At 32.8% G+C, this 63077-nt stretch overlaps 5 protein-coding genes across 17 annotated transcripts; 1 reads left to right on the forward strand and 4 right to left on the reverse strand.

Annotated features, from left to right (window-relative positions):
* Positions 1-365: 365 nt before the first annotated feature.
* On the forward strand, positions 366-7737 carry LOC146933112 (cyclin-dependent kinase G-2-like). 13 transcript variants are annotated; one of them, XR_015007341.1, is made up of 12 exons: positions 366-2464; positions 2932-3067; positions 3211-3299; positions 3488-3599; positions 3680-3786; positions 3952-4122; positions 4286-4365; positions 4511-4590; positions 5467-5549; positions 5959-6065; positions 6564-6712; positions 7050-7737. XR_015007341.1 is itself a non-coding variant. In XM_085704849.1 (6 exons), exons 1-6 carry the CDS (start codon positions 813-815, stop codon positions 4049-4051), a joined length of 2196 nt encoding a protein of 731 aa, XP_085560975.1. In that variant the 5' UTR covers positions 366-812; the 3' UTR covers positions 4052-4466. The 13 variants fall into 13 exon arrangements, 1 of the variants encoding a protein (XP_085560975.1); XR_015007345.1 differs by having other exon boundaries at positions 6659-6712; positions 7050-7234; XR_015007344.1 differs by lacking the exon at positions 5959-6065.
* A 1701-nt stretch (positions 7738-9438) lies between these two features.
* LOC146933113 (zinc finger CONSTANS-like protein (DUF3537)) lies at positions 9439-13865 on the reverse strand. Its single transcript, XM_085704851.1, has 4 exons — positions 13072-13865; positions 11720-12151; positions 11201-11507; positions 9439-10220 (listed from the first exon to the last, which is right to left on the reverse strand). The coding sequence occupies exons 1-4, from the start codon at positions 13540-13542 to the stop codon at positions 10087-10089; spliced, it is 1344 nt and encodes a 447-aa protein (XP_085560977.1). The 5' UTR covers positions 13543-13865; the 3' UTR covers positions 9439-10086.
* A 10527-nt stretch (positions 13866-24392) lies between these two features.
* Positions 24393-31797, reverse strand: LOX6 (PLAT/LH2 domain-containing lipoxygenase family protein). The gene is made up of 9 exons (XM_085704852.1): positions 31389-31797; positions 28165-28442; positions 27712-27955; positions 27262-27594; positions 26745-26830; positions 26559-26666; positions 26158-26459; positions 25760-26026; positions 24393-25318 (listed from the first exon to the last, which is right to left on the reverse strand). Exons 1-9 carry the CDS (start codon positions 31759-31761, stop codon positions 24559-24561), a joined length of 2751 nt encoding a protein of 916 aa, XP_085560978.1. The 5' UTR covers positions 31762-31797; the 3' UTR covers positions 24393-24558.
* Positions 31798-35164: 3367 nt separating this feature from the next.
* Positions 35165-37463, reverse strand: LOC146933115 (uncharacterized). The gene is made up of 4 exons (XM_085707811.1): positions 37458-37463; positions 36544-37344; positions 36365-36454; positions 35165-36091 (listed from the first exon to the last, which is right to left on the reverse strand). Exons 1-4 carry the CDS (start codon positions 37461-37463, stop codon positions 35165-35167), a joined length of 1824 nt encoding a protein of 607 aa, XP_085563937.1.
* Positions 37464-41422: 3959 nt separating this feature from the next.
* On the reverse strand, positions 41423-52003 carry LOC146933116 (RNA helicase family protein). Its single transcript, XM_085704853.1, has 16 exons — positions 51729-52003; positions 51556-51648; positions 51361-51465; positions 50929-51146; positions 50321-50373; positions 50085-50201; positions 48989-49080; positions 48155-48241; positions 47634-47848; positions 47281-47373; positions 46432-46555; positions 45843-45987; positions 43995-44064; positions 42895-43055; positions 42419-42594; positions 41423-42228 (listed from the first exon to the last, which is right to left on the reverse strand). Exons 1-16 carry the CDS (start codon positions 51917-51919, stop codon positions 42078-42080), a joined length of 2091 nt encoding a protein of 696 aa, XP_085560979.1. The 5' UTR covers positions 51920-52003; the 3' UTR covers positions 41423-42077.
* Between the last annotated feature and the right edge of the window lie 11074 nt (positions 52004-63077).

Here is a 63077-nt window from a genome sequence, read left to right on the forward strand (position 1 = left end):
TTCCAAAACTAGTACGTAGACCGGTGTAATACACATTGCACAATTAATTTTATGCCCTAATTATGTATAGATATTTTAAATAAAAATAAATTACTTAAGAGAATTCAAGTGAAGTTTAATTTCATTGTAAATTTTTTCACACAAGAAATTTTCACCCATAGTGTACTATTGTGCTCATAATTTAACAATCATTGTTTTTCTATTTTTGACAAAAATCTATCAATCATGGTTGATTTGTCCTATAGATATTTTTTTGAAACAATAGTATATGTTTTTTTTTTTTTTTACTTCGCGTTGCTATTTTATTTTTGAAGGGAAACCTTAAAATCTTCCAATATATATTTTTCGTGGAGCGGAATTATCGTAATTCGGAGCAGTCGATATTTTTCGTTCCTTCCTTTTCGTTATTCTCTTCTCTTTCTCCTCGAAGGTTCGATTTCTCTTTCTCTCTTAATCGCTTTTGCATCGCATAGCTTATTCAAATCGCGCTTTTTCTTTCTCTCAATTTCCCTTTCATTATCCAATTTCACCATCGGTAATCCTTTTCAATCCCCTCTCCTTTTCTCAATTTTTAGGGTTTCGATTCAAATCCAATCATTACCTTCCTACTTTAGCACCGCGTCAATTTGTCTTTTTTTTTAGGGTTTTGAATCTTACTTTTGTTCTTCAATTTTGAAATTTGGATCATTCTTTGTGTTTTGGGTTTAGGGTTCTGGTAATCAAATACAAACAAAAAAAAGCAAAAAAAAGTTTGTTGCGATTGAGGGATTAGGGTTTTCAATTATAATTTATCAATTTAGATAGATAGATTTATGGCTGCTGGCAGACATGGCAGTTACCACGAAAACGAGTTTAAGGATCACGAGTCCAATTTGGAAGTTTCAAGGCGGGGTTTTTCAAATTCGAAAGAGTATGATCCGGTTAGGAATGGGGGGAGTGGGGGCAGAGATTCCAGAGATAGGATTAGGGTGAGGCAGAAGGATGTTAGGGAGAAAGAAGTTGCTGTTATTAATGGTAATTATCGGTCATCTTCCAGCCGGAGTGATTCCGGTAGCAGTGGCAGCCTTGGTCCTCGCCGGTGTGGTTTTTCTGCGAAGTCAACCGATAGAGAGCCAGGTGAGCTTTCCAGTGAGAGTGGGTCTGATGGTGCTATTGAATCTGAATCTGGGGTGAACAGGTCTCGGTCTCCTCCTCCGCAGGAGAGGAAAAGAAAATTTTCGCCCATTGTGTGGGATCAGGATGACAAGGAAGTGAAGGGGTCATCGAAGGTTAGGGTCTCCACAACACCAGTGGCTGCTCTTCCTCCTCTGCCTCAGCTGCCAAAATCGTCTGTTCTGTCGCTAAATGCTTCTTATGATGAAGTTCAAGTGCGTTCTGTCAGGAACAGGGAAACTAGGGATGTTGAGTTGCCCACAGCATCTAAGGTTACTGTTCCTTCTCCTTCCGGATCTCAGTCCTTGTCACCGAAACAGACATGGGGTAATGATCAGGAAGCTGAGCAGCCAGAAGGTGAGGATTATGTTCCAACTCGAAATATATCTTCTTCAAGATGGGCAGCTGGAGATAACTCTCCTGTTGATGAGGGTGAGATTCTCAATGATGAGGAAATGCCTAAAAGGAAGAGGAGACTAACTCCTGAGGTTTTGGAGACTAGAGTGAGGAACAAGTTATTGAGCCCCAATGATTCTAAAATAGGTGGTTTTGAAGGTGCTCGAGCCAGATCATCTGATTCGGAAGAAAGAAGTGTTAACCATGGGAGAACGTCTAGTGGCGATGGACATCCTGGTATTGAATCAGAAAAGGATGACTATATGGACATTGATGTTCGAGGTACAAAAAGTGACACCAGTAGTCACTCAGATACAGAATCTGAAGATGACATTGATAGGCAAGAGACTCCTGAACCTCCAGCTCAACCTCAAAGAACGGTCAACATGCTTCAGGGTTGTAGAAGTGTTGATGAGTTTGAGAGACTTAACAAGATAGATGAAGGAACATACGGTGTTGTATATAGGGCCAAAGATAAGAAGACCGGGGAAGTTGTAGCATTAAAGAAGGTCAAAATGGAGAAGGAAAAAGAAGGCTTCCCGCTGACTTCTCTTAGGGAAATAAACATTCTTCTCTCCTTTCACCACCCATACATAGTTGATGTCAAGGAAGTAGTGGTTGGAAGTAGCCTTGACAGTATTTTCATGGTTATGGAATACATGGAACATGATCTTAAAGGATTAATGGAGTCAATGAAGCAACCATTTAGCCAAAGTGAAGTGAAATGCTTAATGATCCAGCTTTTAGAAGGTGTGAAGTATCTTCATGACAACTGGGTGCTTCATAGGGATTTAAAGACTTCAAACCTGCTTTTAAATAACAGGGGTGAGCTAAAAATTTGTGATTTTGGTTTGGCTCGTCAATATGGGAGTCCTTTGAAACCATATACTCACCTGGTGGTTACTCTTTGGTACAGGTGAGCTTTATTTAATTATTGCAATCTGTGTCTGTATATCTATGTATATATCTATTACATATATTGGACTAATTGATATTGCATTTGCATCATTCAGAGTGTAGTTTGATTGTTTACGTGTGAATTTGATAATTGCAGCCATGCCTGTTGCATTGAATAAAACTTAATTTTCATTTGTAATTATTCTGTAATAATAATAATTAGTAACCAAATATTAATCTTGCAAACTGGCTCCTACTAGTTACCCTTTCCTTTAGGTCAATGTTTACATACTTATCCTTCCTTTGAATGTGCAGCAATGTTTTCAACGAGCATACTTATCTGCTTCTCTTTAGTTTTTCATTGCCCTGTGTTGCTAATTTAATTAATTTTACTTGCCTTCACGTATGTGTTTAACACATTTTTTTCTGCATTCTGTTGCAGAAATAAGAGATCATTTACCTGATGGTTGTCTATATGTTTATCAGGGCACCTGAACTTCTTCTGGGGGCAAAACAGTACTCAACAGCTATTGATATGTGGTCTCTTGGTTGTATAATGGCTGAGCTATTGTCTAAGGAACCGTTGTTCAATGGAAAAACGGAATTCGATCAACTTGACAAGGTATATACCAACTGTGTTTGTCAATTATTTGGTAGAACATATGCTCTCATTTTCTCTTTCTTTTAAGTTTTGTCGTCTTGTGTCTAATCACTTCTCTATTACAGTTATTGCTGCTACATTGACGTCTGTTATTTTGTTTGCAGATTTTCAGGATACTTGGCACTCCAAATGAAACAATATGGCCAGGCTTCTCAAAATTACCTGGAGTCAAGGTCAATTTTGTCAAGCACCAGTAAGTACTCATGATTTCCTTTATTGAAGACATTGACTGTTTAATTACACTGTTCTTATTTTTCTGCCACTGTTTTCCCAGGCTTCCAACTTTGGGTGGTTTTGGTCTGACTAGCTGGCCTCCCTTGGTGACTTGTACTGTTACACAACTCTTGTAATTTCTATTAACGACCGAAATGTTCCTTTCAGGTATAATCTTCTGCGTAAAAAGTTTCCTGCCACATCATTCACTGGATCTCCAGTTCTTTCTGATTCTGGATTTGATTTGTTGAACAAGCTCCTAACTTATGACCCTGAAAAGGTAAAGTTCGCTTGTTCTTCAAGAATTAATTTGCCACAATTCACTCTAGTATTAAGAATAACACCTACTATTGTATGCAGCGGATCACGGCTGAAGCCGCTCTGAATCATGAATGGTTCCGTGAAGTTCCTCTTCCCAAGAGCAAAGAATTCATGCCTACATTTCCTGCTCAACATGCTCAGGACAGGTATTTGATCTACTGGAAAACTATTGGAGTTATTTGTTTATGAAATTTTTTAAGTAGCTTGTCCCTAGGGGGATAGAAAAGCACAGCTGTGGCAGCCGCTGTAAATTTCTGTAAGTGTTTATAGCCTTGCTCAACATTGTTTAACAAGATTCATGATGTTAACAGGCGGATGCGGAGAGTGTACAAGAGTCCAGACCCTTTAGAGGAGCAGCGACGGAAGGAGTTGCAGCAGGGTGAATTGGGGACTGGTGGAATTTTTGGTTAAGATTGGAGTTATTTAAACCTATGTCTCAATGAACATTCTAACATGCCACACAGAATGTTTGCATTGATGAGGTGAGGATATGTACTGAACGGAAGTTGCAAGCTTTGTTTGTTAGACGATCACTCCTGCTATTTTTTTAGCAGGAGCTTGTTGGTTTGAGCAGAGATGTTTTCTTTTACGTTCTGGAACCAGATTTTTTCAGGTTAACATTCTTCGTGCTTGGTCATCTTATAGAAATACATCCGCGACACTTTGCTGCTCAAGGTGTGGCATAACCTTCTGAAATTAGGAAGTCAGTGTCTGTTGAATCTCGTGTATGTAACATATTTTCATTTTAATTTTAATTTTATTGGCATATTGTAAACAAATTTTATCTGGATTTGAGTATTAAAGCAATATGGATTTTCTAGTATCAGTTATTTCTCTCCTTTTTTTTAATATTCATATTGTGTATGCAAGAGACGGTTGGTGTGAAGTGGAAGAGGGCCTTCTGTGCATTTCGTTGGAGAAAATGACATGGAAATTATTATGCATGAAAGGTAATGCATTCCTATGATATCTTGGATATTAAGGAATGAAGGTATCAAATATGTTTCTGTGTGATAGAAGGGATATAATGCCCAAAATCTAAAGTTACCCTGCTAGAAGAGAGACATTTGATATATATTGACTGGTCTTTTTTTTTTTGGAGGGGGGGGTTAAAATCCTGTGCATTTCTTCATCATAACTGCTACTCGCACAAGTTATTGATCTATTTGGAGGTCAACAATTACATTAAGTATTACGTGAACCTAGTTTTGTAGGTTATTGTTGAAGGTTCTTATGTACAAGTGAATTACCTAGAAGAATTTCAATGATTTTATTGTATAAAATTATGCACATGCTAAAAGATTTTCCCTGTAGTGTTTCTTCAAGGGTGTCAGTAATCAATGATTGTGTGAAAGGAGTCTCTTCTGTACTTGCAAGTTTGAAATTTCTCCCCAAATAATTTGTAATGTTTGCGACAATGGTGTCCGAAAACATTTGTGTGCTCTTGCGAGAGTTGTAAGGTGCTGTCTGTATTGAACTACCAATTTTTTCTTAATGCTGATCATGTTGAGGCCAAGTGGTGAATGAACAATTTTTTCTGACTATTTTCTTGGTTCTTAGTTAATCTATTTTTTTTCTCTTCATCTTTCCACTATGTTTCACTAGCATTCCTCTTCCTGTGAGAAAAAAATGTACCACTAATTTTCAGCTTGTTATCCCCATCTAGTGTGTTGTAGAACCCAAGAGTAATAACAAATTATTTATTGCCTAGTTAAAAGGAAGCAAAGAAGTTCTCTTATTATCATGTGTATTCACCGTCTGAAGATTGACGTTTGGGAACAAGGATAAGAATTCTTTTATGACTTTGTCTGCAAATGTCACTGCAGTATCAAAGCAAGCAGGTTGAGGAGGATACCAGAATATCCTAAAGTATAGGAGTTCAATTAGTTGTCCTTCAGACTCTCTAGAGGTACAATGCAAATCTTGGTTTGTCACATTGTGTTTTCATATTACTTGCATATCCATGGAATATTTGACCAGAATTGTTTGCTTTTCTATTTTGTTATTCATGCTGTATAAATTCATATGTGGTAATTCTTCATGAATGGGATATGTGGTGGTTTATTACATTTATAGCAATTCTTTAATGATATATCTTCCAGAGCAAGGCTGCAACATTGTTGTTGGGAAATGTTAGTAATTAGTTGCTAGATTAGTTTTTTCTCCTTTGTACGGGTTTGAACCCAGGACCTCCAACTCCTTACCCCTTAACTCAAATCAGTTGTGCTACCCAACCCTCCAAATCAATTGATTAGGATTTTTGTATTGTATAATTGTTATTCCTTCCTGATCTTACTCTGACCCGTTTTTTATATTAGGTCCGGTAATATATAGCTTTGCTGTGCTAAATCCATGTTCACTGTGAACAATTTCTAAATGCTACAAATGTTACATGGATTCCTGACTTGTGCACGCTTGCTACAAGGTACCAAAATTGAGTAATTTACAAGACACCAAAATTCCCGGTTCTTATGTTCTGACTTTCGATGGGAAACTAAATGTCTCCACCTTCCAGTTGTGTCTAATACTTTACCATTATGGAGATTGTTAAATGTCTGATGTTATAATATGCTGTCAAGTCTGGTCGTAAAGTAGGTCTTATTGTGTCCACAATGGTGAAAGGTGAGTATTTTTCTGTAATGAAAACTTGCTCTTATCAGAATTAAATATATATATATATATATATATATATATATATATATATATATTTTATCTATGGTCAACCCACCCATGTTTTTTTCCTTGAGGCTTCAATTATCTGTTACTCCCAATGATGGGAATTTTATATTCAACTACTGGCACATCAGTCTTTTTCTTGTTCTGCAGTTTAGTATTGAGGTGGGGGATTTCTCCCTTTTTCACACATAATTTGGCTTTAGACATACAACCCAAAAGTAAATTGTTTGGTGTTTTTCTGCTGTAGAATGTTTCTCAGCCTAGTTGTCGCAAGTTCGGAATAGTTGGGTCGGGTGCATCTTTATGATTCTCACACAATTGAGATTCTATTAATTCACACAGCTGCGAGATGGGATTGCTAAGAGATGTAAAGCATCCACACTGATGGACTATACAGTAAGCATATCCTGGGTTTTTTTAACCTTTCACGCGGTAGCATTAGGCAGGTTGTGAACATGAAATTTTGCAGTTTGGGGTAAGGTTTTTGTATTTGACATGTTCCCATTTATGCTCAATTGGTGGATGTGATGTGCAATCAATTTTACTTGCTACAATAGCAATGGGTTGCATGCGATCACGTCAAAGGCTATTTGAAAACGATTTAAATGGAATTTGGCTATTATCTAGGAACTTCTAAGAGATATTTCAAATCTTTGTGATGCTGAGAAAAATGTTGTTTAAGTTTGCTTGATCTTGTCTTAAGGTGTTTCTCATGGTTGATTTTAATCATTAGGGTGGAATGTGTGGGTATCACCTACACAATCGGAGGCACTCCTTAACCCAAATGTTGGTTCACCATCTCTTTGCCATTTAAATGAGTGGTAGTGTTGCGTAGGGTAAAACCTTATAGGTGTATTTTGCTAATTAACAATCTAAGTTGGGGTTAGAAGACCATAATAAAATTGATAATTGTTGCAAGTCTGCATCTCAAATGCGATTGGATATTGAAGCTTATGTGAGGCACATTGGTGTTTTAGTATATTGGTTATTAATTTTTTTTTTTTTTTTTGTATTTTAGAAAGAAAAAAAAAGGTTAACGGCTTATGTTATGTTTTGTTCAAGCCCCATCACTTCTTCCGTTGCTAAAGGCAATGCAACCTACAATTGAACATGGACTGAAGAAGTGATGGGGATTGAATTCTTCCGTTGCTAAAGGCAATGCAACCTACAATTGAACATGAACTGAAGAAGTGATGGGGATTGAACTGTAAATGGTAGCCACACTAGCGCTGTTTTAGGTCTGATTAGGCTGGTAGTTGGTTGAGTTGTACGGTTTACTTGGCCATTTTGGCGGGTTTGGTGTGATTGAGTTCATAATACACATCGCCATTTTTGTTAGGTCCTGCAATGTCATCTATACAGCGTTCAATCTATTATTGACGTTGAATATACGACATTTATAAAAAGTGGTTAGTTCGCAATGCTGCTACAATAAATTTCATATATTTGTAACAATCGTGAAAATAACTCTTGATGTTGCAACATTACGGTGCAAATACTATTTAAGAACATGACCAGTTTTACAATATGACATGTTACTCTGCTGTCTCAAAATAATAGTCGTTTAAAGTTACACACGATTTTTCTTGTCTAAGGTTTGTGCACCATTTTTAAGTAAATGATTAATTGTGTTAATTTCAATGATAAAATTAGTATCATTTACTAAAATACTTTTATTAATTGTAGTTAATGGAGTAATTAATTTGGATGAAGTTCAATAAATTAAAGTATAGTAGTGGAAAAATAACAAATGATATTGGTATTTTAAAGTGACAATTATTTTGAGACAAAAAAAGTTCAAAAGGATGATTATTTTGAGACGAATGGAGTAGTTATATAAGAAAAAGTAAAAACAAGAGAAAAAAGATTAATTTTTTTCCGAATCAATTGTACAAGCATATGTAGTTTTTTCTTTAATATGTAACAATTGAGATTATGAGCTATTTCGACGAAGTGGAGTTACGAAAATAGCAAGAAAGACGTGGAAAGTAGTCTCGGTGATGTTTAAAAAGGGATTCACAGAGGAGTGTTCCTTAAACGATCAGTAGTAGCAGGGGATTAATTTTTTTCCGAATCAATTGTACAAGCATATGTAGTTTTTTCTTTAATATGTAACAATTGAGATTATGAGCTATTTCGACGAAGTGGAGTTACGAAAATAGCAAGAAAGACGTGGAAAGTAGTCTCGGTGATGTTTAAAAAGGGATTCACAGAGGAGTGTTCCTTAAACGATCAGTAGTAGCAGGGGATTTAAAAAGAACTAGAGAAGCATTTGTTTTAACTTAAAAAAATAATTGTCCTTGAAAAAAAAATCCAGAGATGTTTTTAAAATACTAAAGTAAATTTCCAGCTAAATATTGTCACAAAAATCTTTTCGTTTTTTTCAAAATATATCCAACTCCGGCTAAATATTCTTTTTTTTTTTTTGTTTGGAATAGCTTTTCTAAAAAATATATAATTTTCTTTTAAATAAAATAATTACTTCGACAGTATTGCATTAATTTGTTATAACTTTTTCAAAAAATGTATCTATCTAAAAAAATTAGAAAGCAATTTCAAATGAAAAGTTAAGAATAGTTTCTCAAAAGGGAAAGTAAGTGTAAAGATTGAGATAATTTTAGAAAAAAACTATGTTTTATGCAGTTGCATTCAAACAAATTAAATGATTATTTTTTAAAGCGCTTTTTTATTACAATAATCAAACCTGAAATATGTTTTTTCTTAATAAAATCATATATAAACTCTAGATTATTTAATGTCAAAGTCATATTTTTTAATCAATAACAAAAGGGCCTTAAAATTTTGCTCAAATATCATTTTTCTGAAGAAAAAAAAATATGCTCAATTAAAGAAAGATAAACCATGTTTTGATAACCAACTTAATTTGCACATTATAAGTGCTTGTCATGATAACATAAAATCATTTTCATTTTTTGACAAGATAAAATCATTTTCATTTAAGTTATAAGTTTTTATAAGCTATTTTAGAGTCTTATGAAAATAAGCTGAAAACATTAAGTTCTTTCAAACAATTTCAGGTCTTTATGTCAGTAGATAAATTCAAATAAGTACTCTAAACAAGCACATTGTATCGAGCTTGTACGATTTTGAACTAGTAAACCTTGAAAAAACTGTGGTAATATTTGGAATGGAGTAAATACATATGTCACTGGCTGTAAATAAGCTGTAGGCTAACTTCTGCCGTATCAGCAGCTAAACAATCTCATGATTTTTTTAGCATATTTACATTGGTATCATGTAATAGAAAATTTGGGTTCAACTTCCACATCATTCTAGCTGAAATTCGTAGTGAGGTATGATCAGAAGAATGCTCTGATCATTTCACATCAGATGTGATTGTACAAACCTTAGGTTATGAATCTGAACAACGGGTATGACTGCTTTGAAAAATTGTAATCCTGGCAGATAGAACAGAAAACTGCAGGGCTTGTACACACTGAAAAATGGAACAGATGCAAACTAGAAATCATAACATCGATGAAGATGAAATACATTGATGAGAAGAATGAAAATCTTGGACAGATTTTTTGGAGACATCTGCAGTGGCGTGGCAAAAAACTTAAGGTCCACGACTGACAAGGAGCCTTTGTTCTCTCCTTCTACCTCTGTATGCATGTAACATTCTGGCACGTCTACCAAATTCAGCAAACTTGATTGTGAGGAAGAATTAGGGTTATACAAGGGGGTTTCAATCAAATTTAGCAGACTTGGTGACCAAAAGAGTTCTTGGTATTGGCGAGTAAATTTTATCAAGACATCAGTGTCTGACCTAGAACAAATGTAACCAGACTTAACTCAAGGAAAAAAATTGTGTTGACAAGAGATCGGTCCACTGTCCATCCAAATATAGTGATTCCTCCCGGATTTGACTGCAAATACATCACTGCATATTCAAAAGAAACCAATAACGATGAGATCCCTGCATACATGTACATGCTAACAACCTGAATTCAAGTGTTTCATGTGATTACATTGACCGACAAAGATCAATTTGGATAACAAATGAAGTCATAACACACACCTAAACAAGAGAAATTCAGAGAACCAATCTCAATATAAATGAGAAATCTTACTTTTGGCAAATGGTGATTTATCCATGTGTAAAGCGAAACTTTTTCAATATATTTTCTAAAGTAATGACAGGTTTCTTACCCACTACATATTACATATGGAAGATGTCTCCAAACCTAATTTGCTAATTAAATTAGGGAGTATCATAAATAAATTTCTGTATGGCCTGTGATAATGAAATGAAATAACCATATGCAGGAAATTTTGGTCCATGAAAATTAGGGAAAAATAGGACAGATGTACATCAGTCGGAAATTACATGACAAATGTATCCCTTATGCAAAGAATTTTTGAAAAGAAAAACTTAAAAGGTTTTAAAATCCCGCCTTCTTTAGCTGGACTAAATGTTAAAACTCTACCTTGTATGTGAAACATAAAAGGTTTTAGGACATAGGAAATTTGGAATCATAAACTAATTAAATCCAAAACAGTAGCCTTCAAAAAAAAAAAAAATTCAAAACAGCACTTCCTAATTCTTACACCTACGCTATCTAAAGAATTGCACGTCACATTATCAGATTATTTTAGGCTCAACCAGTATAAAAAAGTATAGGCTTGCACTGCAGAAGTAAATAGAGGTTGTCTTTGTGCATTTTAAGTAGCTTGGAATTATGCAAGAATTTTTTTTCTCACTTCTCTGCATAGTCAGTAAGCGGGAAAAAAAAATGTATAAAGCTTACTACCTGCAGTGAAAGTGCAGTACTTAATTGGAATTTCTATATTTTTGCCATTAACTAGAAGAACATGTAAAAATTCATAAGTATTCAAACAGAAGGTGGTTTGTTTACGTACCAAACGCTTGCCTCTTATGATGTGAGGACATATAAGAAATCAACTGGGTATTTACAGCCATTCCTCCAAAATCCAACGACTCCAGATCACTTTCAGAATAGTCTAAATGTATTGAGTTTAAATGGTTTGCAACCTCAAGGCTCCCTGCACTCGCGGAGCTTCGCATTTGTGAAGTATCAGAAGATGCGCATGTTGCTATTGCATGCCACCGGCTTGCAAGCGAAACAACGCCTTGAGCTCTATGAGATATTCTTGTCGCTGCGTGAAGACAAATAATGATGCCAACCACCTGAACAAGTGTGGATACCTGGGTAAAAATAAATACAAAAACAGGAACATTCAATCCATGAACCTTGAAAGCATTAAATGTTAACAAAAGGCAGAAACAACAATGAAAAAGCTTTGTATGAAAATGAACATAGAACACAGCTTGAGAACATGATAGCTTTGTATCGATTTAAATGAACTAATTCTTTCAATTTAAATGCATAAACAACGTAAACATAGAGTATAACTTACAGCAAAATCTCCACCGTTTACCATGGTAATCATATCACGATATCCTGTGATCTGCAACAGAGTCACAACTTGGCTAACAGTGACAACCAAGAACTCCAGAAGAAGATAGACTCGGAACCTATGACTTATCTTGGAAAGATGATAGCGCAACCGCATGTGCTCCTCCAAAAACACTAACACATCACTCTCCCTTTCCAAGAGCTTCCCATAATCATCGAAGTGGATGACTTGCAAATTACAGACCAAGTGAAACATAATGCAGGCTGTCAGAGAGATTGCACTGACATATGTCCAAGATACAATCAAAGCTATAAAAATAGCAATCGAGAACCCCCACGACCCATGTTGTATATATGAAATGCGAATGATTTCTCGCACCGTCTTAAGAAGGAAACACGGAAATACCCACAGAATGAACAGGCGCAAAGATCCCTAAAAATTTAGATGGAGGACGGTTAAATTTCAGTTGTAATATCTAAACAAGTCCACAAAATTGAAAAGGGAAAGACTTGAAAACATAACAGACTTATCTTTCTTTTGACTTAATTGCAATTCTGTGGTCATCACAGTTTCAATTGCTTAAATAATGCGATATGCCTATAGCCCTATACTATTCTAGTCAAGCAAAATCCAACATTAATGTTCTGTTCTATTGCTAATAGATGGATTTAACTCCTCTAAACTCTAAAGTGTGTAGTTACTAGTTAGTAAAGTGAGAAAATCAAGTATTTACATGTACAACTAACGTCAATCATTGATTTGTTCATCAATAATTGACAATATTCTCTTTACTTTATAAGTGAGTTGCTAACTTACAAAAACCAGATCCTAGATAGAAGGTGTTGACTTGGAACACAATTTTTGACATGACAAGAGTACGAAAATAAATGAAACTTTCCAATTTGACGGTCCTTCAATTGTATTTTTGAATTTCTGTTTACAATGATCTCAAAATTTGTAGTTACTCTTGAGTCTTGCCACCTCAAAAATCTTGATCAGAATTAGTTATTGAACTAAGGGAAGATTAACATTCATCCTAAATTTAGACAATTGAAACTGCACAGATAAAAAATAACACATTCTGCAATTGATTTGGATTCCAACACATTTATCGATTTTGGCCGTCTGATCTCAAATCATTGATCAATTAATGCGTGTAAGTGTGTAATTTTAAATGAAGAGAATCCAAATCCAAAAAAATGGCAACAAGTTATGATGTTTATTTTTAGCACAAGACATATATAGTAAACCCTAAATAGGTAAAATAACAAAAACATTTCCATATTTGTTTGAATCTAAACAACAAGACAAGAAAAAACAGGCACCAACGTGGCAAATGATGATTGGCTTACCGAAATCTGGTTAACATAATCACGATGGAAACAAGCAACATGTCCGGTATAACGGTCAACGAACAGAAACCTCCTGAGTCCATATTTTTGCAAACAGTGCGAAAGACAGAGCAACGAAACAGCGGCGAGACTCGCCTGAAACGCCACGATCACCATCTCGCAACCGAGTAATTCGTACTTTTCGCACTCTGAACAGTCGCCCATCCATAGCGCCACCAGTGGAACCGCCACTCCTAATGTGAAGAAACCGGACCAGCAAATTATAGAGGATAGAATTGAACGTGGATTGAACCCTAAGATGTTTAGAAACAATTCCAAACGTGCAAGGCTTTTATCTACTTCGGTTTCATCACTTTCGTCGCTTTTGTTATTAGTTTCTTCGTGTTCGTGTTGGTGATTCGTGTTTGAAGTTAGAAGAGGGGTTTGAGTTTCTGTGTTGGGTTCCTCTGTTCGTATTTGGAGATTCGTCATTTTCTTCGGTTTGTATATTGATCAAATACTAGTATTTGAGTGAAAGCAAAGGTTAGGACTTAGGAGAATTTGTGAGATTGCTGAAATATGAAGCACAGTGGTTTGGTTTGAAATAATAAAATTGAAAGTTGGTGGGTGGTGGTGTGGGAAATGGGGCATTTATTGTTTGTTCCCTAACCTTTCTTTTTAGAGAATGAAATGCAGTTGCCTGTCATTGGATTTCATATAATAATAGTAACACAGAGGTTACTTATGCAAGTGACATAGCCCGTATAAAGAGGCAAGATAATGTCCCTTCCTTTAGAACAGAGAAAACAAAAATTAATCTGATTCTTGCCTCTGCCTCTCTGAAAAGTAAATCTGATTTATCTCTGAAAAGCTTTCACCCATTTTTGATTGATTTAGAATTAATCATTAGTGAGACTGTGATTTTACTTTTAAATAAACGAGTCTTGCTAACAAATAATTAAGGATTTAAAAATGAAAATAATATATTGGTTAAATTGCATTTTTCGTCCTTTAAAATGTAGAGATTTTGACCCTCTATTAAAAAAAATGGCAAAAGTGATCATCCTTATTTAGGAAAATATGTTCTTTTGACCCCTAACATAAGGGAAATATGATCTTTTGACCCCTTATCTTCTCAAAAAGTTGCGATTATGGCCTCTGTTTGGGGACACGTGGCGTCTTCTCAACAATTTTAGAACGAAAGGGGCCAAAATTGCCATTTTTTAAATAGGAGCCAAAATCACAACATTTTGAAGCTTAGGAGGCAAAAAGTACCGTTTAGCCTAATAAATTTTATGTAAAAAAATTATTTTTTAAACTTTTAATGTGTTGAATGCATTATTCTTAAAGACATAATTTCTTCTTTAAATTTTTTAATTAGTATCCTTAAAGTGCATTTCTCTTAAATAAAAAGTAAATTGAATGTAAAGTGATTTAAGTTTAAATAAATGGGCTTTCCTAACGAATGTTCTAATGACACTCTTTAAGAAATTTTAATTAAGAAAAAGTGCATTGAAAAAGTAAAATAATTTATTTTTCAATGCATTGACTTCAACAATTTCTATAAAAAAAATTACTATTTAAGGTTGTTAAAAAGTGTTTTAAACACACTCGTTAGCATTTCCATAAATATATTTATGTAAAAGGAAATCTAGTAATAAATCTAAGATTTTTTTTTTTTGACAAAAGTAATAAATCTAAGATTAAAATCAATTGTGAAAAGTAAAGATGGTAAATTTTAGCTTCAAATCCAATTAATTATACAAGGAAAATCTCCTTTCAAATCATTGAAACGTGATAAAATCAAGGGTTTTGCTAACTTGTGTTTCAATGACATGTTAAGTCTGTCTAATATTAGGTGTCATTTTTAAATTTTACACGGTTATTAAGAGAACGATTAATAATGTTAATTTTAATAGTAAAATGTGTATCATTTACTAAAACATCATTATTATGTGATAAATAAAGCTATATCAATGGAAGAAAATAATAAATAATATATTGATATTATAAAAAGACAAATAATTTATGATAAAGAAAATTAAAAAAAGATGACACCTAGTTATAAACGATACCAATTTTCCTTTGATAAAAGTTAAAAACAATACTTTAACTTTTAAAAAGTTCAGTGCACAACTTTTAAAACAAATTTTTAGAATTATTTTTGAACCTCCAAAATTTAAACCAAACATATGCTAAATATATCTGACTTTATTTTCATATATCACATCTGACGTATTTGATTTAAGGTTTGTTTAACATACATTAAATTTTGTTGATTAAACATTCTTTTAGTTATAGAATTATAGGATGTAATTTTAAAATCATTTTTGATTGATTGCGATCAATTTGCTAACAATATAACGGTGTATAAAAATTAAACTCTTATTAAATTCTTTTAGAGTACCTACTTTTAATAAATGTAATTAAATCTAGGGTTAATTATGTTTCTAGTCCCTATAAAATAGCGACCTTGTAAGTTTAGTCCCTACTTAATTTTAATAGCATTTTTAGTCCCTATAAAAAAAATTTACTTATAATTTTAGTCCCTGCTAAAACAAAGTTTGATTAATTATCCTTAAACTCTTAAATTTTTGAACGATTTTTTTGAGACAAGATTAGAACACTATGAAAGGTTCGTTTACTAAAATTTAGAATTTTCTGACATGAAATGAATTAAATATGAATTTTTTAAAACGACAAAAGTTAAAGATAAAAAGTAATAAAATCTGGATGTAGAAATCAAATTTTGCGATAATTTTTTGCGGACGAACTTTTAGTAATGTTCTAAACATGTCTGCAAAAAATTGTTCAAAAATTTAAGAGTTTAAGCATAAATTAAACAAATTTGAATTGAGTAGGGACTAATACTCAGTGCAGAAAAACAAAACTAGGGACTAAAAATGCTATTAAAATTAAGTAGGGACTAAACTTACAAGGTCGCTATTTTATAGGGGCTAGAAACATAATTAACCCTTAAATCTAATATATTATATATGATGACAAGACATAAGGAGATTGTATTTCTCTTTCCTCAATGAAGTACACATGTATTCTTTATTGGAAAATGCTAGATATCAAGAATGGATTTTCTTGATGAATTCAAGAATGACATGGCAGAATAATCACCTTAGATTTTAATCTTATTTATTAAAGTTTCATAAAAAAAAAAAAAAAATACATAACACCCACCACCCCATGATTTCCGGCAGGCTGAGATTTTATTGGCTAACATTAATTTCGGGACAACTTCTTGATAAAATTTTTCTTGATAAATAGCATTGCTCTTCTTTATTATACATATTTGGAGAGTTGAAGAAAGTTTACGGCATGCATTCTTTTTTCTTTATTTTTTTTGAACGGGTAGATATTTCATTCATTGATAGCTAAATAGTTAGTGATTTAAACATGTGTAAAAAAGTGCCCACTATCAAGGACAAGCACATAATTAACGTAAAATCCTACAAATACATCATTAAACACAAGACTTGCTCCTGACTTATGCATCTAACTGATCATGATTACATAGCTTAGCTAAGAACGAATACCCACATCAGAGGGGCATCAAGGACCCTTCAAAGTACAACAATTAGGGATGGGAATATGCTAGGCCGAGCTAGGCTTTGTAAGGCCTAAGTCTGGCCTGCGGCCCGTCATATGCTTACTTTTTAGGCCTAAGCTTGGCCTTCTGAAATCCTGATACGACCTACTAGCCTGTTTAAAAGCCTATATCTTATGAACATATTTAAATAAGCAATGTCATCTAAGTTTAAATGGACTAGCAAACTAATAGTTCAATTATATTAAACTCTCTTTTGATAATCAACACAAGGTTTTAGGGAATTCGACTATATATTGTATCATATTTCTATTCTAGTTTATAATAATACATTTATATATGCAAAAAATTAATGTATACTAATAAAGCTTAAATTATTGAATAATAAATAATATTATTCATACTACTTAAATAGGCCGACCTAATAGGCTTAAGAGGTCTGTGGCCTGGCCTTTTAAGTTAAATAGGCTTAAAAAAAAGTCTAGACCTTCTCTATTTAAGAAAAAAGTCTAACATATCGTAGGCTAGGTCTGGCCTATTCTCATCCCTAAGAACAATCTCAACATAAAAACCTAATAAAAAAGAAAAATAAAACACCGGCAGAGATAAAACATAAACAACAACAAAGGAGGCCTTTGAATGTACATTTTTTTTAGAGTGTTGGACCGCAATTTATGCATTAGTTAGATGTCTTTGGTGGCCTTTCAAATGATCCTATATACCATGTAAATCAATTAAGTGGTTTACAGGTCTCTAAAAACATGTTCAAATGATGTTTTCGGGTAATCTGACTGCTTTTATTTGGGTGAAATGGAGTGAATGTAACAACCAAAATTTTGGTCAAAAGGTATCAAAATTGTCTCTTATGGTTGAAAAAATCAAGATTCACGTGTGGTACAGGCTAAAATCAAATCTAAGATGTTTTAGTTTATCATCCTCTCAACTGATATAATCCAATTTTTAATGCTAAATAAAGGCGGTGGCAAGTGAGTGATGCATTTAACACAAGATGGCTTCGGTTTTCACTTTTCAATTCATTTATTTATTTATTATTCAAGATCACTTACCAGTTTTTTTTTCTAACAAACTAAAATGAGATATAATATTAACACCAATGATTCACCCCGCACAAGGTGTGCAAGGGGAAAACCATCCAAAAGTATTTACAAGATCAAGGTGTCAAAACAAAGAAACACCACCAAAACAACACAAATTACAAATGGACTCCCATACAAAGAAGCGGATTTGTCCACCAATCATGATAACTATAGCTAAAAGTCACCTGTTTTGATTTCAACCATAAGAAGAAATTTAATTTGACCTGTTCTACAAGGACAGAAGGATTAGATACCGTATTTTGGAACACACGGTTGTTCATTTCCTTCCGAAGCACCCAAACAGAGCCAAACCAAATTAATTTCAAATAGGTATGAGTGAATCTAGGCATCCCCGCCATAGAAGTGAATTGTATAAAATGTTGTCTAATGTCACTAGGAGAAACCGAATAAATATTTAACCAACGGCAAACAAGAGTCCAAAGAGAGCTGAAAGTGTCACAATATAAGAACAAATGATTTGCTGTTTCCAAACCTCCACAACCTGAGATGCAAACCATATCTATAGGTTGAATGACATGCCTCCGCACCAAATTGTCTTTTGTAGGAAGTCTATTGCGAAGATCACTTACTAGTTACTACAAGTAGTTAGGTTGGTTGGCCATGTTTGAATACTTTTCTCTACATATCTATCAAAAGGCAACGTGTGTCAGATTAGTAAGTTTACAGTTATTGTTGCAACATGAAAAGTGGTCCTGCTCCCTACTCAAACAAACGAAAATGACATTTTTGACGTTGAGATGTTGAATAGCCTATTTGGTTTGGAATTTAGATTTTGTTCCAAGCAAACACCACAATTCTCACATGGTTGTGGGTGATATTTTTTTACCTCCTTGTTGGTGATTTAACACTCACATATTCAAAAATATCATTTATCTCACATGTTCCTGAAAAAAAAAAAAAAATCATTTATCTCACATTCCCGTATGCTTTTGACAAAGCTAATAGCTTGCTTAGTGACATGATTTAACACGCTTCACGTCTAAAATTTGGAGGTGTGGTATTCCAGTATTGTATGCACGTTTCCAAATTGCACTTTAATATGTCGTTATTTGTAATATAATCATCTATCTAATTAGCATTGAGCTGCAAAATAGAAAATATAGCAGTGTGTCCTACCGAATACAAAAAACCAACTATAGGTGATGCTGTAACAAAAAAAATATTAGGGATAGACGTATGTCAATTGCAAATATGTTTAACCAACTAGTTAAAATTCACCCAAATTGTATTTCTTTTATAGTCTTTCCAATTTAATTTAATTTAATTTTGCATGCAAGCAGTTAAGAACACTTGCTGGGAAATGCTAATGTTTAACACGGATTCAGATTCCTTGCAACCAATAGAAATAAGGATAATGTTTAACGAGTTCAATAAAGTTAGAGACTTAATTACAATTTAGGTACGAATACAAGAATTCCGTCACCATATAGTTTCAATTGCTTAAATAAGTCTCTATAGCCTATGTTGAAATATACTCCCTCGGTTTCAAAATGAGTGTCGCTTTAGCCAATTGCACACAGATTAAGGAATGAAATAAAGTAGTCAAATGTCATAGCAATTTTACCAAATTATCCTAATCAACTATTGGTTTGTTTTTCATTAAAGAAAAAATAATACTTTGGAAGTAATGTAACATAGTATTAATTGAAGGGTAGAATTGAAAAGAAAAAGTTATTATTGCATTGGAAATGTAAAGTGACATTCATTTTGAAACAAATTTTTTTGGCTAAAGCGACACTCATTTTGAAACGGATGGAGTAGTAGTTATACTCATGCCTATGTTGAAATATAGTAGTTATACTCATTTTAGAGTTAGTTAAGGGTACTAGTGTAGTCACTATATAAGTCACAAATTGACTCTTTTGTAACTCTCTTTCACTTTTGTATCTCTTCAACTATTATCAATACAATAATATTCTAAGCTTTTTCTCTCCACTTTCATGGATGCCATGTTTCTCTATATGGTATCAGAGCAAATATGGTATCCACCTTGAACAATTTTCCGCTGCATTTTCCAGAGAAAATATACTTTTCTCATCTTCATTTTCTCGATTCTTTTCTTGTATGTTTTTCCCTTTCCGTTCTTGATTTGTTCGATCGCTTTTGGTTTTTCGATCCGTATCTCAATCTCATATGATTCTTTTACATCATTTTCTTTGTTCGATCCACATTTCTCAGTTTGTGATTTCTTCGCGATTCCGTTTGCGTCTTTTCCCCCAATTTCTAGGGTTTCAGATTCATTTCGATTTTGTTCTCTTCATCTTATTAATCCCAATTTCTAAGGTTCAAATAATGTTTCTGATTTCTTGCTATTCGAATTACAATTCACGTTCGATTTGCGATTATGTTTTTATCGTAATTCATGTTTTCCCACAAATTCTAGGGTTTGCGATTTCAATTCCCATCGCATCTCAGTTTATTGAGTCATTCCAGTCCATGATTCTTTGATTCCTCCTCGTTTTTGCTTTGTTCGATTCAGTTTTTCCATTCGATTCATTTACCATTTCTACTCAATTCCAATTTTCGTTTTAGACCTTCATTTCATAATCGCAAACTGATTCTCACAAATTGGTATGGTTCCGGTGCTTCTGGTTTTGCTCAAAAAGGGAGTAACCTCCTTTTTGTTCGGTTGATCGAAAATGCTGCAATTTGAGTTCGACGATGTCGATCGTGGCTTGTCGATGAGTTTGTAGCTGCGAGAGTTGTTGTTGCATATATAGTTTTCTTGTTCACTATGGCGGAGCTTGGATGATAATCCTTGAGTTGTTGCTGCTGCAAAGTCTGAGTTTGGTTTTGATCTGCTTCAACTGTGTGATTACACATTGGTATTTCACTTACTCTTGCTTCAATTGTGCGATAGTTACCCTATAATGTTACTATTCTCTCGTCTATTTTGCTTGCATGCTGCAGTTTTGTTGTTGCTTGCAAAGCTCACGTTGGGAATTACTACTCTTTCAAGATAATATTGGTTTCTTTTTACAAGTGGTAGCATCCATTGGTTTGTTCTTCTTGCATTATTGGAGTTACCCTTTATGGACATATTGGTGATTAAAGGTCAAATGTGACACACTGTGATATTGCTTCCTCTATGATAAGTGGTAAAGTTTTTCATATTGGTTGTTATTAGCTCATTGGATCCTTTTTAGAGCTGGTTCCTTTTTGGAAATGTTGAGTATTGTTGGGGTTGTTCACTTGCTGCATGTTTATAGAAGAGTGTTTGGTTTGTTTGCAAGCAACATTCTCATATGAAGATAGAAGATTTTTTTAGCTGGATTTTATGTTGGTTGTGTTTGGTTTTGCTGCTGCAAGTGCACATATATGGATATAGAAGAGTTACAGATTAGTGCCTTCTTCATATTTTGGTGTGGTCTTATGTTTCCATTTTGTTAGTTGAAAATACCATGAATTAATCTTTGATCAACTCGTTTGGCACATTCTTCACATGTCATATCGGTTTCTTTCTTGTGATCATGGCAAAGTTAGAGCCCTATGTACACTGTGCTTTGGTTACTTGCATATTAGTTGTTGTTCTGCCATGTTTTTACATGTTGCATTTGATTGTCTCCTTTTTATTGATTAGCTGGTTTTTTTTTATGTGCTATCCACCTTGAGCACAATCTGAGTATTGATGCTTCACTCTATAGCCATCAACCATGCTCTCTTGCTTACTCTCTGATGTTAATTGTTGAGTCCTCTGATGTACTAAGTACCTTTTAGCACAACTTGAGTATTGTGCACCACATTGTAGCCATCAAGACCTTTTAACATTCATTTTTTCTTCTCTTTGCTTACTTTCTGATGTTAATTGTTGAGTCCTCTGATGTGCTAACTACCTTTTAGCAAAACTTGAGTATTGTGCATCACTTTATAGCCATCAAGACCTTTAACATTTTTTTTCTTCTTCTCTTTGGCTTCTACCTATGGTAGTTAAGCATTTTCCCCTTTGTTGGCCTTATTGGTGTTAGCTTCTGTTAAGTGGTTAAGCCTTGAGTTGTGGCTTCTGCTTAATGGTTAAGCATTTCTCTCTATATGGTTTTCTTTTATTGTTTTTCTGCCAGACTTTGGACATTGTTTGGATCTGGTTTTATGGTGCATTTCTTACTCCTATACTGTGTTGGAGGAGTTATATGGACAAGGTTTTCTACTGATGTTAGCTTTTGGTTGTTTATGAGTGCTATGTTTGTCTTGTCTGCACCATTGATACCTTCCTGTTATGGAGTGGCTGTTAATACTTGCTGGAAGTTTGTTTTTCTCCTATGCATTTGAAGTGTTATTGAGGTTATCCATCTGCTGGAAAGTTGTTTTGGTTAGTAGCTGGTCTGCAGGTTCCTTGTATGAAGAATGAAGAGCAAATTCTGTTTGAAAGCTTTCTCTTATGGTTTGAAGTTTGTATTGGTCACATTTTTTTTTTCTGTTTGGTGTTAACTTTGTAATTCAAACTCAAGCTAAGAATTCTCTTACCTTGAGTTTGAGGGAGGTTGTTGAAATATAGTAGTTATACTCATTTTAGAGTTAGTTAAGGGTACTAGTGTAGTCACTATATAAGTCACAAGTTGACTCTTTTGTAACTCTCTTTCACTTTTGTATCTCTTCAACTATTATCAATACAATAATATTCTAAGCTTTTTCTCTCCACTTTCATGGATGCCATGTTTCTCAACAACCTATTCTATTCTTCTTTGTTTTATTTACTTATTTATAGTTATGATTGAAACATAATTGTTGATTCTGTTGGGTCAAAACTAAACATTGTCGAGTCTTTTGTTAAATTGAAATTAAATATTGTTGAAACTTCATTTGGTGTGAAACCAAACGTTGATTCTAAAGATAATATTGTTGGTTCTGGTGTTTCCAAACTTAGTGATAATGAAGTAGATATGACCCCTTACTTTTTCACTAAAAAGGAATGAAAACTTAGAGATGATATAATTAATTGGATTCGTCAGCAAGCAACAAAGACGAGATTCAAGTGTGTCTAGACACTAGACATGCGATTCAACAAACGATAGTTAATTGTTGTTGGAGGTATTATGGTCAATTCAAGGTATCTGTGAGTAAATACTAGGAGTGTAAAGATCAATTTTCTTTAGTTGTTAGTTTGGTTGGCCCATGTTTAAAATTATATCTACATATCTTTCCAAAGGCAACAGATTGCTCTTTATGTCCTACCATTTGCTCACAAACACCTCAAACTTTCAAAAACACCCCAAACGATAATGAACTATTGCTCTCCTATGAAGGTTAGCTAACTAATGCCGTTCAACTCAACACAAAATATATTTAGGAGAAATGATATTTGTACAACCACTTAACCAACAACCATTCCAACAAAATCATGGAAGTACTCTCCATCACCAACAATACATCAATTAAGGATCAAGCTAGAGATTCTAGAACTCCCAAATAATCCAATTAATAGAGTGCCACACCTGAGTATAAATCTGGCAACCCCAATATTATGAAAAAATGCATGCAAATCCAAACAATCATGTTGTGATTATGTTATTCATGGTAGTTCCCTCCATAAACTATTTATGGAAATAAACTATTTATAGAACTTTAGAAAAATTCGAATTTTACAAAAAATGTGAAAATATTACAATAAATAATATTAAATTATTAGAAAAGAAAATGAAAAATTTTAGACACATTTTTATCCATATATTAAAATATTGGGCATGAGAACATTAAACGTAAGTGTCAAAAATATAACATTCTTTTATCAAGAAAAATATATATCACATTCCCACACGCTTTTGACAAAATTTATCATGCTGCATATCTGAAATGTGGAAGTGTGGTATTCCAGTATTGTATGCACGTTTCCGAATGGTACTTTAATATGTCATTGTTTGTAATATAATAACCTATCTAATTAATTAGCATTGATCAAAATAGAAAATAGTAGTGTATCCTAATGAACACAAAAAACAAGTTATAGGTGGTGTGTCTAGGACAGCATCACATTTGCATATATTGGTTACATGTACTGATAAAATATTAAAAGGTATAGTTTGCAAATATGTTTAGGCAATATTTTCGGACGTACAATATCAATATAGTTTATTCTATCACCCTAATTGAAATCTGCCCAAATTGTATTTCTTTTATAGTCTTTCGAATTTAATTTAATTTTGTTTGCAAGCAGTGAAGAAAACTTGCTGCCAAATGCTAATGTTTAACAAGGATTCAGTTTCCTTGCAATCAATAGAAACTCATAGTCACACTGTAAAACCATTTTGGTCGTTTGACGAAGACCGAACAACTCATATATAAACTTATCAAATCCACTTCAAATCATAAGTTTGAGGTATGAATTGTTAGATTCTCATCTATCTAACAAACGAGATATGTGGTTGCAGCGAGCAATTCCATAAAAAATTGTATAAATGAAAGATGTGAAAAATAAAAAATGGGAGATACTACTAAAAAAGAAGTATAAAAACTAAAACAGAATAAAATATTTAAGTTTTGGTAAATAAAAGGAATTGTATCTCCAAGGGGTTGGCTTAGTGAAGCATGGCATGACTTATATGCGACATATGGTGAATTCAACTTCTCTTTCTTTTCTTTTTCTCTATATCCCTTGTAAGGCTATTATTCTCAATGTACCCCTACCTTGACCATAGATCTTGTGCAAAATATACATGAAGGACGCGCCAGCATAAACGAATTGATCAATATCGGTCATCTATAAAATATGAATGTTCTGCTTACACAGCTGCATATATATATACACAGTTTCTGCCACTAAAATAGTGTATCAGATCGGATATAATATTAATAAGTAACAAGTTATATTATAATGCCAAGGCAATCGAAATTGATCGATCATATAGATATACTGTTGGGGACTCCACGACCAGTTGCTCCGGGTCCTGACAAAGGAAGCAAAAGTTCATAAGGAGGAACACCTGCACCAGTTCTACTTTTCAAACTTGGATCCTTATTTCTTGCATTTATAATTTCCTCTATCTCCTCAAGTCTAGTAGAGAATTTACTAAACAATTTCAGGACTTCCTGATCATTGATCCAATGATTATGCAAATGAGTCACTTGACCCAAATACTCTTCGTCAGGGGAATGAGTCGACAGCGTGTCCTGAACAGCCATTACTTTGGTAGCTTGAAGTTGAGTAGGCAATGATGATAGGAAAAAAAGTTGAGGATTTCGAATAAACTTCTCATAATCAGAATCATTTTCTTGAGGGATAAGTTTTCTCATGAGGGTAGGACGGTTAGGCACATATCCTCCAAAAGGGTATTGCCCGAAATTTATAGCAGCATGTTGACCTGAAGCAACCCATATGATTGTCGTAAGTATGAAAGATAGGTCCTCTTTGGTATCTAGTTTAGGCCACCAAGGTTCATTTCTTTTGTCAGCGTGACCCTTACACTTGATTTCACTCCACCACTCTTGGAGCTCAACATCCGATGCAATTGAATTTGATTCGGAATAGAAGTGTTTGACATAAGATTCTACCCATTCTTTAATGGCAGACCAGATTAGAAGTCCATCTGCAGCATAAGGGTAGTCATCAATCACAAGTTTTACACCACAGGGCATTGAAGGGTCTTCTACTGCCATGCCCCTGGAAAGCACATTCCATAGAGTATTAACAGATTGCTATTAAAGGTTGCTATATATGTCCTATGAACAAAGGTTGAACTTAAAATGGTAGCAAATCCACATCTTGATATTTTTCCTTGCCACCTTTTATAGGAACCGTTTCAAATTTTCAATTGCATTAAGAATTTCTCTACCAACATGCCCCTAATTGTGTTACATTTTTTATCTGCAATCAATAATAAATAATATATGATGGAAACATTAACTAAATCTATCTCCTGAAGTGTAAACTTGGAAAACAGTATCAATTGTCGACAAATTTATTTGTACTATACTGCTATGAACTTTCTTAACTCACGTGATTTAGTCAGAATGATACCATATTCATGAATGGAGGTAGTAATAATTAGTTAAGCACCAAAGAGATATCAAGCAATGTTTGAAAGTATGACATCAGAGATACCTCCGAATAAGATCTGCCGGAAGAGACTCCATATCAAATCTCCACATGCTCTTGTAAGCTGCTGAACTAAGCTCCAAGGCATATTTTCCAGGACTAAAAGATGCTTCAATTATACCCCCTCCATTTATTAAACTTTGTCTAGCAAGTGCATTAATTTCCATTGTATAGCGCGTATGAGGATGTAGCAACTTGTAAATAGGATGCATTGAGCTTAACTGTCTATGAGTAGCAATTATATATGGCTCCATGCATGCATGAGTCCTTAACCTGCATATTACATATTGGCACTGTATCTTTTTACTCAGAGTCAAATGTGAGAAAAATGCACCATTTCTTTTGATCAAGTCATTTATCAATTTGAGTTCATTCTAAATTTGCTCAAATACCAATTGTCTTACCAATGATTTACTAGTTGATGAATGCCAGCATCATTTGAGCTAACATGAGCTTTTGCTAACTTCCAAATCCAGTGTGCTGTGGCATCATGGCCTTGTGTGTAAACTTTTCTATTTTGCGGCGAAGTAAGTGTCTGAGGAAGAGAAAGCTCGATAGCTATAGGACGCAGAACACCGGCCTTTGTAATGAAGAGAATCGTCCGGGAGGCATAAGCTTTCCTCTCGGGCAAAGAGTTCATCTTCTTGATGAATGGCAAAAGCATGTCATGGTAATCAATAATAAATAGTCTCTTTTCCTCCATAGCCTGTCAGTGTAAAAAGTAATTGATTGAATGTAGAGATAGTGAGTTTCTGTAAGATAAACAAATAAAGCAACAAACAAACAAACAAAACATGGAGCAAACCTTTTCCAAGCTTATTCCACCAAGTTCTTGCTCCAGTAGTTCCTTTGTTATTGCTGATTCTGGAGGGCCATAGATAGTTGGATCTAGTTTGCTGCGGATTGGAAACTCCTGCAAAGACCAAAAACACCTTCAATAGTTGGATACTCATGTAACTGCCTAATTGGTATGAATAAAAAAGAAAACTACCTTCAATAGCTCAATATTTACTGGATTGACTCCAGCTAAGGCTTGCCTTGCAAATTCGTTGTCCCGCAACCAAGCAAATCTATCTCCTGTAACAATGCAAAAGGACTAGTTTGTTGAATGAACGTGGTTTTGATAAATACAAAGTTATATTGTATTCAAGGTTTACAATCCTAGTACAGTAAAAAAAAATGTGACTCATGAGGTCTCAATTGAAGCCGCATGCCTTTTTAACATGTTTGGTTTCACTTTTGGATGAGATAAAACCGATTTTAGACATGAAGAATTGATTTTGGCATGTTTTCATGTTCTCAAGTATAATTAATTTTGACTTCAGAATTAACTTCAACTTGAAACTAAAATTTGGGGTTTTTGCATCTACAATTGTTTGTGACTCGAACTTATTGTTCAACTCACTTTTACATGTATATATACAAACTTAAATTATTTTACATTCAACTCAATTTTTGTCACTGCAAAACTAAAGCATGTGTTTGCCTAAGCAGTAGAGGTAGCATACCTTTTACAATAGCTGGGATGTCATACTTCATCAACCGCTCTCCAGAACTGAAGACCTGTTTCATCACTTTTCCCACCAAGAGATTTTCTATTATCCCTTTATTCTCTTCATCTCCCAAATTAACACCATCAATATAAAGCTTGTCAATCTCCGAGAAACACTTGAAAGGAATGTCTGAATTCGCCATAGTGGCTGCAAGTTTGGGTATAAGATTGTGGAACACAGCTTTCAATCTTCCAGCAGCAAATGCATCTTGTTTGATTTCTTCAAAAGTTTCATCTCGCGGCACATAAACAGGGTGTGGCTTTTCAATTCTAGTCTCACATCGTGGATCTAATTTGTTGCACCAAAAAACACATTTAGAGCACTTCATTACATATGTTATTTATTCCAAAATCTAAAAATTCAAAATGGCACCACAAAAAAAGTAAGAAAAAACATGAACTCTACCGGAGCGAGTAGGAGGTCTTCCGGTTCTACAGCGACGAGGATAAGGTCTCTCATGATCTCCAATGACTGGTCTAACAAGTTCCTCTTTATCAGGGTTGCCTAACTCATTGTAGGGAGCATAATCATAGATTCTATCATGTGATTTTCTTTCCTGTTCTTGGGCAGCACCGCTTCCCCTTGTGCTTAGCAAATCCTCACGTCGAAGATTTTTGATACCAGGTGGTGTTTGTGATGGTAAATATGCCTATCAAATCCATGCAACAAAACAACATGCTAAGTTAAGTTGGTATACATAACATACACTTCTTCAAAGGTGTGTGAGGTGTTCGACACTTGTTTGTTAGTATACACGTGGTTACATTCAAACACTTCTATTTTTCTCAATGCGCTGTCTCATAAGAAAAAGAGCATTAATGACTCGATGATAGCTTCATTTTTCACAGTACTACTTACTTGGTTTTTGAATATGATTCTACTTTGAGGGTTATCGTTACGCGAATGAATCCATGTGTTAGCTGGAAAGAAAATGGGTCCTCCAGTGAAGCCGTGGAGGATGATTTCCGATAAATGGAACTCCTTTGAACGAAGATTGGTAATGAGAATAGCAGCCGGGGATCCAAAGTCTCTTGGCACTGTGAAATCAGCAGAGTATTCCACAACATATGGAATGTTTGATGGCTTCGGTAGCCAACCTCCTACGTAAGATTCCACGCTTTTTCCATTATTAGTAGCTGAAAATGTAAAATAAAAACAACAAAATCAAGTCTAATGAATCTAGTCTCGTCAAAAAAAGGTATGATGAACTTTATAGTTTTTATTATTATTATCATCATGTTATAGGTAGTTAGCAGCGGTTAATATCTCCGTCGGCAGCATGTGAGGCACACAAAGTAGATTCTACTCTCTCAATGGGATAGAGATTGAACTCTTCGAAGTACAAATCCCTTACCAGTTACCCACTTGGATTAATTTGTTGGTGATTTATTATAGTTCTATTTTCTTAACCCCACTAAGAAGTAAGACCACTATACATTGATACATTTTTTTTTACTTATATTCGAGAATAAAAGGTGTATTTGTAACTTATCGTTTAAATTAGGGTTTTGAGATGGTGAGAGCCTATGTTGCTCTTTTCGAGAATTGTGGATAATTTTTTTTAGGGAATGAATTGTGGATAATTTAAAAGTTAATATTTTTTATGGAATATATAAGATTATTTATGTAATTTTCTCAACCCTTGCAAATTTACACATGTAGTTAATTTTTATGCTGGATAATTGATCCACAACTATTCAAGGGGCAGACTACATAGAAAAAAAATCTTATGAGAATACAAATAAAATATATTAATAGTTTGAATTTGGTGCAGTAACTACGTCATATGGAGTTTTTCGATCTCAATCTCAATAATCTTATCAAATTGTTTTTTATTAGAGGTGTCTGATCAATACAATTTGGTATCAAATCAAAAACCTGAAGATCAACGGTAAATGTAACCACCCTTGTTAATTCATGGTGTGCCTCTTAAGAAACGAGTAAGGATCCTCTCAAAACGAAAGAAATTGAAAAGATTTTAAATGGAGAGGATCCTAACTCCTAAAAAACCCTGCCAACGAGTCTGGACATAATTCATGCTTTAAAGCAATGCAATAATTATGAAACCAAAATAAGTAAAATCCACAGTCGGCTTATTAAAGAAATCGACCACGACTTTAGCATCTAACTCAAAAATCACATCGTTGAAACCCAATTTGGCCACCCACTTGATGGCTTGGAGTAAACCGTATGCATCCCCTTCTTTGACGGAAATGGCATTGTGTCTCATCAAATATGTCATTGCATAATTTAAGTCGTCCATATAAAAATGTGTGAAATTACTACTGTATTTATCTTTATTTTAGGTTTTAATTTTTCGTAAAAATTTTTTTTAATTTATTTCGTCTTTTCTTTTTTGCTTTAAAATGATCTCTTGTTTACAAAGTTATACCAATACGTACTTTCCATTTAAATTGTGCTACTGGAATATAAAATGAACATTTCGAGATAACTTTTGTAATATAAAGCATCATTTTAGAATAAAAAATAAAAGAAGGGCGATGTTAGACTTTTTCTAGTTACACCATTACACCCAAAAAAGTTTAAAATTTAATTGTAACTCTTCCTCTCTTTCTTACTGGATAAATGTTAATAAGTACTCTAATAGCACTCGGTAAGAACTTTAGATAGTAAGTTATTATGGAGACATGTGCATTCAATGCATCAAAAATTGAAGTATTGGACATTTTTAATGAATAGTTTTTTAATTGAGAATCCTTAAATAAAGCTCTTACGACAATCGTTAGCAAGACACTTTTTATAAATATTAATTGAAGATGACCAAATTCGATAAAAGGTTAAACATTGAAGCATAAAATATTTCATTACATAAGAAAGTCAAAATTTCAATCATTATTCCATTATTTTCGTTTTTGCAGGCGTTTGCAATGTATTTTCTTCAAGTTTAAAGTTTAAATTTAGGTATTATGCTGATTGAATTTACATGGACATATGCAAACTAAATTTCACACAAATTAATTTTTTTCTTTGGATAACCAGATTGATTTAGTTAGAATATTGAATATTTTTTTCTCTAACTCAACACAATTAGTATTTTGGACTCTTAGGACATGTACACCTGTTATGAAACTAATCATCAAATTGACAAGAATATCTGATTTTTCATTAGAGTTTGAACTACCTCTCAAATGAATGACTTTAGAAATAGAAATCGACTTCTTTTACCAAGTGAAATGGTATAATGTTAATTGGTGTAATATTGAATATTTTATTTTGTATATTTAATAAGTATGCTCGAGAATGCTATAAAATATTTAAATACAATCATATTTCATCATCACATCACGATGCAATATTATTTTTATGAAAAATATATATAAATATATTTTTGTCGAGATATGATTGACGTTTATGCCCTCTAAAGAAATGATTAACATTCTCGACGATTTAGAAATAATAAATTATAAATCATTAAGTTGATTTTTTTTTTGAAATAATCATTAAGTTGATTTTAATTATTATTTTTTAATAATTTTGATAGAGCCTAGTGAAATTAAATGAGTGGCTCATATTCCGCTGAACTATTTAGGGGACTCACGGATGAAACCAAAACACCAGCTACTCTCAACCAAAACAACTAGGTTACTGCTCAAATTGATTGTGAAATTCTAAAAACTAATCATCATTAAATAGTTTTGTCCCTTTTAAAATAATTCTATGTAAAAAAAAATCTTTAAAAATAAAATTCTCATTTTCAAAACAATAAAATAATGGTACTAACTCTGAGAGATATCAATAATTGAAATTATGATAAAGTAAAACTCCTCAATTTTCTTTGTCAATGTAAAATTAAACCAAAGATCTAAAAGCGCATAGATCGGAGTATTCTCTAACTTAATTAAGATTTCAAGTTTGAATTTAAACTTTAAACCTCTTCATTTGAATCACACAAGACTCGATATGTCATGAAAATAATGGATTTTAAAAAGAGGCTTAAAAAAAAGTGTGTGATTGTGTGGGACACTCCTTTTTGATGAATTAAAAGAAGAAAAGGAGAGATATGGACTGAATTATATAGAAGAATAGAGAAAATAATAGTATAATATTAAGAAGAAACAAACCAGGGTCTATGAGTTCACTAACAAGCTGAATCTGTATCCCTTGACCAACACCATTGATGAAATACTCCAACTGATCCTCAAACTCCTCAACCACACTAACTTTCATTTTCTTTCTTATCATCACCACTGCTTTCACCTCTATCATTTCACCGTTGCTTCTCCCACCACTCGAGCTACTTTGTAACGAGCCATTGCTCACTTTGCTGTCCACCGGAGACGACGTTGTAGTCTTGCTGTCTCCGCCGCTGATCACTGCTTGAACTTGAACGCTCCGCCGTTCAGATGACCGTGAAATAATTCTCCTCCGGTGCCTCTTATCGGAGAACACCGACGGCGATCGGAGGAGTAAAGGATTAGACTTCACTGCGAACATGTTGACAATGCGCAGTGTTTCTTAACACAAATAATACGTAGTAATATGCTTTCTATCAAAGAAAATAATGCATATTAATGCTGCTTAAACGACGTCGCCCGGAAGCTCCGATAGCTTTATTTATAATTATAGAATGCCAATTTTATTTTTTATTTCATGTTTTTTTTTTAAAATCATAACAGTAAAAATTTCATTTTAGAGTAAAAGAAGAAAGGAAAGTATTTTTTTTATAGGCTTAAATGCTCAATTGGTCTTTTAACTTAATTTCAAGTATCGGTTTGGTCTCATAAGTAATAAAAGGTTCATTTAGGTTCTTTAACTTTATTTAAAGTATCGGTTTGATCCTTTTTGTTAATTTAATTCCAAAAAATGTTAAGTTTAGGGATCATACTAATACTAATTAAATAAGTTAAGGGACCAAACTAATACTAATTAAATAAGTTAAGGGACCAAAATTTAACGTTTTTTTGAATTAAATTAACAGAAGGGACCAAACCGTTACTTTAAATAAAGTTAAGGGACCTAAACGAACATTTTATTACTTATGAGACCAAACCGATACTTAAAATCAAGTTAAAGGACTAATTGAGCATTTAAGTCTTTTTTATAACTATGGATGAAAGTACATACATCCATTAAAAAATGTAAATGTAAATCAAAATAAAAACAAACACCTCTTAATGATCCTTCAAAAAAAAACCTCTTAATGATAGTTTCCACCGTAGGAAAATGAAATGAATAAAAAAAAATCAAATTAGAACCACAAATAAGAGAAAATAATCGTTAAACAAATTAGAACCATATATACTCATCTCTTTCAATTTTTGGTCCACTTAAGGGATAATGAATTTTTTTGTCCGGAGTTAACGTGATTCTCTTTCTTTGTCTGTCATGATTGTCCTTCTAGTTCCACAAACAGTTTTTGTAGATGCTAAAAAGGACTTTCCATTGTCTTTTCATAGTGTGATTGTATAAGAATGGTGACATATGAGAAGGGAAAATGGACTCCCATCCAATTGACAAAAACGTGAGAATCGCTGGACGCATGGACCACAAGGCACAAGCACGAGCACTAATAGAAGGACTTGTTTGTAATAATCGGAGGAAAAATGAGTCGAATCGATCCGAATGAAACATAATATGATAGAGTAAAATTGAGCCGAGCGGATATTTTAAACCGTGGAATTGAATGAAACAATGAGTTTAAGCGGGATGGAGCAAAGCACAACATGCTATATTAGAGATTTCATTTCAAAGTTAGGATTGAAAAGACAATATAATAAAATGAGTTATAATTTTTTTTTATTTTATCTTAATTTTAAAATATAGAATTAAATGGAATTAAATCATATTTATATGACATGAATCTATAATATTTTTTGTTTGTGAATTTATAAATTATACTACACTGATTCTTATGAAAAATCAAAATATGAATTTTTATATACGAATTTTGTTTTAAAAATGAATAAAATTTTGTATTGGTAAACCAATTAGATACTTACGCAAATAGGACATACAAGTCTAAAACAAAAACTGATAGCAAATATGTGGTTAGAAAATTATATTTCTATAAAGAAAAAATAAACCAGTAATGATCTCTAATTGAATGCATCTACTAAATCAACATACTTTTACATTGTATCTTCAATTGAAAACGACGTTGAAAACTACATTGATGAACAACCTAACATATTGCCAAGTCTGTCTCTGTTAGCCAACAAAAGCACCAGCAACCATCCCCACAACTCTTAATGGCCCACAACTTAATGGGAAGAGTATTTGACAGTCATTTTGGTACAATCTTTGAGACAACTTTGTTGTTCTCTCTTCTCATTGGTCAAAAACAATAGAGAGAAAAAAAGGAAGAGAGAGAATAAAAATATAATGTGAGTATGAGAGAGAAAGTTGTACAAAAGTTGTACCAAAATGGTTGTACAAATATCATTTCTCTAATGGGAAATATGAAAGGCTTAAATATGCAATCCGTCCCTGTAATTTGGACGCGTTTTAATTTTCGTCCTTGTAAAAAAAAAATTAAAAACATTCCTGCAAAAAAAATTTTGTTTTAAAAAGGTCCCTGGCCCCACTTTTTTGCTGACTTGGGATGGTTTTGGCCATGTGGCAGTTGCTGACTGTGCAACTTTTGCCACACGGCAGTCCACGTCATTAAAAATTTAATTATTTTTTTAAAAAAATCTGTAAATAAATTAAAAAATCATAAAAAAATTCCAATTTTTTTTTTTGAAATATGAAGAAAAAAATTGGAAATTAGTGTTTTTTAAATCTAGAAATAAATTTTTGAAAAATAAAATTAAAAATTATATAATCTCAAAATTTATAACTTTTTAAAATATAATTTAATTTTTCAGAATTAAAAAAAAAATGAATTTTCGAAAATTTAATTTTCAGTTTTTTTTATTTTTTTATGATTTTTAAGTTTTTTTCATATTTTTTAAATTTAAAAAAAAAAAAGAATTTTCAGAATTTTGAAAAAATATTTTTTAATTAAAAATCGAAAATTTAATTTCAGATTTTTTTTATGATTTTTAATTTTATTTTCAGATTTTTTTAATTTAAAAAAAAGAATTTTCAAAATTTTGAAGACAAAAAAATTTAATTAAAAATCGAAAAATTTAATTTTCAGTTTTTTTTTCCCGATTTTTTAACTTTTTTTATGGTTTTTAAATTTATTTTCGGATTTTTTAATTTAAAAAATGAATTTTTAGAATTTTGAAAAAAAAACAAAAATTAATTATGTGGCATGCCACTTCAATTGAATAGTGGGGCCAGGGACCTTTTTAAAACAAAAAAAAAATTATAGGGATGTTTTTAATTTTTTTTTTTACAAGGACGAAAATCAAAACGCGCCCAAATTACCGGGATGAATTGCATATTTAAGCCAATATGAAAATTACTTACCAAAAGATAGACCATATAAGCGTGTGAAGAAACAAAAATGTTCCAGAGAAGAAAATTATAATAAATAGTGACAGAATTGTTTTTTTTAATCAAAAAAAGAAAGCAGCTAGCTGTCACTCTCAAGAGTTGTGTTATTTGAACATCCATATATGTGACAATTTTTTTGACAACCAGAATTTTACAAAGGAAATGAGGTAGTGACACAAAAACCAAAGCAATAGAGAGAGAAAGTAAAAAGATAATGTGAGTATGAGAGATAAAGTTGTCACAAAAGTTGTAAAAAATGGTTGTTCAAATATCATTTCTCCCAAAATATATTAACCAAAAAATATTGATACAAAAAGAAGAAGGGGGACTATACCAAAACCTTCTCAAGAGTGATTAAACCTAAAATTAGGCCACCCAAGCCTATTTTTAACATAATCACTTCTGATTTGTATAGGCAAAGAGTAGTAATAAACAAAAGTGTTAAGAGTTAATCCTATATTAGCAAACGCATCTGCACAAACGTTGCCTTCCTATAAATATGAGATATAATGAAATTCATATTTGAGACTGTTCTGAGGCAGTTGGACCACCTGTTCCTTAGTTGCCAAGGAACAATGTCTTGGTTACTAAAAGCTTGGACAACTAGTTTTGAATCAGTCTCTAACCAAAAGCCATTCCAATTTTTAGACTTAGCAAATTCAATAGACCTCATGGCTCCACTAAGCTCAGCAAAGAGAGAATTACCAAAATTTAATCCTTCAGCAAAGGCCCCCATGAACTGGTCAAACTTGTTTCTAAAAATAGCACCACAGGAAGCCTTAAGGATAGAGAATTCCTTGATGTTAGAACTAGCAGACAGATTTGAATTACTAGCAGATAGAGAAACATTGGCAATTATATAAGAAATGGCAATTTTCCAGTGAAACTTCTTGTTTTGGAATCTCAGCAAATTCCTAGCTTGCCAAATAGCAGAGAAAATATTTATAACAGCAGAAGTAATGGAAAGACTGCATTGAGGGGACCAACCTGAAACCCCAAGACTCCAAATTTCCTCCAAAGCTGAGAAATGGAGGGGTTGACTAAGAATTGAGGCAAGCCAGCACCAAAGATGGACAACATAAGAACATTCAAAGAAAAGGTGGAAGGCAGTTTCCTCAGTAACCATGCATAAGGTATAAGCAGAAGGCAAGGCACAACCTCTTTCTCTAAGTTTCTCATCAACAGGAACTTTATCATTCATAACCCTCCAAACCAGCAAAGATTTTGAAGGGGGGATGTTGGGGGACCAAACACACCTTGCCCACTGCAAACACTGAGAGGGAGTGTCTATGAAGATGTAAGCATCTTTAAAGGATAACTTACCATTAGAAGATTCCGACCAAACAAGCTCATCTTCTATGTCTTCCTCTGGAATGGTAACCTGTTGAACAAGGTTCCAAATATGAGGGAACTGGAACGCAAAATCAGTGGGGAGGTTCCATCTATGATCTAGAATATAGTCCCTAACAAGAATGCTATCATCCACAACCTCATCGTCATTCAGTGATAAATTAAAAGGAGAACCACACTAGTTATCTGACCAGAAGTGGATATTCTCACCATTCCCTAATAGCCATGTTGAGTGATCCAAAATGACATTGTATGCAGCTTTGATACTAGACCAGATTGAAAAAGAAATATGATGAGAAATTACCTTCATATTTCTCATTACTCTGCTAAGAATCAATTCAGACCAGTCTTCTTTTTTATGGAGCAAGTCCCAGCAAAGTTTGAGATTGGCAGCCTGAATAAATTAATCAAAGCATTTATGCAAGAAATCTTCCCTTTGCAAAAGATCATGATGTCATCTGCATAAAGTGTGTGAGAAGGAACCTGGCATCTTCTAGTACCTGTCATCAGCTCTCCATCTTCAACTAATTTTGAGATTCCCCTACTAAGCACTTCTTCTGCAAGACAGAAAAGTAAAGGGGATAAGGGGTCCCCCTGCCTCACTCCTCTAGTACGCTTAAAATAACCGTGCATTGAACCATTAATGGAAATAGAGAGGTGAGCTGATTCAAGGATATACATTATCCAAGAGCAAAAAACATCACCTAAACCAAATTTCTTTAACACATGAATGAGAAAATCCCACTCCAAAGTGTCAAAAGCCTTGGCTATATCAACCTTCAGAGCAATATTACCTCCAAAAGACTTAGTATCAAGAAGATTAATGGCTTCTGAAGCTATAAGAATACCGTCTTTAATGTTCCTTCCATGAATAAAACTTCTCTGTTGCCTAGAGATCAAAGAAGGCATGATCTGAGCTAACCTGTCTGCTAGAATCTTTGAGATAATTTTGAATTTAAAGTTTACCATTGCAATTGATCTGAACTGAGTCATTGCATCAGCGTTTGGAGTCTTAGGAATCAAGGCCACAATATTGGAGTTAAAATTTGGCAAGATCCATCCAGATGTGAAGAATTGAATAACTGTTTTTTCCACATCTGACTTGATAATGTCCCAGTAAGATTGAAAGAAGACAACACCAAAATCATCAGGCCCTGGAGCACTGTCTTTGTTAAGAGAAAACACTGCACTATGGATTTCATCTGAAGATGGGACCATTATGAGCATCTGATTGGTGTTGTCTGTGACTAATGAAGGAATAACCTCTTCAATCGGCAATTGATCCTGCAAAACAATGTTAGTGCAAAATTAAAAAACAAAGTAAATCATGATTCCATTTCATTCCTCCTAGATTTAAAGGGAGCAAAATTGGCGATAAGTGGTGGGATATTTCATACCATCATACTTTACAGAAGAGATATAATATTTGAACAATCATTTTATGATAATTTTTGGGACAACTTCTATTCTCATGTTTTTAATATTTTTTTTTTCTATTGTTTTGGTTTTTGAGCTGATACCAACATTTATTTGTATATTTTAGTTGTCCCACAAGTTGTTACAAAAAATAGTTGTTCAAATAACATACTCACTCTGTCACATTTTAACTGAGTCTTTTGTTCATTTCACACATATTAAGAAAAAATGTATAAGTGAAAGAGAGAGAAAAATAGTTTTTAGTGTCTTGTCAAGTATTGGTGCATTCCTTCTTATCATAAATGCAAAGTAGAATATATTGATTTGGGAGTGATGAAAGTAGTATTATTTAGAGTTATAATTAGAAAAAAGTAATTATTATTGGATTGAAAAGTGAAATAGGTCAATTTTTTTTGCAAATGGCTCGGTTATTATAGGACGAAGGGTGTATCTCCTTTGGATAATTTTCACCCTCATGCAACGTTAATTTATGTAATTAGGAAGTTCATCTATCTTCTTTAGTTGGTTTCCTTGAATCATACTATAAGAGAAGGCAACGGCTGTACCGATTGGTTGGTTATGTTTGATGCAAAGAATGTCGATATCATGAAGTTCTGGAATTACCCTTCTACATAGTTGGATCTCGTCTTGCTTGCTATCGTCTTTAGGATGTTTAGGTAACGAGTTACTTAGTTTTTCTGTTTTCTTTCCCTCCGATTAAAAAACGCAAAAAACAATGAAATACGAGTCATGCTGAAAAATGTTATATTTTGGAGTTATTCACAAATTTAACATTTAGAGTTGAAAACTAACAAAAATGACTAGTATAACGAGCACAAGTGTTGAAAATTAAATCAAATATAATGTTGAAGTTTCTTCAAAATTGATGCACAATTTGAAAAATCGTGGCGCGATTTTTGGTTCAAATTTTGGAGGAAGTCATTGGAAATATTGTGGCACGATTCTAAAAATCCGTGGCACGAATTTATATCAGATTTAGTAATGTATTGTACGGAGCTCCAAATCGTGGCACGACCCAAGAAAATCATGGCACGGTTTTGCATGGGTTAGTTCCTATACAAGACTTCATTCTTCAATTTTTTGAGAGGGCTTCAATAGAGAGAAAATCTTGGTAAACCAGATGAGATAACTTTAGGGTTGATGGTTTTTTATGATAGATTTTTTGGATTGGGAAACACTTCACAAACATCTTGGGTAGTGAGATTTCATTAGAGAAAAAAAATCAAAAAGTTTTCTTTGTTATTATCTCTTAAGATTCATCGTGGGTTTGAGTGACTTGAAAAATGGGTATAAATTATGACTTGTTCTTTGTGAGCTTGTAAGCTAGTTTTTTGTAACCTCTTAGTATCGCTCATTCATAGTAGATTGGAGAGTTGTTCTCTCCCCCAGATGTAGGATAAAGTTATCCGAACTGGATAGGCAAATATTCATGTGTTGTTTCTCTCTTCTTTCTTATCTTTATTGCTTTAGTTATGTATGTGGTGTTATTTCACACTTAGATCTAGGTCTCTTTGTTGTTGTTCTTGGTTCTTGCTTCAGACTACTGTATTCTTTGATTACTACTTCATTTGCTCCACACATCCAAGTTTCTCATTGGTTTGATTTTATTGTTCGAATTTACAATAATAAGTTAGGTGAAGTTATTAAAATTATAATGTATCGAAATAAAATTATAAAATAAGTTAAGAGATCGTGTAATTAGTTTATTTTAGTTTATACACATGTTATTATTTAACATTTAATTAGTTTATACACATGTTATTATTTAATGAAGGGTGTTGCTAACATGTGCCCTTATGACACTTGTTAAAGATTTAAAAATATAAATAATTGATAACTTTTATGTAGAAAAAATTGTTTTTTTTTAATATTTAATGTGTTGAATGCATAAATCTCAATAAAACATTTCTCCAAAGTCCAAATACCGTAGGACACTTGTTAACATTTTCTTTAACAAATGTTATAAATTTTATTTTTTAAAGAGCAAAGGTTGATAACTTCTTGAAATAAAAAAGCTCAAGGTTAACATAATCATCATTTACATGAAGAGCTTAATATAGTAGTAGTGCTTCTTAATTTAAGGACCAATCTTTACACAGCTTAATTTAATTAATATAATTTAAGCCTAATAATACTATAGAACCAAAATAACACAGACTAAAAGTTTCAATGGATCCAAATTCGTTAGAACAGGAATACGGGAACTATGAATCGTTAGAATAAGTACTACACATATTAAAACATGAGAAGAAAAATCACAATGAAGTTTTATAAGAGTATATATTAAAAGAGGAAGTAAATTTATAGAAAGGGAAACAATGATGGCCTGAGAGCATGTGAAAACCACACCATCTGCAGTACATGTGTAGTTTTCTGGGTCCACAGTCTACGCTTATTTTAGGAAGGGAGTCAATGATAAGTTTCATGTCTAGTTTGGTGAGCTTCCTAATATTGCACACAGCTACCTAAATTTGTTTTGTAAAGTTCATTCTATTTAAAGGAAAAATGATTTATATTTGGATTTATTGATGTAAAAATGAGTCGAACAATAAATTTAAGTGTACAAATGAATTCTAAAATTAAAAGATACAAATTCTAACTTTAAGTATAATCAATTGTAGAGATAATAAATTTTACTCGAAAAACAAGCATACATGGCATGTTATGATAGTTAACTTTCCCATCTGCAAAGGGAGGCATGTAAATGCAGCGTTCTAGATAGTATCTTATTGTTTTATAAATTGATTATTTGCTAAGAATTATTGTGGTTCAATCTAATCGTGTATACATATGGTTCAATTTGAATTAGCCAAAAGAAGAAAAACCAATAGGGACCGCTTAAACCATGCAGATGCAACCATGTGAATTGGCAAGATTATACAAGAATTCAATAACTATTAGTACCATACATAAATTATACCACTATACCTTTATCCAAAAATGGAGATAATAAGAGTACATGTAAGAAAATGAAAGAGCTTGATTTTTTAAAACAGAGGACTATTTGTATGCCGGTAAATTCTTACCAACCAATGTTCATGTGCTTCTACAGTTATTGTCCTGATGTAAATCCATAGACCATGATGAAGTATTCATGAAAATTGCAAACATGTTTTTTCTAGGGAATATCACAAGTAGTTCTTGCATTTTATTTTTCCCTTACATGTTTTGGCCGAGATTGCCATAGGCTATAGCAAAGTGTAACTAAAAACAATTCGAAGTAAATATTAGATTTTTTTTCGAGTCAAGATTCATTGGCACTAGGTGTTAACGAATTCGTTAACACCAAATCGCAACCTTTAATTTTTTTTAATCCAATGACCTATAATTACTTGTTTAATTTACTCCGGTGATCTTTGTTCCCTGGATTCCCCTCCCTGCTGCAAACTCGTTCCGCTCTATCTGCTTTAAACATCCAACTTTGAAAGTATGTTTGTTTCCTATGTGATCTCAACTGCAAGATTGAACGTCATACCTCAACTGCAACAACAGATTCTGAGAACCATTCGTTATGGCTGTGGATAAAGATGGTTAAAACACAACTAACTTGCATTGTTTAATAAGTCGCGGTCAAAATTAATTTGTTTGAAATAGGGTTGGGACTAAAATGATTTTTGATTAGGTATTTTATTCTAAAAGCATTTTGTTATAAACTTGATGTAAGTTTTGTAATTCAATGCTTTTTCTTTTAATCAAACCGGGGTTTTAAATCGAGAAATCAAATATATATTTTTTACTAGGTTTTTTTTTAGAGGATATTTGTTACTGGGTTGGTTTCTGATAATTGTCACCGCACTGTTACTGTAAGAGTATTAAAACACTCTTTAATTTGGGAATAGATTCCACCAAATAAAGGGTGATAGCAACATAACTTACTGGGTTCCATAAGAATTTACCCACTGCTGCAAACATGAAAAGATTATGATAAGCAAAAAAAATTGCACATCCAATAATCATAGAATAGAATATGTAACATTCCAGCGGGTGAATAAACATGATATGAGAACTAAGAGAAATATTTCATCTTGTTTCATTCATATATATTATTATTTCGAACTTCAGATACAAACTCAGCTAGGTAACTATCTCAATCTATACGGGCTTGCCACCAAACAAATAAATGATACTTTTATGAGAAGTGCCACTCGGAGATAAATATCTCAATCTGATGTCTGTTATGGCAATTGCATTTCAAAACCCCTCAGAATTGTTTGACATTTAGTTCAAGGGAACTTGTTGACGTTATTATCTTTCTTTGCCTTCTACTTTGTCCTTTTTCTCCTCTCGGTAAATTTCCATGACAAGTGGGGATAAGCAAAAGGTATAATATACATTCAACCATTCAACAAATATCAGAATGGTACAATGCTCAGTCTCAGGTATTCTGTGCTAAATCTTCTGATGTTGGCAAGAGACAGTTGCATCACGATGAAGCAGAGATAATATCAGAGCACATAAAAGCAACGATATGTGGAAAACAGAAATGTCAGGTAATTTGACTCCCCATTCTCCGGAAACTTTTACCAACTACTTTGTCCCTCAACAAGCCAACACTACCATCTCCACAGGTATAACAGTTCTCACTTATTGACTTTACGAGCAAGAAATCGTTCTCTGGCGGCTTGGATTCTACTTTGACTATCGTCTGCAGCAGCAGCAACCTCAACATTCTTCTTGGGCAAATTTGGAGTATTTCTCTCAGATTCCTCCACAACATGACTGCCACCACCACTACAGACAAAGGAATTAGAGTCAGCATTGATCACAACCCCATCCCCACCTTCCACCCCAAATAAAGAAGAAAAAATTGTCATCTGGAACATTAAACATATTACATATATATCGAAGGAACATGAAGTGATTTGGACGAAAGAATTTTTCTGCTATATGTTCCAGAAGTTTCTAATGCCAAGAGAGTTACCTTAATTTGTACACATTTAAGGTATTAAGCTTGTTAATGATGGGTATAACCCATTTCATCTCAACGGAACATACATTTCTCATGAATGGTCGTGGTGTTGCAATTAGCTCATGGTATACAACATAGTCTGGAAACTTCCCAAATTCATCAGAGCTCAATGCAGATGATGGATGTACCTGGTACAGAAGATTCAGGTAAGTCAGGTATCTACAAACAAAGCATATTCAGTTGGAATTGCAAATATTAGCTACTGGCTCTGAACTTTCACAATTTCACAGCAAGGCTTCACCATTCGGTGATAGAAGCCCTTTCTTTTTTGTTGTGCTTTGTGTTGCATTTCAGCAATGGCCACTCCTTCAATATGGATTTCAGTAAAATAATCCAGGGCAGGTATTATATTAAAACAACATGAAACAGAGGTACAGATAAATGTAATGGTAACACGCAAGAATAAGCGATTATAAAACTTTAATTACCTGGACTACTTGGCCTTGGAAACCCAGGGTTCGATAACCATTATGATGCATCTTTCTTTCAGCCAGCTGATTCGCATAGCCCACACATAGAGCCTTCCTCAAATTTCGATAATCCCTCCGGAACTCTTCCCCTTTCCTATTTGTTCTTATACCCAAGGGTTCTATTGCAAAGTTAAGAAAATATATGTAAGTGGGAGAGGAATTAACATGTACGATAACTAGCTGGGAGACTCACTAATTTGAATGAAAAAAATGGGAAAAGAAATGTTAATAGAAAGCAATTTTTCCCCACAATTTAATTCTACATTTTATTCCCTTTTTTGGAAGCTGTTAACTCTAATTTTGTCAAAAGATACTCTTGCAACTGCATGATAAAGAACAATGACTTGTACTGTTATAAGTTAAAACTGAATATTGCCGTGTAAATTATTTCACCGCAAGAGCTTTTAAAACCTATACACAAGAAAAAATAACAAAGTTGTTCTCGTGGTGGAAATGCTTTATTGTCAAAACATATAACTTAGTTTTATGAGTAGTGCATATTTGGGTAGAAGTGAATTTTATTATTGTTCACCCTTATTTATCATTTGGTTTGCAGCTGAAAACTTCCTCCCGTTAATGATATCGGTGCCGGGAAATTAACCATCATAATTCATAACATCCAAAAATATCAATCAATAGTATTTAATAATTAATATACTTATTCAGCCACAACAAATTCTTACAAAATTACTTTTTGACGAATACTACCACACATCAAGCTCAATCTGCTAAAAGCAACATTTCAAAATTAATTCTATACAACTTAACCAAACTAGGACATATCTAACACAAGAACGATGAAGGAATTATATTATGCCCCATGTTAATTTCACAGTTCACTTTAATTCTTGGCTTCGATTTAAAATGAGAGAATTTCACAGTCCACTTTTACTCTAAACTTCATTTTTTTATTAAAAAAATACTGAGATGGATTAACAGGCATATGAATGTGCCAAAAATAAGATGCTGGTTCTTTTTGCTACTACCATTTCCACTGCATCTGGAAGCGCATTATTAATTTCATAAATGAAAATACTTAGAAAAATGAAAATACAAACCCTTAGCGATTTTCTGCATTATCTGAGATAACTGCTTACGGACATCTCTGGCAAACGACATTCCTCGCACCTTCATTCAGTTGATCCCAGAATAATTACATATATTATGCATTGAACAAATATAAAGTATATAAATGTGTGTGTGTGCGCTTACGCATATCACTTCATATCTTAGTACGGTATGAAAATTAGTAAATAAAAATGCAGGTAGGCATGCTCATCAAGAACAAAAAAGGAATATGTTTCTTTCCCAATAACCCATGAGATTATTTCTTTTAGGGTCTGTTTGGGAGGGGGGTTTTGGAGGGCTGGGTCTATTTTAAATGTATTGAAAGAATAACATGATATATGATCAAATAGCAATTCAATAACACTTCATTCATTTTTAGAAACATTTTACATCTTGCGAAATTTAGAAGGAAAACAAGTCCTCCCCAATATCCCCCTTCCAAACAGACCCTTAAGGATATAGCATCTGAATTGAGCGTGAATATACATTCGACAAGGATATTATAGCCTTCTAACCTAAGTTGTCAATATCGGGTAGCAGTCGGCCTTGAAACTAGAATAGCGGAATACTCTATCGCACATTGCAGCTCAGGCTCTAGCAGCAAGGTGAGATGGCTGCAAAGGTGGTTCAAATGGCCGTCACAAGGCTGGGTGGCTGGCTGTAGAGCTTCAAGTGAGTCCATGATAGTTTTTGGACTCTCGTCTCGACCCTGATCGACAGCAACAGCGCCAAAAGACCCCAGCCCTGTCTCTGCAGTGTTATGCAGTCAATGGTGGATAACGGGTAGCGCCGCCAAGTCTTACTAAAAATCAAAAATATATACCATACACAAAAGCTAAAATATAGGACATTTAAAGACATATTCATAACTAAGAGGAGTGCTAAGAACACTCTCTTTTCAACACTCTAAAACTCGCTCTTTTATTTGGTTAAATCAATGTGGGTCCAACATTTTGGAAATGGGCCCCACACAAAGTAGTAGGACCCACATTGATATTAGGCAATAAAAAAATCAATGTGGGTCTCACACAAAGTGGCAAGACCCACATTGATTTTAGTCAATAAAAGAGTGTGTGTGTTAGAGAGTGCCAAAAAGAGAGGGTTCTTGGCATTTCTTTCATAACAATTACCAAAGTTCATTGCTGCCAATATTCAAACCCAACGTGAAGGCACACGAGTTTTAGCCTCCAAGGCTTAAATAACTCGTAAGCATTTAAAATAAACAATACAAGTGATTCTTTTAATGGACCCACTATATCCAAGGCGAGGAGGGGAGACGAAGCAGCACAAGGTAGGGAAAGGAGTTGAATCTGTATCGGAGGAGAAATAACAATAAAACCCAAGAGTGCCCTATTTTGCTGCCATTGAGAATTTTAGGGTGAAATGACCAAAAAGTCCAATAAAATATAGAATTTTACAAGAGATTTAGTGTAGTGGTAGCTGGATCGGCTATTCGGCAACAATCAAATCATTATTTCGTCGTTATTGGTGGAGCAGCAGCCACTACTCAAAACTGCAGTGCAATGGGGTTTTGCGTAGCTCCAAGGGGCCTCTATAATGTCCCTTTCTTAAGTATATTTTGGGGTTTTTGAGGTGCCTCTCCTGGTCAAGCCATGCAGCATCACTATTGGCTGCGATTTCTGGCCATAATAGTGACCGCCATGGCTGCACCTCCAATATGACACCAGGGTTGGAGAATCGTACCCACCAAATGCTCCGCACTGCTATGCACAACAGAGCCAAGTTTGACAACCTACCTTCTAACTAAATATTTTAACAAACTTCCTGTCACATATTTATACATTTGATCATAGAAATGCCAGAATGTATGTCGGTACCTGCAAGCCATGATCTTTGCACCAACCAATGTCATAATCATTTTGATGCCAACGCTCGAATATCTGCAGTAATTGGATGTGGTCACCCAAGCCAGAACCATCAGGAAGGTTAGATATTGGACGTTTCCTCTTTTTCTCAGTTTTGCTGCACATAAAATGAATGTTGTAACCTCTCAGTCCTTGCCAATGTATAGACGTACAAACCTCAAGAAAACAAAAGATCTACGTCATTTGTATATTTTGGGCTTTTATATTTTGTTCGGTTGAATTGTAGTAGCTAATTCAGTGCTTGTGTACACAGAATGCTAACGTCATTCACCTTAGAGGGGAAGTTAGCATGAACATTTGAAATTGGACCAAACCAAGTAACCTGCACCTTTCCTTTCAAGAGTAGACGAGACTTGAGGGTATTTAAGTCATCTAAAAAATCGATTGATATGTTTTTTATTCCTTTCCAAATTATTTAGCATGCTTGACTTGATGTTATTAAGAGAGTGTGACTATATGAGAGCATGAAAGATATTGTAACCACACGTTTTTTGATAAAGGGAGTAACTTTTTCAGTCTAATTGAAAGTGTGAACACTAACCTCTGCCCTGGTAGCAATGCAGATTCAGATGATAACATGGCAGCAACAGTCAAAGCCTCAGTTATGCAACCATAATTGTTGGCTTCCATTAAAGTTCTTGACAGGGATGGTTCTAACGGAAGCTCTGCATAGAATTGAGAAACAACTCAGGGAACCAAGAAAAGTACTCATCCTTAATATTCGGATTAGGAAAATACATGGATAAAAAAAGAACAAGTTTTATGGTCAAAACTGAGAATAACTTTCCTCATCGAGCCTGGAAAGAAACACACTTCCATGAACATAATAATGATAGAAAAAAAAGTATAATAGTAAAGGCTCTAATCAAGACCAGCGGAAAGACGGGCACAGTGGTGTCGGTCTGTCCGATTTTCTTGCTATGCTCCATTGTATATTGCACGTGTGTGTATACCATTATGTTTTATTGTATAATTTTTAATTTAATTTAATTCAATTGTTTCAGTTTCAAAATATCTATGGTATATGACTTATCTAAACTTCAGTTATAACACTTATTGGAAGATAATGGGTGAATACTTTGATGTCTTATTCCTCAGCCGAAGGCTGGTTTTTATAGAGAGAATACAATTAATGTTCTCCTAGACTAGCCTAGAAAATTGTTACATTGAAAAAATGACATAATGGAATTCTCTAGACTTGACTAGAAAATAATAACATAGGGAACAATAACATAGGGAAATAAATTATTGATTTATTTTCCAACAACACTCATGTGGTATATTTTTTTTTAATTTGGAAAAGTATTGTCGTGTTAAGGGAAAAAAAAAATTACAGAAAAATGTCTAACCAAAATTGGTTGGACACTAAAATGTAAAGAAATAAAAGTACCAGCCATTTTTCGTCCAACACTTGTAATTGAACCATTTTCATCAATAGCGTCAATCAGATATAATTGCTTCAAGGCATCTTGTAAGGATTCAGCTGCAGAAAACATGGTTACACAATCACCGAGTTATACTTGAGAAAAACCTATTAAAATGTCAAGGATGATGAAGAATGTTTTTAGCACAAGTAATTACATAAAACAATAGAAGCAAAGTACTACCCCGCACCCACACCCGCACCCAAAAAATGAAGAAAGAATAAAAGAAAAGGTAAAGGAAAAAAGAGCCGAAGAATTGAAATTTAAACTGCAAGGAGCAAAGGAGTCAAATTACATTTAAACTATAAAAAGATCTTACATGACGGAGAATCAAGGAAGTCAAATTTGAGAATGTCAATATCAGGGAGGTCCAATGACTTCAAGTAAAGCACACTGCCGGCAAGAGAAGATCTCTGAATTTCAGGAACTGTAACGTCCAAAAACTCATCATGGTAGATTTGGGAAGGATATAGGCGGTAGCATTTCCCTGGTCGTGTTCGTCCAGCTCTGCCTGCCCGCTGATTAGCTTGCACTCTGCAATGTCAAGAAGTACATTAATTTTAAAGCTTATGAATTCATTATTTCAAAAAAAAAAAAAAAAAAAACTGCTTTGATATTTGTTAATGAAACAAAAATCCTTTTAACCAATGTCTATAATTCTTTTGTTTAAAGTAATAAAAAATGACTCAAGATGCATTTAGTTAGTATAAACCACACTATATTGAACAAAATAAAACTTCATATACGCTTTGCTTGTGTATAAAAGAAAGAAAAAAGTATTGCATCAGTGAGTATATATGCTTCATGCCACAATAAGATATGAAATTATTCATTGCTTACTTGCTAATTTGAACAACATCAAGGGAATACATCCTACTAGATGGATTGTACTGCCTCTGCTTTACATACCCAGAGTCAATAACATACCTACATTCATAAAATTAAGTAAAAACAATATCAGATACTGCAAGTAGACAAGTTGATGTGCTTTATCTAAAGGACAAAATAATTGCGAAGATACAGCTAAACGAAGCAAAAGCTCATAAACACACCAAATTACAATGGGCGAATTCAAATGGCAAGAAGGGCATGTTTGTTGTTGCTCCTCAAAATGCGAAATAATAAATCATTTTGTGATTTTTTTTCCTTTTTGATCATTACAAAAAATGGCATCGTGCATTTGAAAACTGTGTCATTGCATATCTCAAATCATATGCAGTCCGAAAGAAAAGCAAACACACATCCTATTGCATGTGGTTTTTCAAATCAAGACAAAAAGAAATAGAATACATCACTGGCTACAATATATACTGAACATTTGTATTCTTGTTTTGCCAACAATATTTTCATCCTCTAATGGGTGCAACACTAACCAATATTCACATAATTGATTTAATCGTGTAACTTGTCCGCACATATTCAATAAATGAAATTTAGGGACTCAGGTTTTTAAAACATTTTTAATCTCTTTTCTGACCAAGACAAAAATAAACAGGCTACAGAAATAAGAAGCATTTGATTTACTGCAATGAGTAATATCAGCAACAACAAAAACAATAATGTATAATAATTTATCTTCACGGGGATATATAACTTAACTAGTATGCATATATTAAGTTAAGTTTAAAATTTAGATTGAATTTAATATTTAACTAAAAAAAACAGCGCCCTTACACTACACCATCAACAGTCAAAGAAGTTTCAGCAATATTTGTAGCAACAATGATTCGTCTGCAATTCGGAGGTGGAGGACTAAATACACGCACCTGTAAGATTATATAAGACATGCATTAGTTTCAAATACGCGTAGAAAATCCCTCAAATTTTCTTTAATAATATAAATATATCAAACAACAACAAGTGTTTATTTTGTGCTTTTCCTAGATGAATATTGTTTCAAGAGTTCATTGCAAGCTAGAATGATTTGACATATGATTATGAAGCAAACAAGGCAAGTAACAAGTTGAAATAGCAAAGAAAAAACTGGATAAATCCTCTCAAGATAGTTCAATGACAAATTATCTATTTATCGTAAGAAAAATCTTCCCCTGATAACACATGAAGGAATTTCACACATCTGTCATCTTTTCCCGAACCCGTGCAAGAGCACAGGATCTTTACTAGTATTAAAGAAAATTCTAGGTGTGATAGTTAATCGAGTTCACTGTAGACCAAACTAAAAGGAGAGGTAAGAATTGTGTGAGAGTGAAATTATAATGCCTTTCCAGATAATATCAAAATAGTTTCTTTGTAATGTATTGGACATACAACATTACATAAATTTATAGAAGATTGATACCTAGAAATAACAGATACAACACGAGACACTGATACAAATATACAACACTAAGAAATGGGGATACGAAAAATCTGGAAAATTACAGGACATGCCCGACACCAGCTATAATACTACATATAAAACTAGTGTGTTCTGAAAATTAGAACAAGTCATTATAAACATAATGAAATATTAAAATTTATCTAATTATTGTGGTATTCCCATTTGTATTGGTATAAGTATAACTTTTTGAAAATAAAAGTAAACAAATTTATGTAATACAATCAGAAGTGTCCGACATGGATACATGTCCAACATGGATAGTGCACAATACGAGTACTAATTCAAAGTGGTAATTATGTGCTTCCCTTTTTTTATAAAAACTATTTGGTGCTTCCTTGACTGATTGTATTTGGAATAAGCAAATTTTTCGATTATGAAGATTGTATAAAATTAAAAAAAAAAAAAAAAAAAAAAAAAAAAACTACTTACCTGCAATTCAGGTGGCAAAGAACCATGTAGAGGAAAGATTATAGCATCCATGCAGGAACCTTCGTCGAGAGCACGGACTTTTTCTTCCATTTTCGATACCAACTTCTCTATGTCATCCTGCATATAGCTCATCAAAACTTGTTCAACAATTACATCATAATAGAAACTAAAGGATTTAAGATTTACACAATAGAGTAGAAGTTATTGTAGTGGAAACTCATAACAAAAATGTTCACCTGTCCAGTCATGAATATTAAAATATCCCCTTCCGGTTGACGTGTATGTATATCTGCAAAACCAATCCCTCGTGAAAAACTGGAAGAAACAAAATTACAGATACAGTAAATAAGACAGATGAAATGGAGTGTGTTGCAGTACAAGTCTAAACTAATAAACCTTGACAGCCTTGACTAACTTCCTACTTGAAAAGTTATCAGCCATTCAATCAGCAAAGGAGGAAAAACAAGTGAATATGATTGTTTACATCTCAAGAACATGCGAATTTTGAAGTTCAGATTGAAAATGCCTCCCTCTCTTGGCAGCTTATTTACTTATAAGCAACAACTTAAACTATAGTCGTCCTCTTTTCAATAGCTTAGACCAGTTTTTTAGAGAGGTAATATGAATATATGTCAAATAGATATGTAACGCATTATCTTTTATCAATATGTAATAAAAAAGGCAAATACTTAATAACATTTTTGCAACAATGTTTACCTAACTACAAATTTATTTACACACACAAGCAGAATACAATACATTATTAATTAATTACATGTAGTATGATTATTAGTTACAGCCAATTATGTTAGAATGAAGATAGGGTTAAAATTTCACATCATACCAAGAGCTGTTTTAAGAGCTGCATCGAGATAGTTCACAGGCCGCTCCTTGCTATAAAGAACCTCAACAGGATACAACTTCCCAGGGATGTTCAATACCGGGCAATCTCGAAAGAACTTCGATACTTTATCACCATCAAGCGTAGCAGACGTGATCAACACTTTGAGATTGGAGGAACGAATTTTCACCAAACGTTTCATAAGCCCCATCAATATATCTCTGAACACAAAATCGCAAATTGCATGAAACAACATTTGTCCAAAATTCAAATATATGAGAAGCTACTAAGCACTAACACAGACACAAACACCTATAATAATTATAGAAAATAGTATAATTGAATGTAATTATATTGTTGGACAATAATCCGTGTCAGACACAAGACACGCCTTCAATCTAAAGTGTTGGTGTTATAAAGGAGAAAGTGTCTTACGTGTTCAAACTCCTTTCATGAGCTTCATCCAATATGATAACAGAATAATCATTTAGTTCAGGATCAGCTAAACTTTCTCGGAGAAGAACTCCATCAGTTAGGTACCTAATCGAATCGAATTGAATCAAATTGAATGGAATCAATGAACAACTATAACAAACGAATTGAGAAATTGAGAATGAGACAAGTAATTACTTAATGCGCGTGTTGCGTGAAGTTCTATCTTCGAATCGAATGGCATAACCTACTTCTTCTCCAAGCTGAACACCGAGCTCTTGAGCAACTCGTCTGTGGAAGGAAGATGAGTTAAAACGATGTCGTGGTGCGCTAGGGTTAGTTGGAAAGTTGAAAGGGGAATTGATACAGACCTAGAGACGGAGACGGCAGCGACACGGCGAGGTTGAGTGACGGCGATTTTGGAGTAACCGCGGCGGTGAAGCATCTGAGAGAGTTGAGTGCTCTTACCGGAACCAGTTTCGCCGATGATGACGGTGATGGAGTTTTTTTCTACGGTTTCGATAATCTTCTCTTCGTATTGGACAATGGGAAGAGTTGCCATTCTTTCTTCTTTGAGACCAGCCGGTGGGAAAAACAAGTTTTAGAAGCGTGAATTGAATTAAGATTTTCAAATGGTTCTAAAATTGGAAATCAAGTTTGATCGAAGTCTTAAATACCCACTTTAATCCCTTACAGTGTGTTTGCTACCGAAGATTTATGCGAGAGAGAAATAAAGGAGAGAGATGGAAGAAATGGGTAACTTCCCCTGTTTGGCATAGAGAGAACAAAAATCCGTGGGACCCACCAACTTTTTGTTTCTCTTCAGTTGAGCGAATAAAGCCAAGAGAGAAGACCAATATTTTGCATTTTCCATTTAGTGTGTGTTTGGTTCTGCACGATGTATAGAATATATAATTGATTCTGGCAGAATTGATTTATGTTTGGATGCAATAATGCAGAATGAATTAAACTGAATGATTGATGTTTAGATAGTTTGATCAAAATTGCTTTTAAATGTATAATTATCAAAATGGACATAGTTAAATACAAATAAATAGAAATTACTAAACTAAGATAATTAAGTGCAATATAGTCCTAAAATATAAGTTATTACAATACTAACAGCATGAAAATAAAAATTACAAATAGATAATAGAATTTAAAGTGCAATAGAGTATTAAAATATTATTACAAAACTAATTTAATGTGTATCATAGTACTAAAATATTGATATAATAATTTAAAGTACAATACTAATTAAGATTTCAGGTAAAAAAATCGATGTGGTTAGAAAAAGGGTTAGAGAGAAATTGATGATAATTAAGATGGCGATGGAATTGATGACAATTAAGAGGACAGTGATGTAATTGAGTGTGTAGAATTGATTCTAGAAAAGCCATAAGTTAGAAATTGTAGCTTTATGGGGAATTGCTTTTGAAGGATAGAAGCAATTCTGAAAAGTCAAACCAAACATATTGGAATGTTGTAGAATTGCTTTTGGAATGTTGTGGAATTGCTTCTAGCCGTACAAAAGCCAAACCAAACAGACACTTATGCCCTGGTCTTCATTGCACCTCTTTTTGCTTAAAACTTGTGTACAGTGACCAAGCAGAACTTATATCCCCTATCCAGATCACTGAAACACCTAATACCACAATTATCACTTCGCCATCTTCATGTCTATTTCCCACTATAGTTATTCTCTTCAATTTGGATTTACATTCTAGAAGTTGCTCCAAAGTTGTTTCTTTTTGCTATATCTATTTTTTTTTTAGGGGCTTTCTGCTATATCTATTAGTTTATATGAAACTGTGGATGCGGGGTTGATTGAAAACCAAAAGGGTGTGAGCGTTGAAAATTAAATTAGTTCATTTGAACAATATTTTAATTGAATAACAATCTTAATTAATTTAAAATGAAATTAAATAATGTGATGATTTAATTCATATTAATGGAATTTTATATTACAGGGGCATTTTAGTACTTTTCATACTAATCAACATTTTTTCTTCACTATCTCTCTTATCTTTCTTTTATTCCAAAAAATCCACCAAATCTACTCTATTACTCACATATTTTTCTCTTCTCATACTCTCTCACCTATTTCTCTTTTCACAATTTCTCTATAGAACCAAAGTGCGTTTGGATGGAGGAATGTTTTAAGGAAATTCAAATATGAGTTGAATTATACTGTTTGGATAATAATTTGAAGAATTTTCAAAATAATGGAAATTTATGAAGCATTTTGTTCAAGTTAAATTTAGAGGAACCCACTTGGGTTGGCTTAGTGGTATTGGTTTGGGACCTGAGAGTGTGCTCCTCCTCGAGGTCTCAGGTTCGATTCTTCCTAGTACCAATTTAGGTGGGCTAATTTAGCCTCTTAAAAAAAAGTTAAATTTAGAGAATTGCAAATGACACCTAAAAGTTAAGAATTTCAAATTTCTTCATTGTTATAATTTTTCATTTTGGTTGTCAAACTTTCTAAAATTTTCAAATTGAACCCAACAAATTTCCCAAAAATTGCAAATTGACCCCTCAAATTTATCAAAAATTCCAAACATGCTCTTAACTTATTTTAAAAATACCAAGAAAGGTAAGTCAGCCTTTTTATGTTGGAAATTGATTTTGAAAAAGTGTATGATAGTGTGGATTTGAATTTCTTAAAACTCACTTTGTTGGGATTTGGATTTCCTCTTCTTATCATCATTCTTATTATGAGTTGCACTAATATCAAGAAGAACGGTGAGCAGCTGGATAAATTTACTCTCAATCGTGGGTTGAGGCAAGGGGATTTATGTCTCCTTAACACTGATTCATCTCTCGGTTTGAAGCTTGGGGCTTTGGTTAACAAACTAGTTTGGAAACCCGTGCCAGGCACGGGCTAGAATTACGACTACTTTTTTATTTTATAAAGTCTAATTAATCGGCAAATTGAATATTTTATACACAATATATCATTAGAACGCATCGTTATCGTATTTTCTATTGCATATTATATACCAATATCAACGTGTATATAATTAATTGGAATCTCCTATCGTTAAACAGGAATGATTTAACGGATGTACAGTCGAAATATTAGTATTTAACGTTGGAATATTTTTCTCGGATGGCTAAAATTGATCGCGGAGACATGAGTTTTTTTTTTTGATGTTCTGCATATAATCGGGGGTGTTGCAGTTTCGAGGCCAACCACTACATATACAATTAATTGTCCCTATCTAACAAATCGTCTCTACCAGATGCCCTTATATATAGTTTCCCTTCAAATTCCATGATTTATATAGCGGATACCCTTATATATACAAAGTTAATGTTAGCATACACTTGCTTCATCTATACAACAATTAACACGAATTTGTAATATTCAATTGTGTAAGAAATAAGCATAACAAACAGCGACAAAGACACCAGCTATCTATCGCATTTTTTAACTAAGGATATTATAATATAACCCATCACCAAAAACACAACAGAATATAAAGAGACTACAAAACTATCATGTGCATGCACATAGACATAGGCGCTCCAAAGAACCAAGAAAAAAAAGATGGATTGTATATAGCATATTGTATCAAGAATGAAGGATAACATATAGCCGATAATATGGTCACTGAAAGAGCTACAGCTTACATTAGGAAAAATGAGAAAGATCAGAAGGATACTGACATTATAAATAAAATTAAACTGAGTATGTGAATATTGGAGCTGCTCTATCAGATAATAGAAAAACCAAAGTTTCAGTAGATAAACACCTTACTGTATCAGACAGTGTTAATTTTGGAGCCGGAGAGAATGCATTGCACCTATTGCAATTGGTCAATGATATTTGAATGCCATAGAAATTCCATTAAAGTCAGTATGTGTACATCTGAATGATACCACATCACTTGAAGCACAAAACCAGCACCTGAAGGTATATGAGACCAAAATATTGTCAAAAAGGTATTAAAATATTACTCCGTATAACATATTAGTCCCTATAACAAATAGATCACTCGACCTGTTCTTTGCACAACAATAATGTCATTGGATTTTATACAATGATATAAGAAAGAGGCCAAACTGAGTAATTTTAAAATAAACGGACCAATTTCGCGAGTTACTAAAAATAGGAGTCTAAAACTGCAATTAAGTCTTTAATAGTTCAATTTTAAAATTTAGTTTTTGGATGTTATTCTCTTTCTTGTGAATTTTTTCATTTAACCTCTATTATTTCAAATTATTTTCTTTTGGTTGATAATGGCAAATGATTATGGAAAATCGAAGATTTGTTATATCAGGTTGATAAATAAATGTTTATTAGATATTTATAGTTATGTGGGTTTTTTAAATTGAATCAATTTTTTTGTAAAATAATTATCTAAAAATCTTCAACTCCTTCAGCAAACTCATAGATTTATCGACTACTCATACTATTTCCTATACTCTCACAAATAAAACACATACTGCTTATTTTTTTCCCTTAGCTTCTCTCATGTTCAAATTCTTTTTTGGTAATTTTTTTTTCGCTTCTAATTTCCTTTCCCCTTTCTCATGTAAGAAATGCACATAAACCTCTTTCAATGAAACCATCACCAACAAATTTTTTTAAACATATTACATCTTCCATGGACCTTATTTGACTATGTCACCTAATTATGAACACAGAGAGGGTTGCAAACTTTAATAAGAGGTGTTAATGTGTTAAATATGAGTTAAAATTTTATATTAGATGGACGGGTAGATTCTGAACAACATATATGAGGGATGACCCATATACCTATTGGCTTAAGGTTTTGGGTGAATATATGATATCAATCTCACTTGTGTGTTGTCTCTTAGTCTAATGTGGCGATAAAACTCAAGGTAGGATCCCTTGAAAGTCCCAAAACTAAGATAAATTGTTTTGTTAGCTTATAGATCTCATTTATTTAAATTTTTTATCTTAAATTTTAGTTATTGGTTATCATTTATTTTCATGCTTTTTTTTATTCAACCTCCCTCATTTCAAATTTCTTCACTTTTGATCTTTGGTAGAATTTTATAATGAAAAAATGCTTATATGTTTTGCTTAGTTAACAAAATACATGCTTATTAGAATTTTTAAATTGGTGTTGCGGTTATTTAATTGAGTCTAATGTGTGGTATAATAATTACCTCAAAATCTCCAAATTTTTCAACAAACCCGCAAAATTACCAACAACAATCATTATTCCATATACTCTCACGGTCAAAGCACACACTCCTTATTTTTTTTCCTTACTATTTCTCTCATGTTAAAATTTCTTTTTCATCTTATTTATTTTTCTGGTTTATTTTCTTTATACTCATGAAAGAGAGGAACATAAACATCACTTCATGAAACCAACACCAATCTATCTTTTTTTACCGTATTGTGCCTCAATATAACTTTATTTAGTTATGTTACCAGATTACAATGTAGAGAGTCTCGCATTTAAGAGAGAAGTTAATTTGCCATGTATGAGTGAGTAGGTGGTGAGAAAAATATAAGTGAGATGACTCAAATACATAATGTCTTAAGGTTTTGGATGAACGTGTGATGTTAGTCTCACTTTTATGGGTTCTCTTAACCTAATGTGATTGACCAACTCAGCTTATGCTCCACTGGAATTCACAACAATTTGGATGTTATTCGGTTTGATGCTATATTTTTAGTCAACCTTTATTATTTTAGATTATAAAATGGTACACACAATTATGCTGAGTTGACAAAGTACATACTTAGTAGACATTTTAAGTGAAGATCTGGTGTAAGTCTCACTTGTGTGATCCCTCTTAACTTAATATGATGTTCCAACCAAATGTAGGCTTCCTTTGTACACTCAACATTATGATGAACTATTTCGTTGGTGTTTGGATGTCATTTATAGGGGTGTTCAAATCCAAACCGATCCAAAATAAAACCGCAAACCAATTAAAAAAAACCGAAAACCGCAAAAAAACCGAATATTTTTGGATGTGTTTGGATGTTGTTTTGAAAAAACCGCTATGATCGGATCGGATTTCAGATTGCCTTTTCAAAACTGAACCGAACCAAACAGAACCGCAAAAATAAATTTTTATACTTATTTATTATTTTATTAGTATTATATATTGCATTAATATATTTCTTATTGGTATTTAATCTTATATATAACATTAATTTAATCTATATTATTACTACTTCATCTATTTCAAATATAATCAATCATTTTCATTGTGTAATGTTAACTTTTTAAATAAATTTATGTCATATTTTGTATCAAACCTATTATTTTACTGTGTATGAGTAATAATAATATTAATAAAAAGCCTCTTAAAAAAAATATTAATAAAAAAATTGCATGTTGCACTTTGGATATCCAAAAATTGATCCAAATTAAACCGCATATATTTGGATCGGATCGGTTCGGATTTTTTTAACATAATCATCCAAATCGAACCGAACCGCACGTGATTTTTATTTTGGATCGGTTGATTTTTTTACCTAAAAACCGATCCAAACCGGACCGCGAACACCCCTAGTCATTTGCTATTTTTTGTAAAGTTAATTAACTAAATTGTCATTTTTAATTCCTACAAAAATAAATAACACTTTTCGGTCCTTGTAAAAAATTTCATCACCATTTTTAGTCCTGTAAAAAAATTTGTCAACAATTTTTTCCATAAAAACTTCAAAAGAAAATGTTAAAATGATTAAAAAATGTGATTTTATTTCTAGGGACTAAAACAAAAAATCTTCATATTTAAAGAGAATATTTACTTAATTACCCTTTTTTCATAAAACTTTATTTTTGAATGTCATTAGCTTTCCTTCTATTTTTGTATTCAACCTCTATTATTTCAAATTCCTTCAAATCTGCTCTTTTGTGGATGTGACAATGGAAAATGCACATGAGTTATGATGAGTTTACAAAATATATGCTTATTAGACATTTTAAAATATATGCTTATTAGACATTTTAAAAACATATAAATATTGGTAAGTCATTTGCTTGGTTTTTTTTTATATTAAATAAAAAAATTATTTCAATTATTTTAAATTCTTTCACTTTTGGTCTTTGGTGGGATCAAACCATGGAAAAACGTCAATGTGTTATGATGAGCTGACAAAATGCATGATTATATTGTTTCAAATTCCTCCACTTTTTGTCTTTAGTAAATGAGTTACATACGTACACAACAAAAAAAAATGTACAAATTTTGATCTACAATAGATGAAATATGTGGGAATGCAAATAAAGGAAATAATGGTCAAGGTTTCAAATTTAAAAAGCAAGAATGTCCACATATGTGTGTGTGTGTGTGTGTGTTTTTTTTTTTTTTTACAAAAGAAAGTTCGCATCCTTATTTACTTTGAAATACATGTTGTCATATACATCTTTGCGTTGAAACTGTTTGATTGTCATTGCTATTGCTATAAATACAATAATGAGCTGTTAATTGGTATTATATATTTTTGAAAAAAAAATGTTTGATTAGAAATATGATATCACACATTTATAGGTTAACATAGTGAATGATGACACAATTGAATTTTGAATGAAAACAAAATTTAGTTTCGTATAAAAATTGAGATCCAATTTAGTTGCTAAGAAAACTAAAAGCAATTTTTAGTTCCAAAAAATAAATTAGAAAAGTTAGTCTCTACCTCGCTATGCTTAAAAATATTTTCTAGGTTCCGTGATTAAATCTATGCGATAAGTTGTTAGAACTTGAGTATTATAGGGTGGACTTGGGTATTAAATTTATATAATTATATGATATTCCCATGTTCTTCAATAATATTTTTTCTTTTAGAATTTTCCAAAATTTAGTCTTCTCAGTTTGAAAAAACTAATCGAGGCTTTTCAATGACCACCATAGAAATTTGAAATTGACAATTTAAATAAAACAGTTTTTTCTGATTTTTTTTATGTGAGTTGGACTTCGAAGACTCGTCTGGATCACAGGACATCTCTCATGATTCAAAGAGTATTTAAAAAAGTATTTGCATATCATTCACTAAAGAAATTATCATGATGGCAACAAAGTTGAATCAACAACTTATCAACAACTTTGTGGTTGAGTGAAAAGAGGGGTGAGTCGTCAACTTTTTTTTAAGCTTTTCTTTATGTAGGCTAAACATTTGTCATTTATTTGAATTTTTTTTCTTCCGAAGGAGTCATTTATTTGAATTAAAACACATATAATTAATTTCCATGTAAATGATAGTGTGTTATGCAGTAACTTATAATATTCACATTAATGCATTTATGTAGATCCGTTAATTTAGAATGATCAATATTCATTGCATTGTAACATTCTATATTTTTTTGTACGACTTAAAAAAAAACTGTACAAAAAAAGGTAACATTTTAGCTTTAAATAAGTTATTAAAAACATCTTTAAATTGAATTGATTTGAAATGTTGGTGGACTCTTTTTTTTTGTGAGACGTTGGTTGGCTTTATCAATATACAAATTATTTGAAATAATTTATATTCAATCAATATATATACTATTTTTTTCGTCGTGTTCAGGATTCAAACCCCGGATCTTGCATATATTATGCAGTGTCCTTACCAACTGAGTTAAACTCCTATATATAAAGGATGAAGGTTTCGCGAGATGCCAACATAATGGGATGTGATTGTTTCCTCTCGATGCATTTCCTTTTTCCTAGTTTACTTAAAAAAAATATATAAAAAGAAATTATAGCCCTTTTCAGAAGGATGTTGGACTGACTTTTTTGTTATTTCAATTGAATAATTGCAAAGCAGAAAACCCACATTGAAAATATAATTGAAGAATATGCTAAAATGCATAACTTGTTTTTTTTTTTTTTCATAATTGCTCTTTTTTTTCAAAACAATTTTTTTTCGCTTACATGCACCTACATAGTGAAATATGCATCCATGATGTGGCAATTCAATGGTAAGAGTTTGACATCCCAATAGACAGAGTTTAAATTTCATCTGAAAATATATATGTCACCCTATTAATAATATTTTTCACTTACCTAATTTTTTTTTATAAAAATAATGCAATGTTCTTTTTCATTTTAAAAGAATAAATTTATGACATTTTTAAATAATAGAAAAAAATTCTCAGCCAATAAATTCTTTGTTGGATTTTGATATAATCATTAATAACAATCATATCACACAATATTCTTTAATTTCTATAAACCTAAAACAGTTTGTTGCTTCTTTGAAAAGAAGAAAAACTTTAAAGCGTCAAATGAATAACACGTTTAAACCTTTCTGCTTTTCTCGAGGTTCATTTCCTATCACATTCGAGCTCTTGTAGAAGCATTCTAAAATGAATATAATTAAAAGCAGAAAACCCAAATTGAAATCAATATTTTTAAAAATGAGATAAATGATGGTTATACATCAAATAAATCGCTATAAGAAAGAAAATTTGAAGAACATGTTCAAAATAAGAAGCATTAAGAAGGGAGAGATGTGAAGGAATGGTATTCCTTCAAAAAAAAAAATGTGAAGGAATGGTATAAAGAGAAATCAGATTCGCGGTCAAAATATTAGCTTGGTGTTGGGGGCTTTTATTAAAAAGATATGATATATAATAAATAAAGTAACTTGGCATTTAGAGGCGTGTTTTCCAATTTTCATTATTCATCATTTTATATAATAGATGTTTTCCAATTTTCATCAATATCTCATTCGCTACATACATAAATGATAATATAATAAACTTGAAATTATAATTCATCACTTTAGAAACCTATCAAATTATATAAAATAATATCTATAAATTTCAATCATTAGTATAGGAAAATGAAATGTCTTCAATGATTAATCAACCTATAATGTCAAAATATACAAATCACAGTCTAATATATATATATATATATATATATATATATATATATATATATTATTGATAATTACAAACTAACTAAAATAATAAAAATCAGAATAAAAAATTATTACAAAGTACATAGAGGCTCGGTAGCGCTTCTTGCACTCCCCAAGGTCCGACCCTGATTCATCACCATGTCTAGTGAGAATGGAAGCTTGCAATTTAATACATCACGAAAAAACCAAATGGGAACAATACAAACAATCAAACTCCAAGCTTCTCTCATAGGATTAATCTCAACAATTAAATCAGATTTGGGTTTTGGAGTCATTAAAAAAATGAGAACAATTCCTTGACCTGAAAAAAATATGAAAACAGAGAAATTAGCTGAAAACATGAAAAACTGAAGAAGAAAAAAAACATGAAAAACTGAAAATTATGATAGAATTATAATTCTTTGATTGAATGTCGAAATGATGCGAGAACAGGTGAAAGTATAATGGTTATTTATAGGAAAAAAATTCAACCATCTCACTACTATGTATAGATCCAAAATTTGTGGCACTGATTTATTAAATATGTGTAAAATAAAGAAAAAAAAAAGAATGTGCCTGATTAATGTATAGATCCATTCTCATCTCACACGTTTTTTGCTATATATGTGTGTGTGAACTTAACCATTGACTTTTCAGCCCAATTGAACATTTCTTAATATATAAATAAAAACGTTTTGCTTATCAATGTTTTTTATGCGCAACTAAACCTTTTCTTATATCACCACCAAAAAAAAAAACACTTTCTTATATCAGTAACTACATGTAAATTTCCTTGAAAGCAATTAATGTCGTTTAGCAAATAAACATGTTAGGTGTACTTTAAATTTTGAAGAAGACATTTATATTATATAAAGATGACACATGTGATATTATAATTGGTTTAAATAATAAAAGGTGACGACGTAACCAAAAAAAAAAATTGGTTAACATACTATGTAAAATTATCGAGGAAAGAAAGAATAGTTATGCTAAAATATTGAAAATATAAATGTGCCATCACATATAGTTTTTTATATAAATCAAAACAATAATCATATTGCCGTTCTATATGGACATTATTCACTTGCAACATCACCCAAATCTAGAAACAACAATTAAAGAAATAAATATCTTTAAAAAAAACAATTAAAGAAATGAATAAATAAGGATTGCCTTGCATAATATTTGTGTACATTTTTATGGCATGGTGAAACAATTAATGTCCCTTAGAATTAGAAGGTGACACGTGTACTTTTGAAAAAAAATAAGGCATTTATATATAACTAGCATGGACACCCGTGCCAAGCACGGGCTAGAATTTCGTCAAACTTAAGGGAGATAATATTGTGATGTAGCAGAAGTCCGTTAAAGTTCAACATTAGATGAAAGAGTGCAGGTTGAACATCAAAAGAGTGAAAAACTCATACTTAAGCCTTAACGTTTTGGATGAAACTGTAGTCTCATTTTCACTGTGTTGTTGCCCTTTCTCCGATGTGTTGATCCACATTATTGTTGGCTCCACCAAAAAGTCCAACTGTGGTATGATATCCTGGTTCAATGTTGTAGGGGAGAGGGAGTGTTCTAGGTGGTGGATCACGAACACGGAGAATCTGAAACTTAATGGAGAGATGTTAATGTGTTAAGTGTAAGTTAAAATTTTATATTGTATGCAAGAGTAGATGTGAACAACATATAAATAATATGATCCATGTTGTAATGCCTTGAGACTTTGGATGAAGGTTTGAAGTTAATCTCACTCGTGTGATTGCTCTTAGCCTAATGTAAGGGTGTTCAAAACTGAACCAATCCAATACAAAAACCACAAACAGAACCAATCCAAACCGAAACTGCAAAAAACTACATTTGATTTGGATGTATTCGGATCACTTTTTTACTC

The sequence above is a fragment of the Medicago sativa genome, chromosome 4, assembly GCF_051527215.1.
Source record: "Medicago sativa cultivar Bolivia chromosome 4, Bolivia_mono, whole genome shotgun sequence".
Taxonomy (NCBI): Eukaryota; Viridiplantae; Streptophyta; class Magnoliopsida; order Fabales; family Fabaceae; genus Medicago; species Medicago sativa.

Bases quoted from the DNA above. Each gene is read 5' to 3' on its own strand.
- LOC146933112 (XM_085704849.1), top strand. From the start codon at position 813: ATGGCTGCTGGCAGACATGGCAGTTACCACGAAAACGAGTTTAAGGAT. The intron at 3,068-3,210 runs GTATATACCAAC...TTTTGTTTGCAG, and splicing joins AATTCGATCAACTTGACAAG to ATTTTCAGGATACTTGGCAC. The intron at 3,600-3,679 runs GTAAAGTTCGCT...TATTGTATGCAG, and splicing joins TAACTTATGACCCTGAAAAG to CGGATCACGGCTGAAGCCGC.
- LOC146933113 (XM_085704851.1), bottom strand. From the start codon at position 13,542: ATGACGAATCTCCAAATACGAACAGAGGAACCCAACACAGAAACTCAA. The intron at 12,152-13,071 runs GTAAGCCAATCA...CTAAATTTTTAG, and splicing joins ATTATGTTAACCAGATTTCG to GGATCTTTGCGCCTGTTCAT. The intron at 10,221-11,200 runs GTACGTAAACAA...TTGAATATGCAG, and splicing joins TCATAAGAGGCAAGCGTTTG to TGATGTATTTGCAGTCAAAT.
- LOX6 (XM_085704852.1), bottom strand. From the start codon at position 31,761: ATGTTCGCAGTGAAGTCTAATCCTTTACTCCTCCGATCGCCGTCGGTG. The intron at 26,831-27,261 runs GTATGCTACCTC...GCATTGTTACAG, and splicing joins CATCCCAGCTATTGTAAAAG to GAGATAGATTTGCTTGGTTG. The intron at 26,460-26,558 runs GTTTGCTCCATG...TTACACTGACAG, and splicing joins GTGGAATAAGCTTGGAAAAG to GCTATGGAGGAAAAGAGACT.
- LOC146933115 (XM_085707811.1), bottom strand. The intron at 36,455-36,543 runs GTTCCTTCTCAC...TAATTTATTCAG, and splicing joins CAGGTACTAGAAGATGCCAG to GCTGCCAATCTCAAACTTTG. The intron at 36,092-36,364 runs GTAATTTCTCAT...CTTGTTCAACAG, and splicing joins GAGTAATGAGAAATATGAAG to GTTACCATTCCAGAGGAAGA.
- LOC146933116 (XM_085704853.1), bottom strand. From the start codon at position 51,919: ATGGCAACTCTTCCCATTGTCCAATACGAAGAGAAGATTATCGAAACC. The intron at 47,849-48,154 runs GTAAGCAATGAA...TTGACATTGCAG, and splicing joins GATGTTGTTCAAATTAGCAA to AGTGCAAGCTAATCAGCGGG. The intron at 42,595-42,894 runs GTAATTAAAGTT...CTTCTGTACCAG, and splicing joins TCCAAGGCCAAGTAGTCCAG to GTACATCCATCATCTGCATT.